Raw genomic sequence first — 72089 nt, forward strand, 5'->3', positions numbered from 1 at the left:
CTTAAGTCTTGTGTCATTAAAATGTTTAATTTTACATAAGGCTTTTCAAGGCATTTCATAACTTTTCTCATATTCATATGCATGGTCTTATATCACATAATAATGTATCACATAACTGTACATGACATGCATACATGCTGATGCTGAAATGCCAATGTTCATGTTCATGATTCATGTTGATGGTATTCAATCAAGGCATTGTATCACATCTCATATAACTCAAAACATCTTTAGTCATAATACATGAAGCTTTAGGTTGGTGGCGTTGTTATACCTTAACGTAGAGCTATGGCTCAGGTCTAAGGTCTAAGGTTTCCAGCCTAAAAACTTAAACGCTTCATATATCATAACATATAACAAATCATGAACATAAAGTAATCCACATATCCATTAACATAAGAACACATACTTGCACATAATTCATATCATTCTTAACCAAGTAAGACATCTTTCACATATCACAGAATTCATCAATTACATATCACACAACACCCTTATGGTGTTCATATAACCATTCTTCACATACTTATCATATGCATCATCATCATACCATACTTAACTCATCAGATGTACACAATCAATGTAGTCATGCATCTTACACTTAAGCACAAAAGGTGAGATTTACTTACCTTAGGTCCTTAGCTTATTTTAAAAGTGCTCACCAAGAGTCAATCAATCAAATCCATACAAATCCTATTCAAGGCACATCATTTATTAAATTCTATCAAAATCGTAAATATACACTATTGATAGTGTATATTAACAATACCATAAACTATATGAATGATAATAATAATTATTATCAACGTAATGCAAATAACTCTTCATATAAAGCCATGCTTTAAACCTTGCTCATAAGATAATGTACTCTTATGATAATAATAACAAGAATAATAATTATCGTCTATAAATAAACTTACTTCAATATTAATAACAAAATACTTCAATAACAATACATAAATGAATGTATATATTCAAATAGTCATTTTATAAAAGAAATCATATTTTTAACATAAAGTTGTAATAATCGATATAATGATAATAATATAAATATAAATATTTATATTATTATTAATTAGTCATAATATCAATTCCAGTGATATAATAAATATACTTTATCCAAAATTCACTGGTCTTACAAATATCAATAACTGTAAGAAACTAATATTGATATTATTTTAATATTCAAATATTAACAAAATATTAATATATAAGAATAATTGTTAAATAATAGGTTTACTATAAATCACATTTTTCATATATATATATATTTATATGAAACTATATTCTTGATTTACTTAACAAAATAATAACAATAATAATTAAAATTACTTAATCATAATAATTTCCATATTAATATAAAATCAATTAAATATGTATTTTTATACTTTATTTAATATATAATATTTTCTAGAAAATTGGACAGCACAACGGCTATAAAATGGACAAACCCAAAATCAAAACCTATATCAGAAATATATATAATCTCAGACAGCCAGTATAATTACAGAAAAATATTCCATATATCAAGAATATATAATTATATACTATAAATACACATAATAACAATTATTCTAATCAATCACAATTAAATCACAATATATAGGTCAAAGAAAGTATACCAAAGTGATCGGGTTCCACAACAAGTCAAACGATGATTTTCTGAGACTCAAAATGTACTTCAAAACCTCGAACACTAAGTTTCGACCGTCAGTCTACGGTGGCTCGTGGTGGGCCCACCACCCAACTATGGTAGATGTAGGAACCAGTTATTGGGTTTTGAAGCCCACAACACGAGGAACACGATGGTGGTGACGGATCGGCAAACGGATGCCCGAGGTGGCCGAATCGCAACTTTGAAGTCGCGGGGTGGCCGAACTTAAATCAACCAGTTGAGGTGTTTAATCGGCGAGTGAGCTCTAGATTCCCGCGTGGTCGATATTTCGGAGGCCTCTGAATCCAACAGTCCGGCGCGTGGCTATAAATGGTGATCGCCGGTGGACGTTTGGTGGTCGGGCAAATGCACGCACGCGAGAGAGAGAGAGAGAGAGAGAGAGAGAGAGAGAGAGATTTTCTGAGGAGAGAGAGAGAGGGGCTCGGGTAAAAAAAGAAAGGCTGAAGCCTTTTCTTTTCTTTTCTATTCTTTTCTTTTTTTTTTTAAATTTATTTTTAAAATTACACTTGGACCCAAAATACTAAAATTCTTTTCAAATAAGCCCTTTAGCAAAACTTTCTTAATTTTATAAAAATCCCCAATTAAAATTATATGACATTTGGGTCCAATACTTGACTACTCAAGTTTCTCTCTCTTTAATCTCATTAAAAACATAAAATCATATTTTAAACACTATTTTTCCATTACTATTTCTTAAATTTGTAAACTTGTACATTTTATGTATTAAAACTCTGATTTATAATAAATAAATGTATTATGAAAATGTTGGATATTACAGCCGCGGTGCCCACTACTCAATGTCATGGCCCCCAGCACACCCAAAACCTCACCTCTTGCTTCTTCAAGCTTAGGTCGCGGCCCCCACTCGAGAACCTGCCATAACCTTATTTTTCTCCATTTTAAACCTTCCAAAAACATACCTAAACACTTCCAAATCCAAAAATCAAAGTTCCTAAACATCCCAATGATCCAAAATCATCAAATCCCGAGGCTCAAATGAATCAAAAACTCATCGATACACAAAATCCAATTCAGAGCTTAAAAACTCTAAAAACTCAAAACTCAAAACTTAGATTACCTTTGATTGGGTTGTTTCTCATTAAATCCTTCGGTCAAGAAGCTTCTAATCTTTCCTAGGATCACTATGCCTCGATCCTCACTTGATTCTGACTCCTAGAACTCAAGATTTCTTCAAAACTACCACGAACGTCACAAAGATTAACGGGAGAGGGGGAAAGTGTTTTTAACGTACGGTTTCTTTCTGACGAACTACTTCAAGCTTAAGTAACCTCAAATAAAACCTAATGCTCGGGGTCCCAAAAACACTCCCGGGGACATAATAGTCAAAACTCCCAGAATTTCTTCCTGGTCTCAATAACTCCCAATTTATCATCAAATAATCACCCTCATTATCCAATATCCCAATAATTGACCCCGTTATGACAAAACCGCTAATTTGCAATATAAGATCATCTCATGCCGAATAGCTCGAATATATCCCCATGATAATGGGATCTCATCCATAAATCACAATAAGCACCAAAATACACAAATATGCCCTCAACTGGTCAAGTTATCAAAATGCCCTAATAATCAAATGTGGACCCACATGCATGCATTTAACATCATATTATAATATAATTCACATAAACATGCATATAATCATTTAATGGCATAATTAAACAATTATGGCCCTCCCGGCCTACTAATCCAACCATTAAACCGCATTAGAGATTTCGGGGCATTACAATTTTGCATTGTAAATAACTTGTAAACGTTTTATGGGCCCATGAATAGTTTTATGTTTTAAATAAAATATATCCTTTCTTTTTTTATTGGTTTTCCACCTTAACCTATTAATAAGACCTAGAAGCACGTTTTTAACCAAAGAACTCGGCTAGCGAGTTAAATTCAGGGTTCAACGTTCACTGTAACGGTCTTGGGGTAACCAGGGCGTTACAGTAGTAGTCGATCACATCCTAGGAGTCTTGATACTCATCCCTGGTCCAACAATGATTGCCAAAGAAGCAGCATCGAAGAATAGTGGGGGAGGCCCACACATGATTAGGACTTACCCCTTCATCAACCGACTTAGCATGAAAGAGAAGGATATAAGTTTTACCTTGATCTGAGATGGAGGCCCCAACTCCTATTTCTATCTCTTCCTCGATCTCTTGCTCGAGGCAAGCTTCACGAGCAGCTTACATCTCCCAAGCACTTGCTCGACGCTCAGCAGCCAGTTGCATGCACTTATCTAGCCAACATATCGACTTGTTCGATATGCCTTGCAGCCTTCTCCTTGGACCTCTTGTAATTAAAAAACTTGGTGAGGTCCAAGTTCCCAATTTCATGGTCCCTCCAAAGAAGTCCCACCTGAATGAGGTTCTCCGTGGTCACCAGCAGGCTCAACTCCAGCTCCACATCTAGGAATGCCTTCATCTCCTCCAAGAAATTTTGGAAGTCAGCCACCCATGTGGTGCGGAGGAAATGACCTAAGAAAAGGAAATTAACGTAAGCAAAAGAAACCTAAGTCTAAGAAGTCATCAGGAAGTGACAATTAGCCTTACCAACTCTAGCGAAATACAGAAGCATAGTTGAGTTAGACTGGATGGGAAACCCCATCGTGTAGAAGAAGTGGCCCTTGAAGTCTCAAGCATGGCTATCTTTTTGGTGAGTTGCCTTGTAGTTGAACTACAAGTACTTCATGAGAGTGTAGAACCAATCAAGGTCACTTCCCTTCTTCTTCGGACAGGCTCGAAAGCTGTCGAGAAACAGTTTCTCAGCTGGAGAAGGCTCATGCCAATTGTGGCACTTCTACAAGATGTACAAGCCCACAAGGACCCGGTAGCCATTTTTTATCAACTTGAAGAGAGAGATCCCCACAAACTTTAGGAAGTTGACGAAGTATTGGTGAATGGGAAGTGTAGTGCTCGCTTATAGGTGGGACTGGCTTCAGACCCCGAAGTCGATGGGACCTCTCCATCTCCCAACACAATCGTATGAGGTAGCCACCAGGATCCTGTAGTGAGCCTTGATGTGGGCCAGAGCGTCCAAGTTCCTTAGCTTGGATGGGATATGCTCCGCCTCAAACCCAAAGACTTTGAATTGGGGCCATGTTGACCTCATATTCAGTTAAAGTACGCGTCCCTGAATGCGCCTTGACCGCCAGTGGCCTCTCCACCACTGGAGTTGCTTCCATTATTGCCAAGCACTCAAACACATGAGCATAGTCAGGAACTGAACCTTGTTCACGAGCCATGTCTTGTATCTCTCTATTGAAATCGTAGAAACTGTGTTGAAGAAGTTCGAAAAGCTCCTCGGACATCTAAAACAAAACTAAGCAGTTAGTATCCTGACCAAAAGAAAAATGGCCAGGACATGAGAATACCTTAAGAAAATTGCTCAGAGATGGAGAAGAAAAGGAAATTTTTCTCTAAAAGAGGTGTTCCCAAAGCAATGGAACGCATCCCAAAAACACCATCGGAGATTCAAAAAATACGACCAAACAAGGCTGAATTCTAGGTATTCCCATAAACGAAACCCAGAAAAGTGATTTTCTGGTCAAAACGTAAAAAGGCCACTTACAGCCCAATATTTCACTAGAAAGGGCACGAAAAAGCAAAGAAAGAATGCCCTCGAATCCTATCATGTTCATTATCTTAAATAAAAAATCACAGAAACAGGTTTACCAAAAATAAAAATAGAACTCGTAAGCAGAAATCTAGTGAAGAAAACATACTCGACAAAAAATGAAGATATTTGTGAAGACGAGTGCAAACTTTGATGTACTTGGCATCGTTAATCCAGAAGTAACTGTACTCCCTCCAATTATTCAGGCTCAACACAAGAGAGGTAGATTCTGGAAGTGGGATTTCTGAGGACGAAGGGTTTTTCTTTATGAGAAAATGAAGAAGTTTATGTGAATGTGAAAGTGAGTGTGGAAAATTAAAGGAGGGGAAACGTTTAAATTCAAAACCTCAAATGTGGGTTAAAGAACCTTTGCTCCCCAGCCGTTAATCACCTACAAGTAGGTACTTAAGCATGATCCAACGGTCACAAATATCGAGGCAATGGTCATACTCGAAAGGTGAAAGGACATCTCGGTATAGAAAAAACCCATCATTAAATAGCATTGATTGACAGCCCAAGCAATGGGGAACCTACACGTGACACCCCCTTTTTGGAAACGTCAATGCTCGAGGACCCCCAATGGTCACAACCTAAAGACAAATTCCTGAGAAGAGGACAACTATTTTATCTAAGTCTCCACTGTCCCCGAGGATGAAGTGAAGACTTGGGAGGCAAATGGTGTTTGTGTTTTTCAGCATTGGACACGTGGCATGAATTACTACGATGATTAATCTTCCTCGGGAGCTCGAGCCTAGTTCTCATGATTATTTTCACCGCTGGATGAGTATGTCACTGACGGTCATTACTTCCCGAGGATCTAGTCGTAAGGTGACCCTCTAAGAGCCTTTCAAGGTGTGACCAACCCATCAAAATATTAGGGAACCTCCTCTGGGGGATGACAATTTCCAGGTGTCGGTCAGGGGGGCGCTCTGGACCACAGACACATGTCTAACACCCAGTGGCCACAAAGATCGTGATGTCGATTCCGTAGAAACGGCAAAATTGATGTCTCACGACCCCTCCTGACATGGGAGAACGTGCAACTACCACCCTAACAGTGTCATGGGTGCTTTTCCAATAAAGTAGTGGGCTTGACATCCTCGTATTGGGCCCACTTGGGTTCTAATGAGACCCACCAGCCTATTTAATATACAAAAATTGTAGTTATGTAATAACTAATCTCATTAGGAGATGAGTAATTGTAATTAGCCCTAATTAATAATATTAATCTCCCCAACTGCCTATAAATAGGGCTAGGACATCACTAGTAAAGGGATCCCAACTTTCAGAGTGAGCAAAAACTCTGCTTGAATTCCAAGAGAACTTTAGTTTTGCAAGTTCTTCACATTTAATACAAGTAACTCGTGGACTAGTGCTAATTAATAGCTTGAACCACATAAAACCTGGTGTTAATCTTCTTCTTTCTTAAGCTTTCCTATTAATCTAGTCAACATTAAAAATTTCAGTTTGAGCTTACAATTTAGAATAATTTGTATTTCGATGTTAGCAAAATAAAAAAAAAATAACTACAATGCAACAAAATATAATAAAAAAAAAGCAAATTTTAACTATAATTATAAATAGAGTAATACTAAGAACACTTATAAAATCACACAAAAAATACAAGATGTGTCATTAAGAATATGTATTAATATTTAAGTAAAGATTTGAACATTCACAAATTGGTCATCAAATGATCACATAATTTATAATGTATAACATACAATTTAAAATGATGGCCCTACATGAAAATATTAAGGGCAATGCTGATATTTTCGTGTAGGGGCCATTATTTCAAATCATATAATAACAATTAATGATGCATCATGTATTACGTTGAATTTGTGAGTATTCCCATCATTAGTCGTGTAAATAATGGGGTATATTGTATTTGACCAAACTTCATTCTGGATGGGTTAAATGACAACTCCCAACAGTAGGGATGAAGTAGTCAGGCTATAAGATTCTTTTTCTTAATAAAAATAAAAATAAAAACTTATAAAGTTAAGGAAAATAAACATAATTAGGACTTAAAAATGTAAGTTAACAAAAAAATATATAAATAAAAAAATCTTTTCTTTTATAATTTTTTGAATTTAAATAATTTTTAATGCTACTTTTTCACATTTACATCCCTTTAAATTATTATTAAAAACTAATCCACTAATGATGTGGATGGCACATGTTTTTTTTTAATATAAAAGTTAAGTTTAGGGATGTATTTGGATCAAAATACAAGAAGTTTTAAGCTCAGTTCGCCAAGAAATAAAAATAGAGATACACTTACTAATACACATAATATAATAAAGACGTATACTGCAAAAAAAAATATATAAATATGTAGAGGTGTCCAATATTTAATTCAAGAATTCGAATTGATCCAATCTAAATCAATTAGTAACAATTGGATATTCATGTTACAATTAAACTATGTCAAAAATTATATTCTAATTGAATTTGGATGGATTTTTGCATGGCATTATCAAAAGTATAATTACAGCTTATTATTCTAATATATATATAATAATATATTAAATCAAGAAAAAATTATTGGTTGTAAAAAACTTATCACGCAATTTAATACCCGTAATTAAAAAAGGAAAAAAAAAGGCATAAGATGTGCTATTCCCAACTCTATCATGCATATTATATTATTTCTTCATATTTTATTTATAAAAATAAAAAGAATGATCTGTAACAGTAAAAATAAATTAAAAAATCCACAAATTGGATTGAATTAAATATTACTTATAAAATGAATTAGACGGTGGTTTTCAACATCATACTTCTAATTAGATTGGACTGATCCAATAACCTTAAAACATGTATCCAAAAGCTCAACAAGATAGTTGGACCATAATTACAGCAAACAAACATAAATTTTATTCGAAATGAATATTAAAAAAAATGATCATCATCAAACTCTTTAACATCAAATTAATAATTAGAAAAATTGGTTATGTATGCGTATAAGTTAAGGTTGGTATAAATAATAAATTGCGTGCTTTTTAAAGAACATCAACAACTATATTTTTGTTTTGACGTAGGATATAAATTTTGTAGCAAATTTTCTATAAAGCTATAGGTGGCTACTGTACTAGCTTTGAAAATTGAATAAAAATTATAATATTTTTCTATAATTATTGAATTAGCTTAAAGTTTCTACAACAATCCATTATGGTATTCAGATATTGAGATGAACTTAAAAATCCATAAAATAAAAATAGATGAACATTTTTATTTCATACAAGTGTGTATTCTACAACTACAAGCTATATTCTTTTATTGTATATTAAAATTTATATACTTTTTAATATTTTAATTTGGGTGAGCAGAGCAATTTATTTTTTAGGAAGAACTTTTCTTATTCTTACGGGGAAAAATTCATAAAAGAAGAAGAGAATGAGAATAGGAAAGAGAGGAATAGTAATTCATTTATTATTATTATTTTAAATGTTGACTTTGTAATCAATAAATTGGACGGCGTGACATATGTATATAATAATTGATTGTTAAAAATATAATTAAATATATACACTAAATCTAAATCTGAGGTCATTCAATTATTGAATATTGGTACCATTTTTCTTAGGGATTTTAAGACACATGAATAAAAAAAAAACCGAAAATAGAAACGGATCAACTGATAGATATGCCATACGCTCGCTCTCAAGTTAAGGAAGGTTTCTTCCACGTTACTTTTCAAAGGTTACGAGATTATATATATATATATATATATATATATATATCTCTTCAGTATAATAAGTAGATAGATAAAAGTCAAATTTAATAGTGTTTAGGAATCTAACGTTAACTTTAACTTTAACAGATTTATTTTAATTGATTAAAAAAATTGATGAAAGTATGTTAATGCAATTTATTTTGGATAATGTGATAAACTACTTTTAACACAATTTTTTTTTATTATTGTCAAAATGTCTGTTAACGCAATTTTTTTTGTTAGTGTAAAAAAAATATATGTTAACCCGATTGGAAAAATCTTGAAATTGATATTTTTATTTTAATTTTCAAGCTTGAAAGCTTTTATTTAAAATGGTAAAAAATCGATCTCTTAAATACTGTTATGTTTTCTACGGCTTGATTATTTTTATTTTTATTTTTTTTACTTTAAAAAAACATAAGTTAATATAATCATAGTGTGTATAATCCATTTTGTTGAGATCTTTTCAAAAAAATATAAAGTTTAATTGTTTTTAAAATAATATTTTAATTTAACAATACTCTTGTATAAGAGATATTATATAAGTATATGAATGTAGAATTTTTCTCTCTCCAAATAATATCAATTATGAAAGTACATTGTAGACTTAGAGTTCAACTGGAAAACATGGTAAATCATTTTTGTCACACAAAATTACGTCTAAAATTCTTCATAATCATACATCATTTATTTACCATCCAATTTTTTCTCAAATAATTACGTCTCAAATTATTTATAATCATACATCATTGATTTACTAACCATTCTTTTCACAAATCAGGTGGTCAATCTACGCAAAGTTCCAAGGTAAATTGACACACAAAAATAATGCAAATTCAACATTTTTAAACAAATTACTTTATTTAGTTATGAATGACTCTATTCATCTTATTCAAAATATTTTTTATCACAAATCAGGCAATGAAGGCAGTAGTGAGTCGCAAATTCAAGGTATCATCTTATACAAATTCAATTATAAATTACCATATTCTACTTATAGAAATTTAGTTTTTTTTCTCAATTAGGTAGTTATTCACAAATTAGTGCAGTCAGTTCATATAAGACAAAGTTCAACAAAACACAAAAGTAACATCTTATACAAATTCAGTTATGATTTACTCTATTCATCTTATACACACAAAATTTCGTCTCAAATTCTTTATAAGCATACATCATTGATTTACTAACGATTTTGTTTCTCAAATAATTAAGTCTCAAATTCTTTATAATCATACATCATTGATTTACTAACCATTTTGTTTTTCTGAAATCAGGTGGTCAATCTACGCAAAGTTCCAAGGTAAATTGACACACAAAAATAATGCAAATTCAAAAAATTTAAACAAATTACTTTATTCAGTTATGAATTACTTTATTCATCTTATTCAAAATAATTTTTATCTCAAATGAAGCAGTGAGTGACAGATTCAAAGTACTATCTTATATAAATTCAATTATAAATTACCATATTCATCTTATAGAAATTTAGTTTTTTTCTCTAATCAGGTAGTTATTCACAAATTAGTGTCGTCAGTTCATATAAGATAAAGTTCAACAAAACACAAGGTAACATCTTATACAAATTCAGATATGATTTACTCTATTAATGTTATACAAATTCAGGTATGAATTACTATATTATGCTATGTGAGTAAAAATATTTTAAATGTTTTTAGTTTATGAATTTAGTGAGTTTAAAATAGTAACACAATCAAATAGTAAATAGAGAAACAAAACCTACAAGAATTAATAAGATTTTAGGATTGATTAGATTAACTATCAAGATTAAATAATACTCAAACAAATAATGCTAACAATGCATAAATAAAATACTTCTAGAGCAAACCCATTAATACTTGTGATTGTTAAAATCTAACATAATTTTATTAAAAAAACCATGCAGCCATTAAAAAAGAAAAACAAAAACTTTTAAAACCTATACTTGCCTCTGAAAAGTAACACATTAATACTTAATATAACATGTACACACAAAGAATATAGTAACATATAAATCCCCCTATGCCAAACCATTCTCACATCTTCCTATGCCAAAAATTTCACAATCTTGAATCCCCAAAAATGCTTACATTAGAGGAAAAAAACAATATTAAATTATAAAAATATTTCAACAATACTTAAATAAAAAAATTAATCACACAAATAAAAGGATCTGAATAAGTAGTAATCAATCAAATAATGAAAATAAAATACAAACAAGAGAGTAAAAAGCTACAAACCTCGCAGTTCAAGCTACCACTCTCACGAAGAGATAATTCATTGTGGCTTCTATATTCTAATGACTAAAACCAAATCCTAAATAAATTATTTAACAGTAGAAAACAATATAAGCTGATGAGCCACATTTTAATTTGCAAACGTATAGTGACAAAATTTACTTACTAACCTTCTAAGTAGTAATCAATCAAAGAATGAAAATAAAATGCAAATAAGAGAGTGAAAAGCTACAAACCTCGTAGTTCAAGCTACCACTCTCACGAAGAGATAATTCACCATATTATATGTTGCTCTTAGTTGGTGACTTCAAAATGTTTTCAAGCCCCCTCTTAAATTCACCTTTCTTCGCTCTAGAGACCCTACTCTTCTTCATGTTGTTTTACTGAGCCCTAAAATCTTAACCACCACAGCCAACACCAAAATTGAATCAAAATCCTTTTTAAAAGAAGGTAAAACAATCCCACTAAATAAGTACTCTAGTAATTCTTAGATCATATAAAACAACACCATGATCATAATCATCAGTTCTCAAACACTTAACTTCAAACATATAGTGATCAATCCTTCAAAGAAAAAACAAGAAACAGAAACCTAATTCCCAAATTCAGAACAACATGAAGAAAAAAAATTCACACAAAAAAACATCTAAAATTCTCAACCTAAAACCTAAATCCAATCCAAACACAAATTTCCCTTATCAATATAATAGCACATTTATTCTAAGCAAACCAAGCTAACTATTCACTACTCAGCATGACAGCCTTAGGGTTCTCTATTTCAAGAAAAATTTACTTCCACTCTTTCCTTTTTCTTTATGCTTAATAAAATTTTAGAAAATATATAATAAGGATCATTTTTTATACGAAAATAATCAGATATCAATCTCACTTAAGTTCCTGATCAAATTAATATATAAGTATAAGTTTAAGAAGATATAATCACTCAAATGAGAAGTAGTATGACATAATGTATGTTATCCAAAAAATTAGCATTGATGACGTGGCAAGTGATCCCTGGACACGTGGCTGACACCTGGAAAAGCTCTGCTAGAGTATCGACCAGAAGACGCATTAGAAGCAGTAAGCAGCCCAATCTTACCTGCGACCAGTCTGGTCGATGGTTCCGCATACAAAGCAACATTACTGTGAAGATCTTTGTAAATCCTGAATTTAACTCACACAATCTCCTGAGTATCCGATGATTCAGGAAAGAATATCTGTAACAATCTTTTGTAATCCCCCTTGAGCCTATAAATAGCAAAAGATAGCTCAAGGAAGGGACTTTTGGCTTTTGAATTATTCGAGACTATAGTAATTCTCCTAGTGATATTATATTGTTCTTCAGAGGTTAGTGAAACTCATTGAACCCTTGTTCTTTGATCACTCCTTTGATTCTATATCAATAATAGTCTAAGTGGACGTAGGTTATTACCAGATCCTGGGGCCGAACCACTATAAAAATATCGTGTTGTTATTACTTTTTGTCATTACGTTCTTCTCTACACATTCATTCATATCAAGCATATTCTGACTCCGTGTCAGTTGGCCAAATCCTGGGTCAACAATGTATATATAATCCCTTAGCTTTTCGTTGTGGTAGAGTTTACTTTGCTCAAACACTCATATTAAATATTTTTTATATATAAATATATACTATATTATAGAAGATACAAATAGTAATAACAATAAATTATTGGACAAAGCAATTAAAGAATTATGGGATACTCATTAGCTATTTAAATAGCTAAAACAAAAAACTCATGAATAATTTCAAAACCCCATGTCAGAAATCCAACCAATCCCAACCAATTCCAACGCCACCCTAACAATTGGCCAAAAATTCACCCAAATAATCATTTAAGAACTTAGAAAATGAGAAGAGCAACCAACAATCCAACGCATACACTCATACACACAAAAGGACCACAAGGAATGCTAACAACCATTCACCTATATATCAACAACAAAACACAAAGGCATAAACTTTTTTGCTGCTTGGAAATAAACTACTCATCTTATAGAAGCAGCAAATCTAAACTACAAACATTGATAAATGAGTCACCATTTAGCAAATCGAGCACCTTGCTTGTAGTACTCAACTGATCTTGAACCCAACCCATCTAAACCTTGGCACGAAGACTCATTGTTGAAACAGGGCAAAGGAACCAAACCCTGAACCCAAATAATGTAATAAAGATAAGGACATTAATAACAACAAATGGGATGGTTGGGTCCTACTCCTGCCCAAAATTCTTGACATAACAATCAATAAAAGTGGAAACAACATCACACCTTATCACCTTTAATTCTTGGCACGATTTTCTCCTCCTTCAAACTGTCAACAAACTTCTTCCCATCTATTGTGGACTGGTAGAGTGTTTCCTCGAAGAGAATGGAGCTGAGATGGGGCTAGGTGCTTCGAACACTTGCGCCTAGGTCCTCACGGCTCAGAGATGATGAGGGAGGGACAAGGTGGTCGGAGATGGTGAGGGAGGGACGACAAGGTGACTATTTTTGGGTGAGGGGAGATGGCACACGGAGATGGTGGTGGTGGTGAGTTTTGGGGTGGCGGCTAGGATAAGTTTAGAAATGTTAGGTTAAGGGTTTTGGGAGAATGATATATATTTATACTAAGGTTATTGATAGTTAGGGTTTGAGATTATTGGGCTTCAGCTGTTTACTTTGGGTTTGCCCAATAATGTGTAGTTTATACCCTAATGATCCTAAATTCTACCCGAAATTTATACTACAAAATATTAATAACTAAAAATTTGTACCCAAAATTTATAACTTAGGTAAACAAAAATTTTATTTATATATATTTAAACTAATTAAAATTAAATAAGTTAGGTAGACAATATTTGGAAGATATTGCTATCATCATATATATAATATTAATAATTTGTTATTTTGGATAACAAATTGGATATATCCTGGTGCACTCTTAATGATTACTACTCATTGATGGTTACTTTAACATTATTCTTTAGATTAAGATCAATGGTCCATATTTATAGGTGCTAATTAATATTTCTAAAAATAAACTTTGATTTTGTCAAATTTTTGGAAGGGTTACCTGATGAAAAATGTGTATTTATTATAAAAATATAATATTGTAAACTTTTCATTTTTCAAATGCATGTCAATTTCTAAATATAGCTAATGTCTCTCATTGGTTGGAAACAACATTAATTATGGCAAAAACAATAACTAAATTCAAAATTAATGTAGAAAAAAAATATTTACCTGTTGGTGACTTGCTATACCAAGTCACTATGTTGTCACATCATCATAATGGTTAGTACTCATCTATGGGTAGTAACCATTAAGAAGTCTTTCATACATATTAATATCATAATATATAAATTGTATTTTAATAAATATACAATCAAACTCACTCTATTTAAATGTTATAGATAGTTAGAGTTTCATTATTGGGATTTAGGTGTTCACTTTGGGTTTGACCCAAAAATTTGTAGTTTTTACCTGAGTCCAATGACCCTAAAATCTACCCAAAATTTATACTACAAAATATAATTTACTAAAATTTTATACCCAATATTTATAACTTAGGTAAACAAAAATTTTATTGATATATATTTAAACTTATTAAAATTAAATAAGCTAGGTAGATAAAATTTGGACGATATTATTATCATCAGGTTATTTTAACATATTGGATATATATTAATAATATCAATCATAATATATAAATTGTATATATTAATAAATATATAAATATTATTGTTATTAAATTCCATATATATATCATAGTTTGGTCAATTAACATATTCTTATATAAAAAAAAAATATAACTACATAAATGTTGACTGCGTTTTTAGCCAACGACGTGAGAACGTCAAATACGACGAACCTTCAAGAGAATGTAAACGACAACAGACGGTATAAACAAGAAAAGTAAATAACACAGAATTTTTATAGTGGTTCAGCCCCGATTGTCGGTAATAGCCTAATCCACTTAGAGTTGTGATTTATAAATCTATACTCAAGATCAGATGGACTATGCCAACTGAGTTTCTTCAGTATAAATTGTGAAAATACAATAATTCTCTCTAATTTCAGCACTTTCTCTCTCTAGAATAGACAGACCCAATTTTATCTCTCTAGAAAGAATAAGCAGAAGGGGTCCCTCTCTCATCTCATAAGCTCTCTATTTATAGAGATGGGATCCTCAACTGATATCCCCTCATAATAGGGATATTTTACTATATTTATTATATTTATATTACAAATAAACATTCAACATTCAAAATGTAACAAACTCCCCATTTGTGGGAAGAATGAGAGATTCCCGCGCATGTTGTTGAAGTTGTATCTGACTTAGTCTCCTCTAGCTAGTTGGTCCACCTCCTACTCGCTACCCATGCAAGGGCTGGTTGAACGTGCATGGTGGTAGGTTGAACGTGCATGGTGGTAGGAGATGCACTTCTCTCCTCTAACATGCACTCTCCTCTAGCATGCCATGTTCCTCCTTGAACCAATCTCCTTGGCTTCTCCTCGGACTAAGGTGGTCCGAGGCAACCTCCTTGGCACCTCACCTTGAACAACATTGAGGGAACCTCACCTTGGACAATATTGAGGGAACCTCACCTTGGACAATATTGAGGGAACCTCACCTTGGACAACATTGAGGCAACCTCACCTTGGACAACATTGAGGCAACCTTCTTTAGCATCTCCCAAACATGTCCGATCGAACATTGTATAGACTTTCCTTATGAAAGTCTAAGTCTCCATTCTCTTGCATGAGACTCCTCCTCCTTAGCTATTTACCTTGGACACGTTCGAGCCAACACTTAGAAAACCTTGGGAGGCTTGCCTCCTACACACCCTTGGGGTCTCCTAGGACCACACCCTCCTTGGGGTCTCCTAGGACCACATCCTCCTTGGAGTCTCCTAGGACCACTCCCCTTAGCTCTCCTAAGAGGCACTCTCCTAGATGCATTCTCCTTAGCCTCCTAGGATGCATTCTCCAATTTTTGGGTATAACAATAAAAAATTTAACTTTATTATTATTATAACTTTACTCTCAGGATTACACTCATCTCTATTCACCTTCAACACTTTGAGTGCTATCAGGTTAGTAGTAAAATATTAATTATTTATTATTACATAAATAATTGGAAGGTGCTTGGAATATGGAAATTTAGTTAATTAGTATATTTGGAAACATATTTTATCATTTAATTATTTAATCTAGACTATGATATGATATATTTGTTATTTTTTTCCTGTAGAAAAATATCTTGCAGGTGAAACATATACTATATTCATTGACATAATGGGAAATGGTAAGATTTCATTTATAATAGTTTAAATAAAATTATAAACCTGCAAAAAAAATTATGAACTTTATATTTGAAATTTTTTCATTTATGAATATCATGAATAACCACCTACAAAAGGAATTTCATATAAAGATTTTCCAGAAGAAAAAAGGAAGAGATTCGTAGAAAACAAAGAGAGGGATATTCTAGACATAAAGCATTAAAAACCAATTCAATTCGTATAAATGATACTGAATCATCAAATAACGGTGATTTGGACACATTTGTTAATGATCGTACTACAGTATCGATTACTCAACATTCAAATATTGGTGTTCAATATACGAACAATATTGAAGATGTTAGTCCTCTTCAAAGAGTCTCAAAGAGACAACGAAATTCTCATACTCATACTGACATCAATGAAGAAGGATCCCAATCTTGATGGCACCGGGCTAATTCATTCAGAGGAAAATTCATCTATAAATGTCTCTATCCAACAGGTTTTCCTGAGATTATTTTTCTCAGTAGTCTAATTAAACCATCTTTCTATTCTTTTTTTCTTAACATTTCATTTTTTTTTTATGAATAGGACCCATATGTTGCTAGAGAGGATCTAATCTACGAAACAAACATATAAAGACCTTGTAGGGGTAAGGAATTAATAAAAATTAGTTAGTTTTTCAAATTCATTCATTAAAACAATATGAACAATTTCATTTTGTTTTCTAATTACCCAATCTCATCAAAATAGTTCAATCTCATACGCGTTCTATTGGATTTAAACAATTACTAAAAGTAGTGCCATCTGAACCATATTCACTTTCATTAGTGCCTAGCTGTAGACATTGTAAAGCAAAGTGATTCTGCCATGAAACAACTGGCTTTTGTTGTGCTGATAGCCACAAATAATGTACCAAGTGAGCTTTGTGCATTGTTTACATCCAACAGTAGTGAATTTGCACATTTTCGAACATACATTCGAACTTATAACAATAAGTTTACGTTTACATCGTTCGGTGTTAATTTTGATAAAGAACTTTGTCGAAGAAATAGAGGAATATATACTTTCAAAACTCAAGGATAAATCTATCACTATATCAACGACTTGCTCCCTTCCAATAGTCGTCCTTCTTATCTCCAATCGTATTTCTATGACACGGAGCATGAATTAGAAAATCGAATTTCTTATTCAAACATAATGGAGCCATCAATTATAAGCCAACTCATCAATATTATTCACATCAACTCTTATTCCATTTTTTTCTGTTCACTTGGAGATTTCCCTGATTTGGAAAAACAAATCATTCGTATAAAAACAGATGTTGGGCTTGATCAACGTGTTTTCAATACCCCTACATCCTCACAAGTTGCAGCGATATGGGTTGAAAATGATGATGGAGATCAACCAACAGGATGTAACATACTTGTGTATAACCATTCTAGTGAAAATCATAAAGTTCAGTATTACTTTTGGTGTTATGATCCACTGCAATATCCGAGATTATTTCCTTTCAGTGATACTGGTTGGCATCAAGGGATTCAAAGGATTAGAGGAAGCAGATCAAAGTACAATGAAACAAACCCATCAATAAATCCTCAACAATCAGCCACTACAGAAGAATTACTTGCAACAGAAGAGCAAGGTTAGACTATAGTATTAAAAATTTATAAAAATTCATTTAGTATATACATCCAAGTTAGTAACATTTCATTCACATTCAACTTTTGTAAGATTAAACCAACAAAGAAAGTGTCCAATAGTTTCATGCTGAGAATATAATTGCTACAAGTTATAAATAAGAGAAAATGTCAGATCAATTTTGCTGCTTTCTGGTCGATTATTGCAACAATTTGTAGTAGATATGTATGTCAAGATTGAGACCTCAAGACTAGATTATTTTAGAAGCAAGCAACAACATATTCGATCAGAGTTGTATCAAGGTATTATTGATACAATTACGCTTGGGGAAAAAAATCCTTCTAATGTTGGGAAACGGATTATACTCCCATCTTCTTTTATTGGAGGTCCAAGAGACATGAGAAAAAGATATTTGGAAGCCATGGCTTTAGTTCAACGTTATGGCAAACCTGACATTTTCTTAACGATGACATGCAATCCAAATTGGCGAGAAATTACAAATAAACAAAGTCCACACAAGGAGAGTCAAAATTGACCTGATTTGGTTGCTCGATTCTTTCAAGCGAAATTGGAAGAATTAAAGGACCAGTTATTCAAAAGACAAATATTCGGAAAAGTGTCAGCATATGTCTATGTTATTGAGCACCAAAAAAAGGGTCTTCTACATGCCCACCTTTTAATTATCTTACAAAATGAGTGGAAACTCCATGCACCAAAATCTTTTGATGAAATCGTATCAGCAGAGATACCTGATAAAAATACAAACATCCACCTCCATAACGTTGTTGTCAAGCACATGATGCATGGGCCATGTGGAGTATTGAATCCATCAAATGTTTGCATGAAAGGAAATCGTGGATGCAAAAGTAATTATCCAAAGAATTATGCATCTGTAACAACTATTGGAAACGATTGCTTCCTAATATATAGGCGCTCAAACAATGGAATGACTGTGAAAGTCCAAGGACAAAATCTAGACAATCGTTGGGTTGTTCCGTACAACCCGTATCTCCTTGCAACATTTGACTCGCACATTAATGTAGAGATTTGTTCTACAATAAAAGCAGTGAAATATCTTTACAAGTACATTTATATAGGTCATGATCGTGCCGCTTTCAACTTGGTTTTTGTAACAAATAATCAACAAGTTGATGAAATCCAACAATTCCAGTCAGCCCGATGGATTGCTCCCCCATAAGCAATGTGGAGAATATATGAATTTATTATCAATGAGATGTCCCCAACAGTGTATAGTTTGCATTTACATCTGGACAACACCCGGTCACTTTCCGAGCAAACGACGATCTAATTAACATCCTCAATTTAGACCGTTCTAGAAAATCTATGCTAACACAATTCTTTGCATTAAATCGAGTAGATGAAAATGCAAAGAAATTACTCTATAAAAAAATTCCTGAATATTCTTGATCAAAAAAAAAAAAAAATTCCTGAATATTATTCTTAGAACCATCAACACAAAGAGTAGACTCCCCAAAAAATGAAAACAGTCATAGGTCGTATTGTTACAGCAAATCCATTTGAGGGTAAGCGTTATTTTGTGTGGGTATTGCTAAACCATGTAAGGGGACCACTATCCTTTGAAGATCTTAGAACAGTCGAGGGCATTTTGGCCCCAACATTTTGTGAGGCAGCAACAATGCATGGTTTGTTACAAAGAGATAATAGCTTAGAAGAGTGTTTACATGAAGCATCTTTATGTCAAATTCCATCCAGTTTGAGGCAACTATTCGCAACAATATTGGTATATTGTAATCCAACCAATCCAAGAGACCTTTGGGAACGTTTCGAGGAAGATATGTCAATTGATTTGAAAATATTAGAATATTCTACATCGAGTGCAAGATATCACGTATTAAGGTCAATCTCTTCTACGATTGAATCAATGAGGAAAAACATTAACCCTTACTATTTTCTTGATGAAGACATTTCTTTCGATGGAAATGAATTTCAATCTAGAGAAATCGATGATGAGTTGGGTGTTGAAATTCCAGAATAAGATATTACATCTTCAAGATCACTTAATAGCGAGCAACAATAAGTGTATAATGTAGTGTTGGAAAAAAAATTATCAAACAAAAATGTTGCATTCTTTGTAGATGGCCCAGGTGGGATAGAGAAAACTTCCTATACAGGGCACTTCTAGCAACAATATGATCAAGAAACTTGGTAGCACTTGCAACTACTTCATCAGGTATGGCTACATCTATACTTCCAGGAGGTCGAATAGCTCACTCACGCTTTAAGCTTCCACTTGATATTGACAAAAAAACCACATGTTGTGTGAGCAAACAAAGTACACTTGCAAACCTACTTCGTGCAGCAAAATTAATAATATGGGATGAGGCACCAATGGCAAGAAAACAACACATAGAGGCATTAGACGAAATGCTACGAGACATCAATGATTCTAACGTAGCCTTCGATGAAAAGGTTGTTGTTTTCGAGGGAGATTTTTGACAAGTATTACCTGTGGTTCGTAAAGAGACAAGACAAGAGCAAGTTAATTCCAGTCTAGTTCATTCTTACTTATGGCCTACATTGACTAAGTTTCGACTAATTAAAAATATGCGAGCAAGATTAGATCCAATGTTTTCAAATTATGTGTTGGCAGTAGGCAATGGATTGCCACCCAACACAAAAGATGAAATCATAAAAATACCAAATGGGATGTGTTGACTGCCTTTTTTGCTATCAACCTTAATAAGAGAGATTAAAGAAATAAATTGTAAGAATGCAAGGATTTTTACGTAGTTCAGGTTATAAAAGAACCCTAGTCCACGAGTCTCTGGTATTAAGAGGATTGAAAGCTTGTGATTGCAAGCTTCAATGGTGTATGCTCAAGCAGCGTTTAGATTGCTCTGAATACAAGTAGTTTTCTTTTTTTTTTTTTTAAACTGAACCCTTTACAATGAGAATCCCAGCTCTATTTATAGAGGCTGGAGTCATTAATGCTAATCATAAATAATTAATACACATTCTTCCCATTAGTGGGGGATTAATACCAATTCAATGCATTGGGATGCAGTGAATAGAGGCCATGGCCCAAACGAGGTTTGCAGGGGCCCACTGCTGAAAAGCACCTACTTTATAGGGAACATGCCCCAGGTACTTTCAAGGCGTGTTGTCAGTACCTCCATGTCAGGCAGCGTAGTGGGTGTGCAAATTGTCGAGTCGTACACTCAACAACACTGGTGACGGATCTCCCATAAAGGTTGTCAGACGATCCTCTGGCTCTGAAAAACCCGCACTTACTGACACGTTGCACCTTATCTTAGGTCCGAGAACCAGAACCTCGGACCCGGGAGACGAATGGGAGGCAAGAGCCTTCGCACCTTAATTGCCCGAGCTGGAGAAACTCCAGCTCCAAGGGTGAATATCGGGGAGTAATCTACTAAGGCACTCCCGACCCACTGTCAAAGACAAAGTCTCATTAAGAGGACCTTTGCTCCGACTAGAGGTCTCGGGTAGTAACATGCCCCGAGGATGTCTATGAATGCTCGGGCCAGTTGCTGGGGGTTGCCACGTGTCGGAGGTGAAAATACAGACAACAGGATGCAACTTCATTAAATCACTTAATAGAAGACGTTTTCCAGAACATTCAAGAATATTCAGGAAATATGTCAACTATGATGAATCGGACCATACTAACACCAAAGAATAGTTTTGTCGATGAAATAAATGCATTGTTAATTCAGAGGCTTCCAAGTCAAGTCCAGCAATATTACAGTGTAGAGATGAGACAATAGATAAAACTGAGCAATCGGTTATGGATGATTCTTAAACACATTAACACCTAATGGACTTCCGCATCATGAATTATTAATAAAGAAAAATTGTCCCATCATGCTCCTAAGAAACATTAATCCTTCAGAGGGACTATGCAATGGAACCCGTTTAATTTGTCGAGCTTTCGATTAAAATATCATAAATACTGAAATTGTTGTTGGACATCATATGGGAAAAAGAGTCTTCATTCCAAGGATACCATTCTTACCAAATGTGGATGATAATAGTAGTTTTCCATTTAAGCGAGCTCAATTTCCTATAAGATTAAGTTTTGCAATGACCATAAATAAGTCACAAGGCCAAACATTGGATTATGTTGGGATTTATTTACCACAACTAGTATTTCTCATGGTCAATTATACGTGGCTTTATCAAGAGCAAAGACAACATCCATGGTGAGGGTTTTAATTTGACCAATAACCACTAATAAACTTGACAAAAACTACACCAAAAATATTGTGTACACAGAATTATTATCATTATCATGTTTAAATTCATGTCTACGTAGGTAACATTCACTAATTTTATTAATCTATTTTCAATCCATTATTCCATTATTTCATAAATTAATAATTCATATACATTATATTTATGTGTGTAATATTCTTCTATCTTTACATGGAAAAAAATGCTGACAATATGTACCTCGATCAACGAGATCACCCCAAATACAAAACCTTGGAAAATCAAGATGATTGTGGCAGACAAATCTCCAAAGCGAACAAGTCGTAACTTAGCAGTCAAATACCAAAATCTAATATTAATCGATCAACAAGTATCGTATTTGTTAGAATATATATTACTTTGAAAATTATTAATACTCTCCTAAATGAATGTAGCATGCCTCTATTTATCTTTTGCAACTTATATAATACAATGTTAATCATTATTTCTTTAAATTTTGTTTCAAGGGAATCAAGTCCAATCAGTCATTTTTGGAATGGATATTGACCCTAGGGAGGACACTTTAAAACTGTTTCGCTCTTATTATATCAGTGACGTCCTTGTCAAGATTGGAACATATGAAGATGATTGGACCCTCAACTCAAGAACACTAATAGAAGATGCAGAAGAACAAGACAATCAAATAGAGGCGCCAAAATATAACATCGTTCCATTTACAGACTTGCACTCTTACAAAGACTCAGCTCAATGAATAGGTATTTCAAATTTAATTCTTATACAAATTGATTATCATCAAAATAACCATTTTCTTATTTCAATATGTAGATTTCTTAGTTGTTCCAATCCAAATTAAACCAACAAAAGAGATCACCACAAAATTTCAACAACAAACAATCCAAGAGATATATCTTATCGATGAAAGGTAAAAAAAACAAAAACATACTTTCAATTCAATTTAGTATTGATATTACTTTACAAAATGTACACTAACAAATTTTATTCAATCTAATTTGTCAGCTTCAACCCAATACAATTGACTATGAGTGGTCGGTTTGTCCAAGATGAATGCCAAATAATAACAAAAATTATTGAAGAATACCCAATAATACTGGGAACACAAAGAGTTGTTCGAACATATAGAGGTACTTAGAAATACACAACTTATATATTCTTCTATCTTCGATATACTTTCATTAATATAAATCTCAATTTGAACAAATGATTGTCTCTGTAAAGACTGAGAAAAAATATATAAAAAAATATATATTTTAATGGATGGGACCCACTTAAGTGAAAAGAGTCAATGGACTCTTCCTTTTTTTTCTTTTCCTTTTCTTTCTCTTTCCCTGACTGCCCTCTCTCTCTTCTCTTTCTCTTCTCTTCTCTTCTTTCTCTCTTCTCTCCACGGCAACACACCACCACCACTAAGACCCAACCTCTGGCAACCACCATTTTTGACATGCGGTGGCTCATTGGATTCGCCTTGCTCCGGCGACCTCAACCACCAAGCGGCACCGCCCAACTCGCCGTAAGTTGTTCGGAATAGTCAGTCAAAGTTTTGGTCCGTCAACTTTGACTATGTTTTCTGGCCAACTCTGACCACCACTCGACAAGTGGTTGGTACCTTTGGAACCAGCGTGGAGAGAGGAACAAAACCCACTAAACCATTCCAGTCAACTCGCCATTTTTCTCCGACGAGATTTTGGGTATCTCCGCCCATTTGGAAGCATTTTACAGCGACACCGGAGGTCATTTGGGTGAAGGGGCTGTACTTTCGTGATGTACTCATCGAGAGGATCGTTTTGATATATGCCATGCATATATTCGTCGACGTTTCCGGTACCGCTGTTGTGTAAATTGATTCGATTAAAATGTGCAAGTGTACACAGTCACAAAACAAGTAATAAAGTAGTAAGTATTCAAGATCGTCTCCACAGGGATTGCAAATTAAAAAGTAAGCAAAACAATTACTAAACAATTGTAGAAAATTAAAAGTCAAGTGGTTGTTTATAGACTAAGCAAAATATTAAAATAAAATGGAAATACTGAACTGAACAAGAAAATTGAGAGAAATATCTGAATTGCAAAATGGACTTGAATTGTTGAATTCCCCTATATTATTCGTCCTGAACAAATTGCGAACGTGTTGCTGCAGCAATATTCTAGCAAAACTCCCAGGATAACAAAAAGTTCATTTAACACGCATAAAACTTTCCCAAATCTTATGACCTTAATTCTTCTATCTAATTAAACATATTCCTATGCAAAATCAGATTTAAGAATGCAATCACAGTTCACTTCTCATAGGTTACACAAGGTAATTAACATATCCCTATATTAATTACTAACATAACCTAACCTAGATTATGACTTGTGTCATTCAAGCTTTTCCTATTACATTCAACCTTTCCAGCATTAAATATAATTAAAATAACTTGCCATTGCTGGCCAAACAACAACAAGAAATCAATTTAATCACACTTGAATGATCAAGGGAGATTTTACTAAAATAAAGTGCAAGAAATGGATAGATTATAACATAGGGTTCATCAACAATTCAAGCCACCAAGAAATTAGTTCATGGCTGATTTCATATACATTAATTCATAATCAAAGCAGCCCATAATATTCAGTTAAAATCCAACTCATAAATTAATACAAAAGAGTTTAGAAAGAGGAGAAAAACAAATCCAAATGATGCTTGAGTTTCTTTGGTTGGCCTCCTTCTTCCTTGAACCTCTCTTCTATTTCTTCCTGGCGTTTTATCTGATATTCTCCCTGGTTTTCTTTGCCAAAAATGGCTGCTAATTGTCCATTACGGCTGGAGCATTATTTTGGTATATTAGGTTTTCTTCTTCTCCTCCAAAAGTACCATAATGCCCCTCTTTTCCTCCCAAAACATCAAGTCTTCCTTCTCTTTTGTCCTTTTCTCCATTATGCTGATTATTTCCTTCTGCCACTGCCACATCAGCTGAAATGTAAGCTTGACTCTTGACTGCCACGTGTTCCATGCTCCAAAATGTAGCTGATCACAATGCCTCAGTTTTGCTGCAGCAATCCTGAATATTCAGCCATCAACACAATAATTTCATCACAATAGACTCTTAAGCTCACTCATTCCTTTGTGCAAATATTTAACCATAAAATCATTATCTTTAACCCAATAGCTATTAAAAACTAAAAAATAATTACACTTAATTAAGATAATGAAAACATCCAAGTTAGCTACAAAAACTAAAAATAAACTAACATCACTCATGATTTTTTCACAAATATAAGTTCAAAAGCACATGAAATAACTCTTTATTCAAGAGTTATCAACCGCCACCAACCGTTATTGTGCACCGCTTGGGTGAGGTTCCGGAACTTGAAATTTTAAATATGGTCATATTATATGTCATTGGACACAATTTTGAATAAGGAATGCTATGATGATAATCGTTTGCTCATTTGGTGCACGTAGAAAAAACGTGATATTAAAATCAGACTAAATCATTTTAAGATCATCGTTAAGCTTAGGAGCGTCGCTTTGGGCTCGGATTAAATTCTAAGGAGGTATCTAAAGAGGTGGGACTCAACTTGACTATTGGACTTATTTTACTCGTATTGAATTGCATTAAACATATTCCAATTTTGATATTTATAAAATATTTGAAAATTTGAAAACTTAATCTGCATGTTTTCTGATCTGTTCTGAGGGCACTGGATGCCAAATATATTTTTGTTCTCTTATTTATGCAGATTATGATTTTTGGGTTTTATTCAAATGCAGCTGTTATGCTGCCCAATTTTCTAAAATATAAAGGGAATATGTTTCTTTCTTTTTATGTTTACTTGCATTTGGTTATACCGATGAGAGCCATAGTGATCATGATTTGTGTATGTTGTTGTTTCACGACCTAGTCTCTGTGTCATCATAGGTAGATCAGGTGTCCACTCACATGTAGGTGTAAAGACCTAGCATCTGTATACAGGAAGTGTTCTGAGCCTCCCCCTTGTGGTGGTTATCAAGTCCGACTACCCGATTTAGGATGTCGGATTTTCTATGGTGGGTAACGGGAACTAGGGATCTAGTGGACGGTGTGATGTGCACTTGTAGCTATGCTCTTATGATTATTTGTGGTTTCTCTCTATTTTGGTTTATACATGATGAGGTATGTTTTGTTTTCAAAGCTAACCATGCAGGGGTTGTATTAAACTTTTGGGTCCTATGTTAGTAGTTGCTTTCCTACTGGGCTTTATAAGCTCACCCGTATCTCTCCCATTCCAGGAGCCTAGTGACACGAACGTGGAAAAGATGAATTATCGATGGAGCCAATGTGTTTAGCCTATTTCTATTTCGTGTCATCGTCTTATCTTTTGAACATTGTATGTATTTTACTTCGAATCTAATGATCGGTATATCTGAATGAGCTATGAAATAGTTAGGGATGAGGAATGGTGGATGCTAAGTATTATTTTGGGTGTTTAGGACTTATTAAATTTAACTGTTTGGTGATTACATAATTGTGGGAATATTATTGTTCTATGTATAATGATAAATGATCATGCTTTTATCACTAATATTTTTATATATAATTATAGGAGTTATTCCATTATTTTAACTTATAATTATAGTACTATTTAAAATAAATTTAATGATCATTTATAAAGTCTATTTTCCAACAAGGGTCAAAGTTTGACCTTGGACCACTCAAGTTATGGATATTACAAATTTGCCACGGCCTAGGGCTCGGGTCGTGACAGAAAAATGGTATCAGAGCACCGGGTTTAAATACCTCGGAGTGTGTCACCAAATAGATTAAATTTATTTTAAAATAAATTATTTTGATCTATAAATGCGTATGTATATAGATAGCATCCATTCCTCACTAACTAGTTAGCTTTTGATTTACTGACCTAAGAAAATGCCTCCGAAAGGAAGGACAACAAGGAGAAGGCCTGCAGATGATGTCCTTGAGGCTGAGGTTCCTTCTCCGCCAGTTGCATTCCTTGTGAACGCCATTCTTGAGGCTTTAAGAGGCATTCCTGCCAAACAAATGGATCCAGCTGCCCAACAGAGCAATCACTTCCAGATCTTCCATCGAATTCAAATGCTTAAGTCTGAAGGTGGAAAAGATTCCATGGTTGTTGAAAGATGGTCGAGGTATATAAAGAAGAGTTTAAACATTATGGGAACACCTAAGGAGTATCATGTTAATATTAATGTGCCCAAGTTGGAAAGGAGTGTACCGGATTGGTAGGAAGCCTTAAGTAGGATGAGTGGAACTGATGGGATGACTTGAGGAAATTTTGAGATGGGTTTTTGAAGAACAACATTTTAATCCATCTCATAGGAGGACTTGATTGGATCATTTGATTGCTTAAGATCAATGATAGGTTGATGAGATCACAGAATGACTAGATAATGATGGATGTGAGTGAATGAATTCTACATGAAGTTTGTAGAGTTATCTTCTTGTGTTTGTGTTGGTACGGTCGATCAACTTCTTTCAATTGAGCAGTTCCTCCGTCCCTTACTCCCTTCAATGCTGGGTCCACTTGCCCTATGACCTTTGGAAATTTGAATGAGTGCGTGACAGCAGCCTTACGGACTGAGGCTCTCAAGAAGGAATTGAAATAAAGAATTCAGCCCGAGAAAGAGGAAATGATAGGAAAATGAACAAGAAGAACCAAGGGCGATGGTTATCCCAAGGACAACAACTTAGTGGGGGTAGCAATAGTAGCAAATCTTCAGGAAAGACTCGAATTGGGCCGTATGGGTGTTTCAGTTGTGGCCAACAGGGTCATAAAAAGAAAAATTGCCCACACAACAATAGAGGTTCCAACCATCACCTGGAGGACCCATAGGGAGTTATGCTCGGTCTACTCCTTTCACAGGACAACCTAAGAGTAACCAGTCTGAGACTTCATCCTATGGTTTCACACCCACACCAGGGCAACAATCCCAATATCAACATCAGTTTAAGCCCCAAGGTTCAGGATTCAACCAGGGGTACTCACAGAGTTTCCAAACTCCCATTTCTGTTGGGAGTCAAAGAGGGTTCAATCAAGGAGGAGGTTCTGGTGCAAGCACAAACCACCCTACTCAAGGAAAAGGGAAAGCAAAGGAAAAAGCCTTTGGCCAAGCCTATTCTCTTGGTGGTGATGATGTGCAAGGAGTAACATGTCAAGGAGTTATGGATGGTATGGTTCTTATCTCACACTCTTGGGCTCATGTATTATTTGATACTGGTGCATCACATTATTTTATATCATTAATGTTTGCTAGCATGTTGGGTTTGAGTTGGGAAACTTTTAGTCCTACATTGTAGTTGAGGGTACCTATGGGAGGGCATGGTGAAGTATCAACCATCTGCAAATCAGTTGTATTGTGTTTGAATGGCATAATTTATTAGGAAACCTGATGGTGTTACCTATAGGACAATTTGATGTGATTCTTGGCATGGATTGGTTGTCTAAGTACCAAGCCATTGTTGATTGCTCACGCAAAAGGGTGACTCTTTTAAGCTCCAAGTGGAGATTTCATTGTATATCGAGCCAACATGAATGCAATAAGGCAGGATCCTATCCTTAAGGCATGTTTAGGTGGGAAAAGAAACTTAGAGTGTTATGGGGGTCTGTTTGCAATTGAGGATGAGTCTAGGCCTCTAGACAAGTTTCCTTGGATATTAGTGGTTAGTGGCTTTCCAGATGTGTTTCCTGAGGATTTGCCAGGACTACCACCTGATAGAGAGATCAAGTTTTGCATTGATTTGATTCCCGAGACTCCACCAGTTTCTACTACCCCTATCGCATGGCACCTGCAAAGTTGGATGAATTGAAAAAGCAATTGGGTGAGCTAATGGATAAGGTACATCAGGAACAGTACTTTCCCATGGGGAGCTCCATTTTTGTTTGCCATGAAATCTGATGGATCCTTGTGATTGTGCGTCGATTATTGGAAATTAATTCAGATGAAAATTAAGAACAAGAACCCTTTGCCAAGGATAGATGAGTTTTTTTACCATCTCGGAGGTTCAAAGTGTTTTCCAAGATTGATTTAAGGTCAGGCTATCATCAATTGAGGATTTAGGAAGAGGATATTCCTAAAACTAATTTCAGAACGTGTTAGGGACTCTTTGAGTTTTTGATGATGCCATTTGGATTGACGAATGCACCTGCAACATTTATGGACCTTATGAATAGAATCTTTAGACCCTGTTTGGATAAGTTTGTGGTTGTTTTTATTGATGACCTTTTGGTGTATTCCAAGACACCTGAGGACCATACAGAGCATTAAACAATTGTGTTGCAAACTTTGAGGGACCATCAATTATATGCTAAGAAAGAAAAATGTGACTTATGGATGACTGAGGTCAAATTCTTAGGGCATGTAAAATATCAAGAGGGAATTACTGTGGATTCATGCGAAGATAAATTCTATCTTGCAGTGGGAAAAAAAAAATCAAAGAACATTACTGAGATTCGAAGTTTTCTTGGGTTAGCAGGTTACTATCGTCGCTTTGTGGAGAATTTTTCTCGAATTGCTATACCTTTGACAAAGCTAACAAGAAAGGATTTAAAGTTTGTGTGGGATGACAATTGCGAATAAGCTTTCAGAGAACTTAAGCCAAGATTGACTACGGCGACTATTCTCGCTGTGCCTAATAGTGATGAACCGTTTGTGGTATTCACTGATGCTTCTGGTACTGGTTTAGGTGGAGTTCTCCTGCCAAATGGCAAGGTTGTTGCCTATGTTTCATGCCAATTGAAGACACATTAGAAGAACTACCCCACACATGACTTGGAACTTGCAGCAGTGATTTTTTCCTTGAAAATGTGGAGATGTTACTTATATGGGGAAAAGTTTGAATTATAATCTGATCATAAGAGTTTAAAGTATATCTTTACAAAGAGACTTGAATTTGAGGCAAAGAGGAAGGGTCGAGAATTATGATTTCACTTTGAAATATCCTCATGGAAAAGAAAATGCAGTTGCTACACAGTGCTACTTCAACAAGTTAAGCAATGTAAGTGGCAAGATGAGAAATTGAGACTTATCTGGAATCGAATATGAAACGGTGATCAGTTAGATGGATGAACAGTAAATGCCAAAGGATTCTTATACCATAAGGGAAGATTGGTCGTTGCAAATATCCTTGATCTTAGAGAGTCTGTTATGATCGAGGCTCATCGGTCTAAATTTTTTGTACATCCTGGAAGTACAAAGATGTACCAAGACTTGAAAAGACAATACTGGTGGGATGGTATGAAGAGAGATGTGGCTAACTTTGTAACTAAGTGTATGGTTTGCCAACAGGTTAAAGCTGAGAACCAGCGACCTTCGGGGTTGCTTCAACCCTTACCTATACCAGAATGGAAGTGAGACAAGATCACGATGGACTTTGTGATAGGATTACCGTTAACACCATTAAAGCATGACACTGTCTCGGTGATTGTTGATCGTTTAACCAAATCTGCTCATTTCATTCCAATTAGGAAGGACTATAAGGTTTCTAAACTAACTCGACTTTATGTGGGAAATATACTTCGACTGCATGGGTTTCCTTCCAGCATTGTTTCTGAGAGAGATCCTCGATTTACATCAAAGTTTTGGCGAGCATTGCAAGAAGCTTTAGGAACTGAACTTAACTTGAGCACTGCTCACCACCCTCAGACAGATGGACAGTCGGAGAGGACTATCCAAACTTTGGAGGACATGCTTCGTTCTTGTATTTTGGATTTCAGGGGTAGCTGGGGATAACACTTGTCATTGGTGGAATTCACTTATAGTAATAGCTACCAGACCAGTATACGCATGGCTCCTTATGAGGCCTTATATGGGAGACCGTGCAGATCACCTTTGTGTTGGGCAGAACCAGATTTGCATGTCACAATTGGATTTCAAATTGCTAGTACTACTGGGAAGATCAAAGTATTTTTTTTTCTCCAAGAGAGACTTAAGGTTGTTCAAAGTCGTCAGAAGAGTTATGCCGATCTCCACTGACGAGAAGTTGAGATTGAGGTTGGTGACTATGTTTCTTGAAAGTTACTCCCATGCGTGGTGTGACGAGGTTTGGAGTGAAGGGTAAGCTAGCCCCGAGGTATATTGGACCTTTCGAGGTTATCGAGATGGTTGGGGAGGTCGCTTATCGATTGAACTTACTAGCATGGTTGGGGCATGTTCACAATGTGTTCCATGTGTCGATGCTGAGGAAGTATACTCTAAACACATCGCACATCATTGAGTATGAAGCTATCTCTCTTCAAGAGAACGTGACATGTGAGGAACAACCTATTAGAATCCTGGCGAGAGAGTTAAAGGTGATAAGGGATAGAGGGATTCTCGTAGTCAAGGTCTTATGGCAGAACCAAAGAGAAGACGAGGCTATTGGAGAGTCAGAGTCGGAGTTGTATGAGAAGTATCCTCATTTGTTAAATTTTCAGCTTGAGGTTGTACTTTGAAAAATTTCGAGACGAAATTTCTTTATGTTGGGAAGAATGTAAAGACTGAGAAATATATATATATTTTAATGGGTGGGACCCACTTAAGTGAAAAGAGTCAATGGACTCTTCCTTTTTTTTTTCTTTTCCTTTTCTTTCTTTTCTTTCTCTTTCCCTGACTGCCCTTTCTCTCTTCTCTTCTCTTCTCTTCTCTTCTTTCTCTCTTCTCTACATGGCAACACACTACCACCACTAAGACCCAACCTCCGGCAACCACCATTTTTGACATGCGGCGGCTCATTGGATTCGCCTTGCTCCGACGACCTCAACCACCAAGCGGCACCGCCCAACTCGCCGTAAGTTGTTCGGAATAGTCAGTCAAAGTTTTGGTCCGTCAACTTTGACTGTGTTTTCCAGCCAACTCCGACCACCACTCGACAAGTGGTTGGTACCTTTGGAACCAGCGTGGAGAGAGTAACAAAACCCACTGAACAATTCCAGTCAACTCGCCGTTTTTCTCCGACGAGATTTTGGGTATCTCCGCCCATTTGGAAGCATTTTACGGCGACACCAGAGGTCATTTGGGCGAAGGGGCTGTACTTTCATGATGTACTCATCGAGAGGATCGTTTTGATATATGTCATACATATATTCGTCGACGTTTCCGGTACCGCCACCAACCATTATTGTGCACCGCTTGGGTGAGGTTCCGGAACTTGAAATTTTAAATATGGTCATATTATATGTCATTGGACACAATTTTGAATAAGGAATGCTATGATGATAATCGTTTGCTCATTTGGTGCACGTAGAAAAAACGTGATATTAAAATCAGACTAAATCATTTTAAGATCATCGTTAAGCTTAGGAGCGTCGCTTTGGGCTCGGATTAAATTCTAAGGAGGTATCTAAAGAGGTAGGGACTCAACTTGACTATTGGAATTATTTTACTCGTATTGAATTGCATTAAACATATTCCAATTTTGATATTTATAAAATATTTGAAAATTTGAAAACTTAATATGCATGTTTTCTGATCTGTTCTGAGGGCACTGGGTGCCAAATATATTTTTGTTCACTTATTTATGCAGATTATGATTTTTGGGTTTTATTCAAATGCAGCTGTTATGCTGCCCAATTTTCTAAAATATAAAGGGAATATGTTTCTTTCTTTTTATGTTTACCTGCATTTGGTTATACCGATGAGAGCCATAGTGATCATGATTTGTGCATGTTGTTTCACGACCTAATCTCTGTGTCATCATAGGTAGATCAGGTGTCCACTCACCTGTAGGTGTAAAGACCTAGCATCTGTATACAGGAAGTGTTCTGAGCCTCCCCCTTGTGGTGGTTATCAGGTCCGGCTACCCGGTTTAGGATGTTGGATTTTCTATGGTGGGTAACGGGAACTAGGGATCTAGTGGACGTTGTAATGTGCACTTGTAGCTATGCTCTTATGATTATTTGTGGTTTCTCTCTATTTTGGTTTATACATGATATGTTTTGTTTTCAAAGCTAACCATGCAGAGGTTGTATTAAAATTTTGGGTCCTATGTTAGTAGTTGCTTTCCTACTGGGCTTTATAAGCTCACCCCTATCTCTCCCATTCCAGGAGCCTAGTGACGCGAACGTGGAAAAGATGAATTATCGATGGAGCCAATGTGTTTAGCCTATTTCTATTTCGTGTCACTGTCTTATCTTTTGAACATTGTATGTATTTTACTTCGAATCTAATGATCGGTATATCTGAATGAGCTATGAAATAGTTAGGGATGAGGAATGGTGGATGCTAAGTATTATTTTGGGTGTTTAGGACTTATTAAATTTAACTGTTTGGTGATTACATAACTGTGGGAATATTATTGTTCTATGTATAATGATAAATGATCATGCTTTTATCACTAATATTTTTATATATAATTATAGGATTTATTCCATTATTTTAACTTATAATTATAATACTATTTAAAATAAATTAAATGATCATTTATAAAGTCTATTTTCCAACAAGGGTCAAAGTTTGACCTTGGACCACTCAAGTTATGGATATTACAAATCTGCCACGGCCTAAGGCTCAAGTCATGACAGTCTTTATCATCACGTTCATCAAGTACCTTCACAATCAATCCTTAAATTCCAAAGGCAATTGCATTAAAGCAATGGTAATACTCGATATTAAAATACACATATTGCTCAAATTACATTACATTAAATTATATTATTTTCATATAATCTTCCTATATTTATTAACTTGTATCACTATTCATTTTTTATTCTAAAGGGCGGATAATAATACACTGAAAATCAAAAGTATCATTGAAACATCGATGGCACATCCATCTACTACTCTATCATCTGTTGGACTTCAAAAAACCGTGAAGATTTGTGATATTCCCTGTGTGATGAAGGTTTTGCAACCTATGGAGGTAAATATTACTTTTTTATTTAAATTTAATAACAAAATACAATTTTAAACTTTCTAAAGAAAAATTCTTATTTGATTTAGAAAGCATACTTTTGGATAGAAGCAAAGATAAATATAATTGTTATGCCCAAATGTACTATTACATGTCGTGTGCAACATGCCATAGAAAAATACGACATAAATATGACGAAATAATTGTTTGCAAAATCCAAACTGCAAGGGACCCCCACACCACAATGAGTACCTTTTATTTAAATTTGTAAATAAATTATAAATTTTTTTTTAAAAAATATTAATATTCACATTAAAACTAATACAAGCATTTCACTATTCTGTCCATTGAACCCACACAAGATGACAACAACGATGAATCATCATCATAAATTACAAACACAAATTAACCCCATTCTTAATTTTTATTTATTTATTTTTCGGACAAAATCCCCTTCTTTATTAAACTATAGACAATTTTATTTTTATTTTTGTATTTACGAAGGTCTAGTCTTTAAAACCCTTCACTAACAAAATCACCCGTTTGGAAAAAAAAAACTACCAAATACTTATCAAGAATGTTATTGTTTGAATTTCATCAATATTTTTAGTAATATATTTATGTCATACATTATATTAAACTTTTTCTTTTAAAATAAATGACATTGATTATATAATAAAATTTAATATGAAAGTTAAAAAATAAAACTAAATTCACACATTTTCTCAATACAACTAAGCAAACGTGCATTGCACGTTGCTTTCTGCTAGGCATATATGTATATATATATACTAGGTAAAAACAACGTGCAATGCATGTTTATTTAGTTTTAAGGTTGTAAACATTGTCTATAATTTTAATAAAAACTTGTTCACTATTTTTTTTAAATATATATATATAGAATGAATTATAGTTCTATAGTATATATATATATCAATAATCTCTACAAATATGACATCTAAACACAACGTTGACATAGATATATATATTTATATTGCTACATGATATATATATATATAAAATATAATAATATTTAAAAAGAAATTAATAATAGAAATAAAATAAGAATAGAAAAAGTCATAGTGTAGACAGTAGTATACATGCATCAACTATTTTTAATTTCTAATGTATCTCACAATGTCCTTTGGTGAATTTGAGAAAGACAAAGAGCTCCAAACATTTGATAAAAATTAAACTATCACACAAATTTATAAGATAAAAAAATTATTTACTACCATTAAATATAAGAATATTTTATTAAATATAAAAATATTCCGTTAAAATTAAAGAAAAATAAAAAAACTAAAAAAATTAGTAAATACACACTTTTTATATAGAAGAGATATGAAAGCAATAATAACATTAATTTTATTAAATATGAACTGAAGTTTTATTTTATAAAATACCGTGATATTATATGAAATGGGATTTTTCTTTTCTTTGTTTGAAGAAAAAAATTGAGACAGAATAAATAAATAATATATTGGATGAATCGAACTGTCGAATGTGGAATAACAATGAGTAACGTATTAACCTCATATATTAAGTAAGACCACAGCTCCTTCCGGTTATTAATCAATGTAATTTCATAAATCGATCCATAGCAACAAAGATGTTACGTACGTTTTAATACGCTACGTGTATAAATATATATATATATATATCTAATATTATATACACACTGGGAAATGATATGAAATGACGTAGGAGCTGATTAAAAAATTTCCATTATTCATATGTGAGTATCACAAGAATTGTAAGAAGAGATAAAGTGTCAAATTTGTAAGAGATAAACATTAAATTTGTTTATTTTTTCTACCAAAAATTTAACATTTTTTAGATCATAGATCTCCGATCATGGTCTAATAATAGAAGCGAATTAATGGTAATATAAAATTAAGTATCCTATATTTACTACATACAGGTATATTTCCATAAGGAAAAAAATACAGCTAAAATGGGTGCAAGCAACATAAACAAGACAACTGCCCCCTTTCATAAAAGAAAAAGGAAAAAAAAAAGCTAAAAATCTAATTCAAAATTTGAAGTGTTTAAATAGCTAATATATAAGTACAAATAAATAATTAATCCAAAACAAAAACAAAAAACTAAGAAAACCCAACAAAAACATCCTTAGCCACATCCATCAAACGCAGCAAAACGACACCCATAGAAATGGGAACACTGAGCGAAACGACACCCAGCAATACCAGAGACAAGCTAGGCCTGGTATTCATCAACCGACACTGCAACATTCCCACGGCTTCACATACATCCGCACCATAATTCTTCGCATAATACTCCTTCTCCCACTCCATCCAATCAGACGACACCACGTCATCATCGCCGTCCTCGTCGACCTCCGCCGCCTTCACTTCATGAATTCGCTTTCTCAGAACAATCATGCCCTGGTCCACAAGCCTGCCGTCGTAGCCGTGATCAAATGCATCTCTGTGCAGCGCACAAACGGCCTTGCCACGTGGCTTCCACGTGGCGAGTCTCCGGCGAGCCAAGTAATTGCCGGAGGAGGAGGAGGGATTATAAGATCGTGGTGGCGGGAGTGATAAGAAAGGGGTTGTGAGCGTAGTCGCTGTCGTCGTGGACATTGTTGTTGGAACTCTAAACAAGTTAATAATAGTATTTATCTAGGTAAGAGAATTTTGATGAAACATTTGTCGATGGCTTCTGCTTTATATAGACTCACATAGGTATGTAGATTAAGGAAAATGACCGCGTGAGACATCTATTATATTATATTATACATATATATGAAATGAGTTGGGTTCGAGGAAACTGAGTGGGCTGAAATAAAGGCCCATATATATAAATATGGTCGCGTAGGAGATGATCCAGCCTAACATAACAACAGGAAACTTCTGTACGGAAGATTCGAAAGAATTGAGAATTTGTAGAAAGTGATGGCTTTATTTATTACGTGAGAATTGGTCTGATAAGAAAAAAGATGCTACCGGGACCAATGGTGTCCAGCACATGTGGCACAATGGGATTTCTACGTTATTATATCGTGTTCTTGATCATTTAATTTAGGGAAATTGCAACTAAAATCACTATGTAGTAATGTTTATAGTAATTAAATTGCTAAGTAATTTTTTTTCGGCAAAAATTCCTACTATTAATATTTGGGTACATACTTGGTTCCCCATAGTTAACGGTGACATGTGTCTCTACTAGATTAAATAAAAAATATTAATTAGGAATTTAAGAATTTAAATAAGAATTTTCGCCACAAATGTCTCTACTTTATATTATTATTTTTTCCATCACAAATGTTCTCGTAAGAACATATAGTTAGCGATGCACACGGGGCAGGGAATTGGCGGGGAGTGCTCCCCCGTCCCCGTCCCCATTTATATTTTTAATCTCCGTCCTCGCTTATTCCCCGTCGGGGATAGGGTGGGGAATCCCCTATTGGAGCAAGGAATCCCCACAGGGAACCCATTTATTTAAATAAAAAATTTTAAATTAAAATTTTAAAATAAAAATCATAAATTATATGTAAATTAAAATATTGCACAATATTTATTATTTAAAATATTAAACAATATTTAGGATATTAAAAAAGTTACTACTATACTACAAAAACACATAAAAAAAATATATAAAATACATATAAAATATTACAAAAATATATAAAATTTTAACGGGGCCTCGTCAGGACGGGGAGTGCTATCCTCGTCCCCGCCCCATTTAACATTCGGGGATTAAAAGTTATCTCCGTCCCCACCCCGTTCCCTATTTAGATATGGATTTCTTGCCCCATTAAGGGCACGTCCCCAAGGGGCCCCGTCCCTATGGGAAAAATGTGCATTTTTACATATAGTTAAGGGTTAGAGACCAATTGCACACCACAATATTAACAACAATAACTTTTGCCACCAAAAAAATACTTAAGTATTTAAATACTACAAACATTTCGCTCCAATTCACCCTTTAATTTAAAATAAAATATATTTGACATCATATTAAATTATGTTAATCCGCGTTAAGTAGTATTTGACATCATAGTGTCCCATCATATTAAATTAAGTTAATTCGTATTAAGTAGTATTCGCTGTCATATCTCAATCGTATAGGCTCCTCGATAAAATAAATAAAAAAATATTATTGTTTATTATATTTTAGGATTCAATGTACGTAATCTTGAGTTGATGTAATTTGGCTAACTTCAAAGTGGGAGAACTACACGATAATTCAGGGAAAAAACATCATCAAAATATAAAAATAGGAGAAAATGAATAAACTTGAGAGGTTGCTATAGTCATTCATCTTATATTATAAGCATGAACTAATGAAAAAACATGCAAAATATGTTATACAATGCAATAGTGACTAGTTCTGAATTGATTGGTGCAATGACTGCAATCCTGGACAGGAGACTTTATGGGTCAAACGGCTGAAAATTGGAATGAAAAAAAAATATTTAATTGGTTAACCCACTAAAGACTTGATCTATTTTTTTTTTTATATAAAAAAAAAAAAAGATATTGACAGCAATAATGTCAAAAAAATTTCAAAAATTACACTTTAATTCTAAATTTTTTTTGCGGTAATAATACATAAATCTTCAATTTTAATGCAACTGTTAGTACTCACTGTTAAATATCCCTTTAGTATCTATGTGTCACATTTTTATACTCGTAAATTTAGATATTAAAGTGTAACTTTTTAAACGATCTAAGTATTATCGCCGCCAATATCTCTAAATTATTTAAATACTATCAAAATCATTTAAAAATCATTTTAAATTTTAAAAATCTAAAAAGACTATCAAAAACTAAAATTTGCAAATTCAAAATAATCCAAATTAAAATTGAAACTCAAAATCATCCCAAAATCTATGTGCCACGTGGATACTTAATGGGCCATTAAGGATGAGTATTAATGGTTGCACCAAAATTATAGATTTTGTAAATTAAGTATTATCACCAAAAAAATTTGGGTATTAAAGTGTAAATTTTGAAAAAAAATTTAGTATTATCGCCGCTAATTGGACTAATAAAAATATGTCATATGGATACTTAACGGGAAGTTAACAGCGAGTACTAATAGTTACATCAAAATTGTAGATCTATGTATTATTATCGAAAAAAAATTAAGGATTAAAGTATAACTTTTTAAAAAAAATTAGTATTATTGTTGCTAATATTTTTATTTTTTTTGTTTTACACTTCTTTTCTACATACATTGAACCTTTATTTACAATTTTTTTTACTCCCCAAATTCAAAGTAGCCATTAAATCTTTTAAAATCATTTTTCTTTTCATTTTTTTTTAACAAATCTAGTATGAAACAAATTAAAGTTGAGCAGACCATGATTGCTTCAACAACTAGATTAGGTCCAACATGCAAATACAGTATGCCGCAATCGCCATTTAAACAAGACTCCCTTGACCAACATGTCATATATCTAATGAGCAGCAGCATCTTGATAAACACGTGAATAACTACAATTTGTAATGATGAAAATTATACTAATGTTCTAGTTAATTATGATGATTCATATTGATTGTCTAAGTTGCGTTGGACTTGGTCTCATATTGATATTCATCTTTGACGTAATTTGCATATAAATGAAAGTAAAAAAAAAGTAACACCCTCTTTAATTGACAAGTAGGGCTGAGCAAAAAATCTAAAAAATCGAATAAATCGCTCAAATTGACTACCTGAACACTAAAAAAACTGAAACCAACAGAACCAAAAACTGACTGAAATCGCTTTGGCAAAAATCGACATTAAATCGGTCAGTTTATAAGTTGATCGTAAACTGACCGTACAAACCGAAACCGACCGAATATGGTTAGGTTCTAAATTTGTGGATATAACATTGTAACTATGTGTTTAGGTTTTCAAATCATAAAAGTTAAAATCTTTAAGTTAACAAATTAAATGAATTGATTTCATATTAAAAAAAAAAGCTAAAAAAATAAATTCCAATAATTTATATTTTTTTTGTTTTAACCGACCGAACTGCAATCTAAATCGGTCGATTTTTTTAGTGTTGTAAGTAGGTCAATCGGTTTTTTAATCGCACCAATCCAAACCGGAAACCGAAATCTAGATTTTAGAATAAAAAAAAACCGTCAAAACCGACCGATACCCAGCCCTGTTGACAAGAGAAAAAAAAGTTCAACACCACGAGGGATTACATCTATTTTCTACTGTAAAATGTTGTAACATTATCTGACTCTTTAATTGTCAACTATATAATTTTTGGACTGAACAAAATGAAATATAACAAGCTGAACCGACTAAACAAGCCAAGCCCTATAAAAGTTGCAAAAAAAATTATAACATCAGTTATCAAAAAATGTGTATAATAACAAAAAAAAAAATCAAATTTGACTGGAACAAAAAGAATGCATATTTTTATTATTTCTATTTTTATAACATCTAACTGGAACAAAAATGGATCTGTTGTACTTCTCAGAATACAAGGAAAGAATCCATGAAAACTCAAAGGGAAAATGGGCGTAATAATTGAAACACACCCATCAGTTATGAGTGGAGTAGTCCCTCAAAGCAGGTACTTTTCAACCACAGTACGGCCAAACTTCTCTTGGACGTCCTTTGGAGTTTCAATCTGGAACAATACAGCCATGGAAACAAATATGTAAATGCTCAAGTTTTAACCGAGACTCAAATAACTTTGAATTATCAAAAGAAACTTACTGCATTAAGTGCTTTGAAGACAGCCTTAACCGTGTTGTGGGGATTCCTTGACCCAACAACCTAACAAGAAGAAAACAAATCTAAGTTAAGTGAACACTTATGATACGTTTGCTAAACTATAATCGGAATTAGAATAATTCAGTAAGGAAAAAAAATGAGAATAGAGTATCATAATTCAGGAAAACAGAATCAGACTAAATTGTCCTTTTTTAATAAGATAATAATATAGAGAAGAATTTAATTTTAAAAAAACTAAATAAAAAGAGAAAGCAATTGAGGGCAATGGAATTCCTTAGGTAATTGGGGAAGAATTGTTCTCATTTCTTTCTCCTTATTTTAAGTGGGTCCCACTAAGTTCTCTCAACAAACTACAAAAGATTTTAAGTTGAAACTTGAGAAGAAACACTAATTTAAAATTGGATTTTCAGTTTGGCAGTCGAACGATTACCTTCGATTTGACATTTTTGAAACCTGCCAAATTTAAAATGGTTTGAACGGTTCTTCCAGCTTTCATACCGGTTCTAGTGGGCGCAGGCCAAAGATAAACCTGCATTATTGGCCCAAAACCAAGTATTAACAAATTGAAAGGAATTAATCAAAGGAAAGAGAATTAATATAAGTTGTATAACCAACAAGATTAGCATATGTTAGCTGAATATATTACCTTGGTTTTCTTATAAGCAGTTTGTACCGCATGGGCAATTGTATGTTCCTCGTGTCGTTCTATGTAATGAAGATTCTGAAAACATTTCTCATATGCCTGTTTGTTGCTAAAATAATTAGAAAAATTTTGCCACACACTACAAACTAGGTGAGAAAAAATAAAATAAATGCCGAATTAAAGTGAATATCAACGTTGTCGCAGTAAAATTACTTTTACAAGGAGCCTTTAGACTGAGGTTTAAACTCCTAACATTATGGAGGACACATCTTGCACGAAATACATTTTTTTCATATTTTATTTTGAACAACAAATCTTCCAAGATCAACTCATGTAGTTTTTTTTTAGTTTTGTCAATCTTTAGATTTAAAACCTAGAATTGTGGTAAGAATTTATTTACCTCTGTGCAGTGCACAGCTTAATAACATGATTTAAATGAAGCATGACATCACACTCTATGAATCTTAGGTTGTCTCTCTAATGATCCACTAACTGATTCCCCATCAGATCAAATAAAAACCTACTGCAATCCTCAATTATGGAAGAAACAATGCTGACATCCAAACATAGACAAAGAATAAAATAGGTTATGACATTTTAGTTGTTTCCCATGCGTACAAATACAATAACGTTCTTCATCATGGTCCGTGTCCTATTAACAGTTATATCAAGATAATTACACAGGAACTACAAAACATGGGATACCACTAATCCTGGTATGACTATGATTCCTTCCCCGAAGGACAAAAAACCTTTTACAAAATCTAAGGTATGCCATAATGTGTTAAAGAGGCCAAAATTACATGCATCGGCATACCTATGTATGGTATGGAGTATGAGCCTACTGTGTTAATAACAAGGCCCTATGATAAACAGATCTAATTGAGCTAAGAAGACTTTTCAAAAGTTAGACTTAAAAATGAGAATACTTAGGTACTCCAGCCAAGCATATCTATTGATTACTTGAGCTAAAAAGAAGAGACAAAAAAAAATTAAGTTACCAAAAATTTATCAACAAACATAATTCTGAACAATTCAAGGCACAAACTGATACCTTCTGGAGAGCAATAGGAATTGCGGGGCCTTTGGCTTTAGCATAACCGACAACACCATGATAGTTTCCACAAGCTAAAATAGCAGCATACTTGATTACTTGGCCACCCTAAACCACAAAGACCACGACATATTAAAATTGTAATTGCATTCTTCATTTCAAAAGAAAACAAAATATATATATATATATATACAGTGGGCATACCTTGGTAACCTTGCAAGTTCGGTTCACATTAATCAACTTCACATCAAAACCCTGCCAGTATTTGAGAATAACAAAAATTAATAATAAAAATAGAAAACAAAAATATTAAACAAGAATGTTAAGAACGGATATTAATTCACTAAAGAATACCAAATAGTTGAACAACTATCCATACATTTAATCACTTCTCAACAAACACTTCCCCAAACATCGCATACAAAAATGACTACTATTGCATTTTATAATAGATAGCAAGGTTGCAACAGTATTTCCAATCTAATAATACAATCATTTACCTTCCTGTAGAGAGGTTTTCTCTTCTTCTCTGTCAAAGCATTTCTTTCCTCTGCAAGATTTCTAATTTCTTCCTCCAAACGTTTACCTTTCTTTCCAAATGTATGGTCCAACTCTGCAAGCTTCTCTTCAAGTTTCTTATCAACATGATTCAACTTCTCTAACAGAATGTCATCTTTCTCCTTCATGTCATCAAACTCCTCTTCATCATCACTATCATCGTCAGCAGCAACCGTATCCACGTTTTGCTCCTTCTGCTGTTCATCCTTTTCCAATTCAGCATAGGGCCCACCTTGTTGATGTTGAATTATACCATAATTGGCAGGAGTGTTTGGGTCATAAGCCTCCTTCCATTCCACTAATCTCATAGCCCTATTTAATTTATGCTGAAGAATGAACTTATCCTTGCCCTCTGCAACTTTGAGACGGTTCATCAACTCACCAATGACCCTATATTCAGGGCGAAGTAGGAAATGTTTTTGCTCAAACTTGTCAATCTTATTCATCCACTTAAAAGCATCATCAAGTGTCTCTGTCAGAAAATGCAAAGAGAACAACACATATAATCAAACAACGCCAACCACCATACCATAGAATACTACCAAAATCCATTTAATTCGCATTGCAAATATATATTATAGAGACAAAAAAATACTAAACTAAACACCAAATACTAAAAAATTATAAGCCTAATATTCGACTAAGGCTTCAATTTTTCTCCCAAATTTTCTAAAATGCCTGAAAGTGTCATATGATCTGTAATATTTTTCCACCAGAAATCTAAAATCCAAGACCAACCCAGTAAAAAAGAGCAAGAAAGATATGTAAAAGGGGCATTAGATACCAGCCTGAGTGAAGCACTTGAGCAACTCCTTGTGACGCTTGAACTTCCTCTGAAACTCATCGGACTTCTTCTTCATTGCGTCGGGAGTGAACCTCTCATCGTCTTCGTCACTATCGGAATCGGTGTCCTCTTCGTATCTGTTCAAGTCTCCATCGTTCTTGAGCTTCTCCTTCTCGAGCTTTACTATCGAAGGCATCACACCCATGTAATCTTCATTATCTTCTTCGTCAATGTCTTTAGTGTCAAGACCAGTCCTCTTCCTCTGCTCCCTTTCTCTCTGCCTTTCCTTTTCAACCTCAGCCAAAAGGTCCTCGGCAGCCCTGGAAGATACAGTGGAGTAATGGGTCTTCCCAGGAAACGAAAATTTGGGCGTCTGGGAGAGAGGAAACCGTCGGAAAGTGGAGGATTCTCGGGAAAATGGGATTGTCGGTTTTGGTGGCTTCTTAAGAGATTGGTTGAGGAGAAGACGAGCCCACGAAAATGGTTGTGATTTATTCATTGTTGTAGCTGCTATTGCTCGTTCATTTGCACACGGAGAAGAAGAAGAAAATGCCTGAGATTTTTGAGTGAGAGATCATGAATTTTGAACAGGTGCTAGGGTTTAGGGCCTCTCTTCCCGGGTTTTTGCAACTCGCTCACTGCCTTCGGCCCAATCTTTTTTTTCTTTTTTCTTTTTTTTCTGAAATAAAAAAAACTTATGTACAGTATTTTTAATTAAGCCAAATTAAGTATCATTATATTTATTCTTAGCTTTACTTAATTAATATGTAAATAGTAGTGTATAGGGTACACATGTCTTTTGGTTGACACTGTACAGATACTTTGTATATATAGTTTGTCTTGTACTTTTTGCTTCTTGAGCATTAACATTCTTCAATAACAGAATTCATACAATTTCTCATTCTCTTCTTGGTATAAAAGCTCAGTCGCTCCTTCAATGGCGACAGACAACTCTCTTTCTTCCATTAGCCAACAAACCCAAACCTCTTCCCCTGTTATTGCTTCGGCTGAAACCCCTGCCTCTTCTTTTTCTCCACAGCTCAAATTTTCTTCTCTCAACTAGTTTTTTACTGCCAAACTTGATTCTGAGAATTGCATGATTTGGAAAAATCAAATACTCAATGTTGTTATGGCTCAAGGTTTGGAAGACTATCTTGATGGTTTTATCTTGGAGCTTATTCGTTTTCTTGACCCACCCCTCAATACTTCCCCTAACCCTCTTTACAATACTTGGCAACGATGCAATCGCCTCCTCATATCTTGGCTTTATGCATCCCTCACTGATGATATGCTTGCTCACATTGTCTCTTACACTACTGCTGTCGAGATCTGGGTTTCCTTGGCTGAATATTTCGAGGCAGTCACCATGGCTCACCTCGGCGAGCTTCGCACTGCTTTGCAAAGCCTCAAGAAGAACCTGTCGATTACTGCTTACATTCAGAAATTGAAGACCATCTGCAATCATCTTGCTGCGATTGGTGAGCTGGTATCCCGTAATGACCATATTATTGCCCTTCTTGGTGGTCTTGGTAGGGATTATAACCCATTTGTTACTTCCTTTAAAATGTGCACTGATAAACCCTCTCTTGCAACTATTCATAGCCTTCTCATTAGTTTTGATGCCATGCTACAATCTCAAAATGCCCTTGATCAGTTGGATCTAACTCAAGCACATCTCACCTATACCAATCGTCCTAAACGCTCATTTTATTCCCACAAACCCCCTGCTTCTACACAGCCCTCTTCTCCTTTTGTTCCTCGCTCCCCTACCCTAGCTGCGGGTGTCTTGGGCAAACCTCCTGGCCCTCCTGGTGCCTGGCGTCCCTCTAACCCATCTACTACTCGACCCCAATGTCAGATTTGTGACAAATTTGGCCATACTGCTCTGGTGTGCTACCACTGAGCCAATTTTTCTTACCAACCATCTCCTTCCCCTACTAATCTCAATACATTTCTTCCCTCCTCTGAGTACTATACATTACCATAGCCTCCCACCCCATCTGCCCTGGTTTCATCTAAGTCGCCTGCTGTTTCTGATGCTCAGTGGTTCATGGATTTCGGGGCCACACACCATTTTACTCCTGACTACAATTTGATGGATCTTGCTTCTCCCTACCGTGGTTCTAAACAGGTGACAGTCGGGGATGGTAAGTCTCTTCCTATCTCACATGTAGGCCATGCTAAATTGATTACTAATCTGCTTCTGTTAATCTCAATCATATTCTTCATGCTCCTTCCCTTTCTCATAGTCTTATCAGTGTTACCAAATTATGTCGTGACAACTCTGCTTATGTCAAATTCTATCCTGAATGTTTTCTTGTGAAGGATCGAGTAACTCGGAAAATCCTCCTCTAGGGACTGCTTGATCGTGGTCTCTACCGTGTCTCCAATCAGCCTGTTCTTCCAGCTTCTCATTCCTCTATTTCCTCTCCTCAGTTGTTTCTCAATCGCACGACCGATTCTACCATTTGGCATCTGTGCTTGGGACACCGTTCTTTTCCTATTGTTCATCGAGTTTTGGATTTATGTAACATTGCAAAAACAAAAAATAGTTATGTTCCTTTTTGTTCTTCTTGTCAAATGGCCCAGAGCCACAGATAACCCTTTCAATTGTCAAACTCACGAGCTGAAGCTCCTTTTGATTTAATACATATAGATTTATGGGGTGCTGCCCCTTCTACTTCTGTTGATGGTTTTAACTATTTTTTATTGATTGTTGATGATCATACTCGGTTCAGTTGGTACTATGCTTTACGTTCTAAGGACGAGGCTTATAACTCATTTTTACATTTTCATAAAATGATTGACAAACAATTTTCGGGTAAAATTAAAATGGTTCAATCCGATTGGGGTGGGGAATTTCGTTCCTTGTCTAAAGTACTTTACAGTCTTGGCATCCATCACAGACTTTCATGTCCTCATACCTCGGCCCAAAATGGTTGTGTTGAACGTAAACATAGACATGTAGTGGAATTAGGCTTAGTTATGCTTGCCCATTCTTCTCTTCCTATTTCTTTTTGGAATTATGCTTTTCACACTGCTATTTTTCTAATCAATCGGTTGCCTACTTCTACTCTTCATTTTGTCTCTCCTTTTTATACTCTTTATGGAAAACATCCCTCTTACTCTCAACTTCGTGTTTTTAGCTGTGCTGCTTTTCCATTTTTGAGGCCCTATAACCAAAATAAGCTTCAATTTCGATCTCTTGAATGTGTCTTTATTGGCTATAGCACTAAGCATAAAGGTTATTTGTGTTTGTATAAAGCTTCTGGCCGAGTTTATGTGTCTCGACATGTTGTTTTCAATGAGCACAGTTTCCCTTTCCATTCTTCTCCTTCCTCTACTTCATCACCTTCTTCTTCTCCTTCTCCATTTTCCATTCCCTATCCTTCTATTCACCCAGTTCCAGCTTCTTGTTCCTCACCTATATCTCCTTCTCCTCTTTTTCCTTCCACCTCTCATGTCTGTTCTCGGTTTCCTTCCTCACCCTTCCCATCTTCTACTTCTTCACATGTTCCTTCACCATCAGTTCTTCCTTCTTCCTCTCCTGTTTCTTCCATTCCTTCCTCTTCTCCATCCACTTCTTCTCCTCCCTCTTCCTCTCCGTGTGAGTTTCCAGGAGCACCATTAGTGGTTGATTTAGCTATGCCTACTGTGACTATACCTCTCTTGACTACTAATGCACACCATATGGTTACTCGTTCCAAAGCTGGAATTCGTAAACCTAGGGCGCTCTTAAGTGTGTATGCAGGAACACCTTCTGAGCCTACTACTTATAAAGAGGCTGCCAAACATGAAGCATGGCTCCAGGCTATGGCTATTGAAATTGAGGCCTTACTACGCAATAAAACATGGCAATTGGTTCCTTCTACTTTGGCTTCTCATGTAATCGGGTGCAAGTGGGTTTACAAGCTTAAATTGAAGCCTAATGGTGACATTGAGCGATATAAAGCACGATTAGTGGCCAAAGGATATAGTCAATATAAGAGTATTGATTACTTTGAGACATTTAGCCCCGTGGTTAAACCTACAACAATTCGGGTTCTTCCATCTTTGGTTGTCCAACATCAGTGGTATCTTCGTCAATTGGATGTACAAAATGCCTTCCTTCATGGTGATCTCACAAAGGATGTATTCATGTCTCAACCTCCCGGTTTTGTGGATTCCTCACGGCCTGACTTTGTGTGTAAACTTGATAAATCCCTTTACGGCCTTAAGCAGTCACCTAAAGCGTGGTTCACTAAGCTCAGTTCTTCTTTACTTGCAAAGGGATTTCAAGGTTCTCAGTCCGACTCCTCCATGTTTGTTCTGTCCACTTCTGCTTGTTACATTGTTGTCCTCATTTATGTGGATGATATCATAGTGGCTGGCCCGAATGCTTCTCATATTTCAGATTTCATTGCTAGTTTAGCTTCTGAGTTTGCTATCAAAGATTTGGGCGACTTACACTATTTCTTGGGCATTGAAGTTTATCATGATCCTACTGGTCTTCATCTCAGTCAGTCCAAATATATTTTGGAACTTCTTGCCCGGGCTGCCTTCTCCGACTCTAAACCAGCTGCTACCCCATGTCAACTGCTCACGTTCTTTCTCTCCACTTTGGGGTACCTTTTCCTAATGATTCTGAGTATCGTTCTATTGTCAGAGCACTCCAATATTGCACCTTAACCAGACCTGATATTGCTTTTAGTGTTAACAAGGCCTGTTAGTTTATGCACTCTCCTACGGATTCCCACTGGCTTGCTGTCAAGCGTATTCTCTGTTATCTGTCTGGCACTATTGACTATGGTTTGTTCTATCAACCGTCTGCTGATTCATCTGTGCTTTGTTATACTGATGCTGACTGGGCATCCTGTCCGGATGATCGCCGGAGTACTAGTGCGTTCTGCATCTTCCATGGTTTGAATCTTGTTTCCTGGTCCTCCAGCAAGCAGCGTGTTGTTTCTCGTTCTAGTACTGAGTCTGAGTATCGTAGCCTTGCAAATGGTACGGCTGAACTCTTGTGGCTTCGATCTTTGTTTTCTGATTTGCGTTACACGCTTCCTTCTTCCCCCATCCTCCTTTGTGACAATATTGGTGCCACTTACCTCAGCTCAAATCCTGTTTTTCATTCACGAACCAAACATGTCGAGCTCGATTACCACTTTGTGCGTGAAAATGTTGCTGATAAGTCCCTCATTATTCGCTACACGCCTTCTGCTGAGCAGCTAGCTGATGCTCTCACTAAGCCCCTTGCTACTCCTCATTTTGTTTCTCTTCGATCCAAGCTCACCGTCCTTGAGGGGGGCTGTTAAGCCAAATTAAGTATCATTATATTTATACTTAGCTTTACTTAATTAATATGTAAATAGTAGTGTATAGGGTACACGTGTCCTTTGGTTTACACTATACAAATACCTTGTATATATAGTCTGTCTTGTACCTTTTTGCTCAACATTCTTCAATAATATAATTCATACAATTTCTCATTCTCTTCTAGTATGATATCTATTGTTGGATCGTGAAATAGCTAAACAAAATAATTGAAAATTACTTAGATTGCTTGATCCGTATAAGATTCATTTATTTTTCTTTTTAATTAGATGTTTTGGCATTCATGCTATATAGATGAATATCTGACTAGGAAATTAATAAAATCACTGGTTTTGTTTTTTTGGCTGAAGGTGGATATTGGTGATTGAGTAACCATGTTTTAAGATTTCCCTCGGCAAAAATAAAAAATTAAATTAAGATTTATTTTTATCTACTTCGTCTCTCTTAAAAATTCATTTTTTATTTATGTTTCATCTCTTATTTTACAAATATGCCCCCATAATATTTGATCCCAAGTCCACCTCTGATTTTACCTAATAGTAGTATACACTCTTTTTGTATGAATATTACAAATTTTCTTTCGTTCAGGTAATCAAAAAATTTCACACCCAATTGAAATGGCCAAGAAATCTCCAAGAATATTACCAATGATCATTCCTTCTAGGTAATTTTACATAGATTCAGTAAGTGTATCAGATAATGACAAGGGAATCTGGGTTAATATTTAACACAATAATTGTTCTGCACCAGAAAAAATCCTAATTAGATGACAATAACAAGTAAAAGATTACTGAACCTTGGCTAATAGAGTTATTTATGTAATATATATATATAATTAGGGGTAAATATATAAATATTTCTGTTTAAAGACTTGTGGTTAAAAATAAAATTATTCCAAAAAAAAATTCAATGCATACTTTTACTGTTGCACCAACCTTTGTAAGTACTAAAGAGAGTACAAACTCATTGACTTTGCTCAAAAAACTTGAATCAAGCAACACCTTGCATAGTTAAAATGACCATAAAAGAAGTCATCTCATCCATTACAAGGCTCAAGTTGGCTTTTAGGTCTTGATAAGCAATCAATTACAATGAGCATCTTTCCCGGTGAGACTCCTAAACAGCTGGGTTTGAATGTGCAACATTCACAAAATGCTATAAAAACAAACTAAACAAGCTTATTATTAGCTCATAAAAGTATGGGGCTTCCCTGTATTGCAAAGACATCTCCTTTACTTAGCACCTGTACGAGACAAATCAATAAATAGTTGTTTTCTTTTTTTCTCATGAGAAGATTATTAAGGCCGAATTAGTTACAAACCTTCTAGGATAAATGGTCGGATTTGATCAATTCCAGGTGATTCAAGTTGCTGGGTTGATTCAATTTGATCAGGTGGTGGAGATTCTTTTGGCTGGTTTTTTTCAACTTGGTCTGTTTTAAAAGGCTCAGGTTGTTGCCCTGGTTGGATTTGATCAGAAGGTGGAAGCTCAATCTGCTGGTATTTGGGCTTGTTTTTCTCCATGAGACGGTAAGTGATAAAATACAAGAATAGAAGTATTCTACTTTGAGCCACCACTGTATCCCTAATGCGACTTTGTCCAAGTGAATAGCGATCCAGTACCTGCAAAATAGTAATCTCAACAGTTATATTTATTAAAATGTATCCCAACACCTATTTATAGTAAACCGCAGACACATTGGGCCTATGGATTGCTCATAGAGCAGTCTCTAAAATGTCACAACAGGCAGGCAGGCAGTATGATATCCTCGGTACATGCTGCTGGCTTCAATTAATGTATTGAACTTGGTTGTTTTCCCTTCCTTGAATCTCTATTTATCTCAACTACACGATCTTTCCCATCAACCAGAGAACAGGGTAATCAGACACAGGACAAATTTTTAATCCCACAAAACAAATATAATTTTTATGTAATGAAATGATATTTCATTTAAACATTCTCTTACAAGGGGAAAACAAAAGTTAGCACTTCTGCCTTGTAAATTCTCAAGAAAAAAGCAGAACGATTATGAATTTATCTTTGGCATCAGTACCATTCTCAGGTGTCCCCGTTTTTTTTTTCACTTTTGAACTCTCGTGTGTGTTGCAGCTTTGATCGTTATATAGTAAGTAAAGAGAAAAAAAACCTGATGTGAATATAGCACGCACCATTCACACCACTCCAAAGGAAAAATGTCCATATTCTACAAATGTTTCTTTTCCCCATACTCTCTTTGGACTAAGCAAATAAAAATGATTTTGTTGCAAGTTTAGATTAAGAAAACAAATCACTCCTTTTTCTGTTTTAATAATAGAGAGAGGACAGAACGATATTGTCACAAGTTCAATCACTTAGGATTCATATATCAAGCATACCTGTTCTCCAGTTTGAACATCATAGGAATTTTGCTGATCAAATTCAAGACCTTTAAATTCATTGATGCAGAGTCCTTCAAAAGCCCTGAAAGTTTGCAAAGATCTATGTTGTCATTGTAGGGCGGAAAAGAAATAAAACAAAATAAATAAAAATAACTACAGCTATCAATAAAACACTCTATAAGCATTGTTTTTTTAATGGGATCATCACTCTTTTACCATCTTATAAGAGAAATACGCGGAATCCATCTAAAGATCATTGGCGTATTTTCTGCATTGACGTAGTAACCTCCAAAAACAATAAAAACAGTCATAAGAGAGGGCCCCACAGCCATTGCTGCTTCAGTTGTTGGAACCATAGCCCCAACAGTGAGGCCCATGGCGGATGCAGCAAAAGATTCTACTGTCACAATGCCACAGAACTTCCCGAACCTAGATGATTAAGAACCTCCAAGTTAGTACATCCACACTTATGTGATCATAACCAAGCCTTTGCAGGCTTCACAATTATCAAAGTTTACAAGAGACAACCAAGTAGGAGTCCATTATAAGTTATAATATAGTTTATCTAGGAACTTTTTACTAAGGTAATCACAGCCTCATGTCAACCTAATTAAAATAACATTTTTATTCTCACAGCAATAAGGTTTGTGTACATATGATTTCATCAATATTTCAGCAATATAAGACTGAAATGGTCTTCGTTGATCTTGCAAATAAAAGTGATTAAATTATTTACTTTAGAATCTAAACTCTAATCAATCAAAGTTTCAAAAGAACCTTTCATTGCTGCAAAAAATAAAAGTTTCAAAAGAACCTTTTTTCTTTTGAGTGCTAAATCGATGTCCCGCGTCTATTCTAATCATAGCAAAATACAACTACACACACCCATTACTATTTCAAAATCAAGGAAATTAGACTATTGTATCAGTATCAGAAAATGTTGTAGTAACACTTGGATACCTAGAAAAAGTAGGGTGAAGTCGAGCCATAGGGTACAACACAGCCCCAAACATCAATGGAAAAGCTGCTCCAACAGGTATTTCAGCCAACAACTTAGAAACTAGGTAAGGTCCTAAAGCATAACACCCCTTTGCACGCTCTCTGTCCACCATTGCACGCTCCTTGGGGAAAACTCCCAGAGTCTTTGTGAGAGCACCCATTGCGGTGTTTATTGCAGCAACCTGAAAAATACCAACTAAACTTAAAATCATCTACGAGACAGTCCATTTAAAGCAAATATACAGGCGCTTTAACAACTCAGATATGTACAATAAAAAATCAAACAAACTTTGACCTGGAATGCATTACAGGACCCATGACTATTTCAAGACACATGGATATAAGAACTATAAAAATGCCCAATCTTTAGGAAAGTAAAGGACAAGACAGACACATTCACTGTAAGGGAATCAATCAATTTTCTCACCTGAAGCAACCCCATTCTGTCTTGAATTGATGTCTGAGATCTCCCCATTCTCCAAAAAACTGACCCAAATATGACTGCTGATGCAATTGACATTCTTGCCCGAACTTTATTTGTTGGTCCATCACGGGAAGCCTAGTGAGATAATTAAATAAATTGAGAATTAAAGCTCCATTTGAAGCAATTCAATTTATTAAGGAATTGTTTGATAGGGAGAATTTCATCCCATCCTTGTTTGGCAAGAGGGATGATGGGAGAGGCAGGAGAATTGGAAGGCTGAGAGTCCTCTTTGGGTCACAAGATAGCACACTCCTTGGAAGGATGAGAAGGAAGAATGAGGAAATAAAGGAAAAATGGTACATAAAGAGTTTTACAAATATACTTTTCTACTATCTTCCCCATCCCTCTTAATTCATTCAACATTCCAACCCCCCCTCTCTCCTACCAAGCATAGTTACAGTAAACTAGATACATATGCAAGTCAGCTCCCTCAATTGTGCAACACTAGCCGTGAACTAACATGGAAACTAAATATTTAAAACTAGTCTGTCAAGGTATTGATCTCCAATTTCTTCCATGCCATACTAAGAAGAATAAATACTGGATATGAATTTAGTAAGAAAAATTGACCTGCATCCACGCACGTTTAAGGAGCAGGCTGAATTGTCTCCACCAACCTCCCTTCTTTCTAACTATTCTTCTCTTGTCAAACTTCACACTATCTTTGGAGATGTTTCTTATTGTGATTGGAGTTGCATATAGAACTGTTGAAGATTGTTGTGAAAATGCCTCAACAAGACCATCTATTCTCTTCTGAGATGAGTCAACACTTGCAGATGAACTATAGTCAATTGATATAAGATCAGCCAAAAACTCAGCAGGATTCACATGATCTGGACAACGGTATCTGTATAAACAAAAATCAATCAGTCAATATATTCAGAAATCAGCAGTCATAATGGTACAAGAAGTGCAACTTCAAAAAGTGTTGCAAAGCCCAAAGTTTCTGCTCAATGGTAAATGCAAGTAAATCCAAAAATAAACTGATATTTAAGGTGATAACACTATTAAAAGATAATATGATAATGATTGTATAAAGTTGACCTATTATAAGAAGAAAAAGAGTTCAGAAGTCATTTTAGACACCATGCACGTGGATTAAGGGTTTTTGATTCAAAACATCCAAATGAGATTTGGTGACATGAAACAATATAGCCCATCAATATCCCTAGCATAAAGATTTAGTAAATGTGTACATATTAAGCTAATTGAAAAAGAATTAGCACAAAAGTTATAAGATAAACAAGGATTAGTGGATGACCCTAATTTGGAGAAATACTCCAGTGCTGCATCACGTGCAGGACCAGCATAAACAAGTGCACCCTCTGTTAGCAAGACAATGTCATCAAATTTACTGTACACCGAACTTCTAGGCTGATGAATGGAGCAAATTACAGTATGTCCATCTTCAGCAAGCTGTCGGAGATTTTCTACTACTTTCTCTGCTTGGAAGGCATCAAGTCCTGAAAGAAGCACAGATAATGATTTTCATGAACTTAGTTTGGAGAATCAGGTAGATTTCTGCTTTGGACAAGTTTACGTCTTAAAGAAAAAAGAACAAAAAAATGGACATTTCCCTTTGAGTGCTATGTCTACACAGTACCTATCTTTGATGATTATAAAGCTTCTAGGATACTTTTCATGCAAAGAACATGGATTTCAGAGTGTTAAATATGACAAAGTAATGAACACAATTTTAAGAAAGTATGCATACCAGTTGTGGGCTCATCGGCGAATATAACAGACGGGCTTGCAATTAGTTCGCATGCCAGAGACAAACGTTTCTTTTCGCCACCGCTGATTCCACGGACTTTGGCATCACCAACAATTGTATCAGCACAACTGACCTTTTAAAAATTAACAAAGAATCAACCACAAAAGTTCATCTAAATTAGCTTACAGCCTCAGACATGATAATCAAAATAAATGTAAAATCGTTCATTTCCAATAACCCAACACCAAACTCCATCCCATTATGAATCTTACCAAGCCTGTTTTGAACAAAAGATTGTTCACGTACTCATCTCTAGCTTCCACAGTGGTTATCTCCGGAAGCTGAAGCTCAGCAGCCAGAGACAGAGTTTCTCGTACTGTCAACTGCGAGAAAAACAAGTCCTCCTGTCTCACAAAAGCAAACCTGAGACAAATACACAATGCACAACTTAAAGCCATAAACGCAATTCACTTAAATGTCCAACTCCATAAACAGAGCAGCTCAAAGCTTACTTGTAAGCTTTCTTCAAACTAGGGCTTCCATTGACCTCTAATAGGCCTGACAAATGCAACCGTGGTGACGCCGATAGCTGACCCGCCAGTATGTTTAGGAGCGTCGTTTTTCCTGAACCTGACGGGCCCATAATCGCCAACAATCTTCCCGGTCTCGCTTCTCCTTCAACGTTTTTCAGTAGAAATCGCACCTGTTTAGAATTAATATATAAGTGAAAATCAGTATCTAGTCAGTCATTTTATCGGCAACCAAACAGAATAAGAAACAATTACCGATTTGGAAGACTTGTCGGAGAGCGAGCAGGTGATATTACGCCACCGGATTGTGACGGGAACAACTTTTCCGGTGTCACCTCCATCGAAGTCGTTTTGGTCGTCAATGTCGATGTCATCGGCGCTGTTCTCCGGCAAGAGTGCCGGGCCAGGGCCGGAGAACATGCGAAAGAGGAAAGCCGCGGCAATGGCGGCCAGAGCCTTGCCGAGTCCACTTTCCCCAAAACCGGTGACTATCTGGCCCACTCCTTTCCCCCCAAAACCCGCCATGGATTCTTCTTCGTATTGCTGCCTCTGGAGGTCGTAGTGCCCGGTACCAGTATGGGACTGAAGCTCTACGAGTGAGCTAATTCGTCATTTCTTCGTACACACACAGGAGAGGACTTGAATTGAGGAGTTTTGAACCAACACGACGTCGTTTGGAAGCAAGAATCGTTTTCTACACGGTAATATATATTCCCTTCCATGAGCGACGCGTGGCTGTCAGAAGATAAGATAATAAGATATGACAAAAAAGATATTTGGAAAAAGTCTAATTTTATTTACTACTCCCCCAACCAAATCCAATTTCCCATTCTCTTTTTCTGTTTTTTTTCCTTTCCTCGCACGCCATTTTTCTATTCAACACACCGTTTATACGTTTCTACCGCCTCGCCTCTTCCGCCTTCCTGGCTCTCGCATGTCTTCTCGAAATCAAAGCAAAAGTATCTTTGCTCAACAATCCTTTAAGATTCATATCGTTCACCAATTCCCATACCTTCTTAAACTGTTTGATCTTACCCAAAGCTTCGATTAGAGAATTATAACTCTCAGTCGAATATTGAAGCCCGTCTCGCTTCTCAGCCCATCTGAAGAACAAAAGGGCAAGAACACCGGAATTGCTTTTAGCTTCTTCAAAGCCCCCAGAACAAGCTCCCTTGACATCTCAATACCAGCAGCATTATCATTAAGAGGGAGCTCTCAAGTCTCAACCCGAGCGTTGGCGGAGTTGTTTCACAATATTTTACAAATTTCAACATTCCTATGATATTCAAACTGGAGAACATATAAGCTTGAAATATGAATACGTGATTGAAATTTGAACTTGCATTAATAAGATATCTATTTAAATTTTGTATCAAATAAAAAAATTGAATGTTAAAGCCTATACAAATATTGTGTTATACTTGTTCTTACACACAATTTTCCCTCGAGAATAAATAACTAGCATTGAAATGTAGACTCGTAAAGGAAGCTCAGAATTAACAAGTGTTAGCATTATATTTCTATAAATTGCTACGAAGTTTCATAGCTATATTATCAGCACTCGAGCGTGAGCAGCAATCTCCTCCAAAAGATAAGTTCGACAAATTGATCAAGCAAGGAGGTGGCGATAAGAGAATGATGAACTCGAAGCTGCGAGTCATGTCGAAGGCTCATTGAAGCTCGAGCATTAAATATGTACACTTCTTTGCGATTTGATAAAAATGTGTATTGTACCCCTATTTTATGGGATTTTTATTTAAATAGTATATATTAATGGTATTATTATTCAAATATTCATTTGAATTTAAATTTGAATATACTTTGTAACTTCTCTAAACTTGTGGAAAGATAATAGCCTAGATTTAGTAATTTAGACTCACGCACAATTTTGTACTAAGAAATGCTATGTGACAATTGCTCTTTCTTGAAGCTTTAACACAGTATTTAATAAAAGTGACTCGTGAACATAAACAGATTTTAACTGCTGAATCACATAATAATCTATTTATTTTCCTTTCTTCTTGTTTAATTGTTTAATTGCTCTACATAATTAAGTTGACGAAAAACGGTGTCAACAATTTGGTGCTTTCATTGAGTGCATTAAGTAATTCTTCTTGACGTCTAGCATAAAGCTTCCCGCTTAGCAACAATGGTTGCCCTGAATATTCCTGAAACCAGTGGGCGACCACTTCCCCAAATCCCTGAGGAAAATACTCCACGAACCGAGGAGCATCCTCGAAGGCCTGGCAAACAACCAGTCGTGGACCGAAGCCCCGATGAGGAGAGTGCCTCATCATCTCTCAGAGAACGGTCTGGTCAAAGTTCTAGACCTAATGAGCGGGAATACTATAATCTGGAGAGATATGTGCCAGTAGTTGAGCTCGAAAATTAGAGGTTGTGTGAACAGTTAGCCGAGGCAACGCGGCTAAATGAAGAGATGGCAAGGCGAGTCGTCGAAGCCTAGACACCCCCACGGAGGACCAGGGGGCGACCTCAAGGAAGTATGGCTATCAGGATGGCTGAACAAAGGGCCCAACAGGCTCAATTGAGGCCTAGGGAAAATACTGGAGAAAACCTGCCCAGGGAGTCATCACAAAACGATGTCATGAACAACCCAGCCAGGGACATTCCCGCAGACCCTGGGAATAATCGAGCTCCCTCGGCAGCTCAGAATGATAACCCAGGACCTACCAGGAATAATAATAACCCTGAACCTGGACGACTAAATAATGAGAGGTCGCCATCGTCTCCAATCAGGCATCCTCCATCACCAATTAGACATCCCTCTCCAACTCGGGGTGTACCCCAACAAGCTCCCAGCAAAAACTGAGCTGAGGAGAGAGCATCTCAGAGGCCTTCTCAGAGTGCCAAAAGTGGAAGTCGGGGCATGAGCCATTGTGCTCAACCCAAGCACAAGAGTGAATGCGAGGTCCCATCAGGGGCACGCCAGGAACATAGACAGGGGAGACAACCCCAACCGTCTGGGAGTTATATATCGAGGTCACAGGCAACCGGAATTAAGGTGCACATGAATAACCCACCTCACAATCAAACCCCACAACAGCAATAGCAGCCAAAAATAAATGTCAGCTTCCTTGATGGAAGTCAAGATTACAGCAGGTCGGTGAGTGTCTATAACACCGAGCCTAGATATTACGAGAACTATCTGAATGATTATCCAGATCTTCAAGACCACCTGAACCAGAATGGGGCAGTTCAACCAGTCAAACCCGGACCTAAGAGCACACTTAAATGCCCGGAGGGAGCCTCTACAACCAGTATATGGAAATCAATACAACCTTATACTGCGACAAAAAGCTAGAGTTCCTACGAACAACAACCAGCTCTCAGTAGCGCAAGTTCCCCCTTCAGTGAATTTGGTTTAGGAGATAATCAACCAACTCGAGGAAGCGTTCAGGCTTCTTCAAGAAGGAAAAAACAAAGAAAGGACCTACGATTCTTATAAGGAGCTCGATCCTTTTGCTCCCCATATTATGAACTCACCCTTCCCCAATGGGTTCAAGATACCCCACGTGGAGCCCTACGATGGGACTACCGACCAAGGCAACCACCTGAGTACATTCAATACTGTGATGCGAGCCAGCAATGTCGAATATAAGGTCAGATGCATGCTCTTCCCAACCACACTCACTGTTAGGGGAGAGTGAGATACCATCACCACAAAATATAGAATCTACACAAAATTTTGATTGACAGAGACTTAGAAAAGATTGAGAAATAACTTGCAAACCCAAATAGATCAATGAAGTTCTTCAATATTTGATGAAGCTTCAAAACCCTAGGCAAGACCACCACTTTCTTTGAGCAAATCCTTCAAGAAAATCAAATCTACAAAACCAAGGCTTATACACGTTGAGAAGCGCTGTCCTAATACTCTATTTCACAGCCAACATTGATGCTTGAGGCCTTCTCTTTGAAGAAATGAGGATTGAGATTGAACAAGCCTTCAACTCTCTAAGTCAAGCACTTTCTTGGAGAGTTCTTGGAGAAAACTAGAGATTCTTGGAGCTAGAGTGAGAGAGAGGGGGTAGAGAAAGATTGGAGAGAGTGATCATGTAACGTCCTAGGTAGCCAAGACCATTACACTGTGTATTTACAAAGGTGTATGACTTGCTAATCAAGTCATTTAGTTGAAAACGTGTCACTAAAGCCATTAATGAACTAGGGTTAAAAGGTTTTGGTCCTAAAAGATACATTTCATATAAATAAACGTTTTGAACATGGGATCCCAAAAGAAGTAACATTTGAAGGTCAGTTTACAAAAGTTCAAGGTATAAACAACCGCTAGCCACTCTAAGGGCAAAACAGACATTTATGGTCCTCCTGCTCCTGTCCCTCCTTCAACCGTGGGTCGAGCAGCTAGTCATGTACATTCTGCCTCTAGAGCTCTCCAAGTCAAGGCTGATCAAGCTTACCTTTGCCTTTACCTGCACCACGTAACACCCGTGAGCCAAGGCCCAGCAAGAAAATATAATATCATAGCACAAACAATGATAATAATCAAATAACTCTTTAAACATGTTCATACACTTACCAGCCCATACTAATCACATAATCCATAGCTACAATCAGGAAATTCACAAGCTAATACTTAACTACTCAGTGTTGAATCCCAAAAGAGGGTGTTTTAATATTTAAACTCGCAAGTGCACGAATTGTTTCGGAATATAATGTTCATGTAAGTACGAGGTCGAACCCATGGGAGTTGACTAACATCAAAAGAAACTATTTCAAACAAAGCAAGAATATTTTAACCTAGTTCCAAATATTTGATGAGATTTTGTTTTTAGAAAAATAAAAGACAAGTAATAAAAAGATTTAAGATTAAATAGAAAAATGGTTTTCAAATGAGATATGTAAAATAAGATTATTAAGATATTAGAATCCACAAAATGCAAATTCAATAGTATTTGTAAGTATATTGATTCCCAAGTTTAGATATTGTTGAAATAAATCACACTATATTTTTTAAAAATACATTTTCTATTCAAGCACAAGTTACTTTAAAAAAAGTAGGATTTTTCTTCACTTATATAAGATATAATTTCTAAGCATTAGTTGTGTTACAACCTAATGAAACTACAAAAAATCAAAGAGATTATGTTTAGGCAAAATATGATACTTATGCTCTAAGAATTAGATGTGAACAATTTAATGAAAAATATTTAATCAAAGAATATCATATTTTTGCATAATGAAGAACTAAGTGTAATATGCTTTAACAATCAACACTAGATGAAAAATGCATATCTTTGATAGAAAAATCCATAAACAATGTTGTACAAATGGGAAATCAACATACAACAAAAAATACTATCTAGTTACATTTTGCTTCATCATCATCTTAATAACCTTTGAAAAAGATTAGAAGCTCATAACTAGATTGAAATAAAAATTACAAAATAACATACTTGACATGCTCTTCAAAAGATGAAAATGGTAGAGAGAAAATAGTGAAAAGAAGAGAGAAAAATATGAAGTGTGGAAGAGGTTGAAAAGATGAAGAAGAGCTCCCCCAAATGGTCTTACAAGACTCTATTTATAGGCAAAATATGGAGATTAGATTAAATTAATCAAATTAAAATAAATAAATTGATTAATTTAATTGTGTTGGGAAGTGGTAGGATAAATAGAGTAAGTGTAAGACTATTGGAAAGATGAAATGTTTGGTTGGGTAAAAGATTAGTGAAAAGCTAGGGTAAAAAAATAAATTAGGAATGTTTATTTAGGTAAGAAAAATAGGGAAGAGTGAATTGATATTTGAGTGAAAGGAAAAAAATATTGGGAAGAAAAATGTGACTTTTTGGTCTTTTTGGTGGCTGTTTGGTGCTGAAGGAGTGCTGGGCCGTGGGTGAAGTTGGGCCCGAATGCTGGAGAAGCTGCTGGACGCTTGGGCCTGGTGGAGAGGCAGGCCCACGGTGGCTGAATGTGAAGGGCTGAGTTGATGCTTTAGATGTTAGGCTGGCCCGTGGTGCTTTGCTGAGGCTGCTGAACGTGAGTGTTGAGATGTAGCTGAAGGAGCTTCATTGATGGGCAACATGGGAAAGCAGCTGGCGGCGTGAGAAGTCTTCAGGAGTGTTGGGCAGGTGGCTGATTGGGAGGTCTTGGAATGGGCCTGGGCCTGTGCTTTTCAGAAATGCCACTTTCCTTCTTTTTGAACTTTCTATCATTTATTCCACTTCAAGCACAAAAATACAACATATTACCTACACAAAATAATATAAATTAAGCCATAATAAAATATTTTCATTTATAAAATAAACCATATTAATTCTTTGAAAATATTAATTACAACTTAATTTAATTTCAATAAAACACACATTTTTTACTTCCCTAAACACAATAGCTTAAATAATTAACTACCATATTCTTACAACAAAATAACTATAAAAACACACAAAAATCCATAAAATTAAAATAAGCCTAATAAATTCAAAATTACTTAAAAACTTAATAAATTATTTAAAAACTCAAGAATTAAGCAACAATTAGCACATAAAAAGTGGTAAAATAACTCTATTTTATAGAGTTATCACTCAGCATTTCAAATTCATCAATTAACAATGATAACCAAATCACATGATAATCAGGGTCGACGCCCTTAGGTCGCACCCTCTGTTTACCCCACTGACTCCGGTCCGCTTAAACCGAGCTCAGTGAATATTAGGCTGTCCTTAGCTACCAGTGACTGAGCCGCGCCCTGTGTGCCAATGTAAACTCTGGCACTCTTAGGTCGTTTGTTTATTATTCACTTGACATAATACCATCCTTCATAACGCATACAAAAACAGGGATCCCTTAGTCCCGTTATAAACTCACAACCGGGTGCAGTTTTCTTACCTTTAATTCCAAGTGTTCTGGTTACGAGAGATGACCCTTGAGCACGATTCGTTCCATGAGCCTTAGCTTACACCTAGTCACAACCAAGATAAGGGATTCCATCAATAATTGTATAAAGGTTTTCGGACTAAGTTCTAGCCTTCGGGACATCGAATTCCACCAAACACGGTAGTGGAATCGATCCCGAGCACCCTAGGTTAGGTTCCCGCACCTAAAATCTCCATAAGGCCAAAAATTCCCTTAAGAGCCACGGCCCAAGCTTCCTATGCCGCGGCCCACCCTTATCCAGAGGCCCAGCCTCACCAGTCAACAAACACGGGCTGCGGCCCAACGCTCCCCATGCCGTGGCCCGCCCCTCTTCCTCAACTCCCATCTGCTCCAGAGGGCCGCGGCACACCAAGAACTGAGTCGCGGCCTGACCCCTTCGAACCTAGAAAACCCACCATTTTTAACACTCAAACCTCACTCAAATCCACCCAAGACCATCCTAATGACACAATTCAATTATCACAAACATTCTAACATGTTTCCAATAGCATAACCCAACAAAAACCTAGCTTAGAAACTCATCAAAATTATACTTTAATCTTTGTAACCCATAAGCTCAAGAACATCAAAACCATCCAGGAAAACACAAAATTCAGACACTAAACCATAAATTAGAGCTTACCTTCACTGAAGAACCAATCCTCCAAGAAATTGCTAAGCTAACTCCCAAGTCCCTAGCCTCAATTCAGTCTTAAATTCAAAACCCAAGAACTCTTAGAATCCAGCCCAAAGCTACATAATCAAATGACCAAAAATTATAATTCAAGGCTTACCTCAGTTCCTGGTTGGATTCCTTAGCTACTACTGGGTTAATCTCCAAAACTTCAACTCAATTCTCTGAGTTTCCAGCCAAGATTTTCTTTTGTTTCTGTGGTTTCCCTTTATAGAGAGAGAGAAAAGAGAAAAGGGTCGGTTTGGGTAAATTCTACTGTTTTCTTAGTTTTGTCTGATCCATCCTTAACTAATTAAGTCAATCCCAAGGCTCAAGGTACCAAAAACGTCCCTAAGGGCAAAATTGCAAATTTCCCCAGTATTCCATCCTAGGCTTCCTAACCTCAAATATATCTCCAATTATTTATTTCCATAACCCGATAACCCAAATAACCGTCTAATACCCAAAATACCCCTTGACTCGCCCCGAGCCAAGTATTGGGTCCCGTTGTGACTTCCCCGCTAACTGGCTCCCTAGGATCGCCTCAAGTCGCATGTTGCAGATATATCCACATAATAATGTGTTCCTCACAATTATAACATATAATCACATTTATGCCCTCAACGGGCTAAAATTACAAATATACCATTTTAAGCTAAACAAGGCCTACATGCATACTAATACTCGTAGACATGCATTTCATATATCCTTATACTCATATAAGCATGCTTATCACAGAATCATGCATTAAATTATTTAATTCACACATAAACCAATTATGCCCTCCCAACATACTAATCAAGGCCCTTAAGCCTTATTAGTGATTTTTGGGTCGTTACAGATTAAGTCTCTCAAATCACTATTTTTGACCCATATATAGAGTAGACACTGTCATTAGGTCCAACCAATAGTATTAGACTTACAAAACACTAATTTAGAGCATTTACGTTAATCCACGTAATACAACAGGCGACGCGTAGCCTGCTGGGGTTTCTGGAAACCCTAGCCAACAGACGATGTGTTGCCTCTTGGGTGGCGATGTATCGCTACCCCCTCTGGCTTTGGACACTTCCAAAGGTCCAAAAAATGCTCCAAATTCCACCAAAATTTTTGGGAACCCTTAGATACTTTTATGTATCACTTTGGACCCAAATTTGCATTTTATAAGTGCCTACAATTTGAAACTCAAATTCACATCTTCACTGTGTGAATTCTACTAAGTGTTTATACATTGCTTGTATTTTGACACTTTATCATTTGTATTTAACCAATCATAACAATCCCCCACTTGGTTAAATACAAGCCACATTCTCTAGCTTAAACAGTTTTGGCGCTTAAAATAAAGTGCATTTTCGGTTTAAAGCATTATCGAAACCATTAGTAGCTTAAAGATTGAACCAAGTATTCCATATGATAACACCGGAGATACGTCACACACCTCCACCACATCTTTTGTTTTCCCACTTTCTCTCTTAGCACTATCATGGCCATGTGCTCATCTCTTCATGGACTTTCCAGGGAGAAACCCCAACTCCCATGAGAGGCGGCACCACCTCTAAGTCCACATAGGTGAAGTTATTACATCATCTCTGCTACCTTTATAGATGCTTGTTACACTCAATTGAACTTCATTAAAAGCCTTAGACTTAACCCTAACTCGATAGCAACCAACACTAACCATCTCGGATGGAACTCATCATCAATTTTAGTGTTGAAACTATTCACTTATCAATGACTTGTTCTTACCCGTTGACCTCTTTCCCTTGACTTGTACAAGTTGAGAGTTGGCTTTCCATCATTGGTGAATCTATTCTTCTAGGAGTTTCAATATCTCTTTTGAAGTAGAACTTACTAACCTTCTCACAAGAGGTTTTGTAAATGGATCAGCTAAGTTCTCACTTATTTTAACATATGAGATCGATATGATTCCACCTTGAATCAATTGTCTCACGTCTTATACTAATGTGTCTAGACTTTCCATTATATACACTATTATATGCTCTAGCAAGTGCGGATTGGCTATCACAGTGTACTGAAATTGTTGATACCATATCTATGGTTAAAGGAATATCCATCATGAGATTCCCAAGCCACTCGGCCTCTTTGCCGGTTGCCGCTAAAGCTATGAACTTCGCTTCCATGGTTGAGTGTGATGTACACGTTTGCTTCTTGGAGCCCCATGAGATTGCACCTCCTCCAAGAGTAAACACTCAATCGGTGGTGGAGAGATTATCTCCAATTCCCGATATCCAATTAGCATCGGAATATCCTTCAAGTATCTTTGTAAAGTTTGTATAGTTAAGACTATACTCTTTGGTACCCTTAATATAACCAAGTATCCTCTCAATAGCCTTCAAATGCTTGATACTTGGATTGCTAGTAAACCTACTAAGTTTACTAACCGCATATGCAATATCCGTTCTTGTGCAATGAGCGACGTACATTAGGCTACCTATTGCACTTGTATATTCCAATTGAGCCACCATTATTCCTTCATTCTTTTCAAACTTCATGTTTGAATCAAATGGTATATGTGCTTCTTTGATTTTGAGATGACTGAATTTGTTGAGCACTTTCTCAACATAGTGGGTTTGACTCAACACAAAACCCCCACTTTTCCTTCTAACTTTGATACCTAGAATGGTATCCACCTCTCCAAGGTCTTTCATTTTGAAGTTAGAACATAGAAACCTCTTCGTTTCCATTATTCCTTTTATGTCATTACTCAAAATCAACATATCATCTACATATAGACACACAAGTATGACATAGTCACCACATGTCTTAGAGTACAAGCACTTGTCCACATTGTTGTATCTAAATCCATTAGAAACAATGACTTTATCAAACTTCTCATGCCACTGTTTTGGAGCTTGTTTCAAACCATATAATGATTTGACAAGTTTACACACTTTATGTTCATTTCCTTGGAGAACAAAACCTTCTGGTTGTTCCATATAGACCTCCTCTTCGAGATCCCCATTTAGGAATGTCGTTTTGACATCCATTTGGTGAACATAAAGGTTGTATACAGATGATAAGGCAAACAACAATCTTATAGAAGTAGTTCTTGCTACCGGTGCATATGTGTCAAAGTTATCTATTCCCTCTCTTTGTTTGAAACCTTTGGCTAGTAGCCTAGCCTTGAAGGTTTGTATGGTGTCATCGGTATGCTATTTCTTTATAAATACTCATTTGCACCCAATTGGTTTGGACCCCTTTAGAAGGTAAACCAATTCCAAAGTGTGGTTTGACATAATTGAATTCATTTCATCATTAATTGCCTCCTTCCAAAAAGCGGAGTCCCTTGAGGACATTGCTTTCTTGAAGGTTTTGGGATCATCTTCTATTTGAAGTACTATTGGATGTTTCCAAGTAACTTCCTCATTATCACCTTCAACAAGGTATAGTGTCTCTATTGGAGAACACTTCTCATTTGATCCCAAATCTTTGAGCCTTTGGCTTCTTCTAGGCAATTGAGGTTGCTCACCAACTATTCTAGAAGTCTCCTCTTGAGGCTCTCTAGTTTGAGTTGGTTCCAACTTGTTGTCATCGCATGACATGTTCTCAAAGAACTCAAACTCTCTAGATTCAATTATTACATTAGTCTCCAAGTCTAATAATCTATAAGCTTTGCTATTTTGGGCATAACCCACAAATGCACATCTTATAGCTCTTAGACCCAACTTGGTCATTTTTGGATCGATGCTCTTGCAATAAGCAAAACACCCCCACACTTTAAGATAACCAATGTTTGGTTTCTTTCCTTTCCATAACTCATATGGAGATATATTATTTTTCTTCATGGGAATACGATTCAAAGTATGACAAGCGGATAGCAAGGCTTCACCCCACAAACTAAAATTCAATTTAGAATGTAATAGCATAACATTAATCATCTCAATAAATTTACTATTCTTTCTTTTCGCTATATCATTTTGTTGTGGAGTATAAGGGGTTGTACATTCATGAATTATTCCATGTTCTTCACAAAATAAGTTAAATTCATTTGAAAGTATTTACCACCCCTATCACTTCTAAGTATTTTAATTTTCCTTTCAAGTTGAGTTTCAACTTCCGCTTTATACACTTTAAACACAACAAATGCTTCTTCTTTATTTTTAAGCAAATATACATATGTGAACCTAGAGTAATCATCAATGAAAGTAACAAAATATCTACTTCCTCCTCTAGTCAACATTCCATTAAGTTCACATAAATCACTATGTAACAAATCTAACAACTTAGAGTTTCTTTCAACACTAGGAAAAGATTTCTTTACCATTTTATATTTAACACATAATTCAAAATTTTCATGCTCAACATTATCACAATCAATTAATCTATATTTGACAGCCCTTTTAATTGTGCTAAATCCTATATGTGCAAGTCTAACATGCCACAAAGTAATAGAATTTGAGTCAAGCATATATCAAGAAGAATAAGCTTTATTTTTCATATTGTCAATGAAAGTACACAGTTTGAACATGTCATCACAAGCATATCCCTTTCCCACAAAAACAATTTTGTTTTGATAAAATAAGCTTATAAGAATCTATTACAACCTTGATTCCCGGTTTGCCAAGTAAATTGTCACTCACAAGGCTTCTACTCATTTCTGGTACATACAAAACATTGGTGAGTAGAAACTTCTTGTCGAATGTGAAGAACAAGTCAATAGTTCCCTTTCCTTCAACCTTGGACCTTTTCTCATTGCCCATTTGGATTTCATGCCCTTCCTTTGAAGATTCAAAGGTCTTGAATAAAGATCTATTATAGGTTACATGAATGGTGGCACAAGTATCATACCACCACCCACTCACCTTTCCATGAATGGCATTGACCTTACTTAGTGTAGCCACTAGCTCCTCTTGAGTCGAGTTGATCTTTGCTTCATTGTTATGGCTCATCTTGAACCTACAATCTCTAGAAAAGTGGCCATTCTTGTCACACACAAAGCAAGGTTCCTTGGAACTTTTGAATTGACCTTCATTCTTCTTGGGCCCCAAGGGTTTTTGGCCCTTGCCCTTGTTCTTGCCATTTCCTTTGCCTTTGTTAGGAGGATTTGCCACAACATTGGCCTTAGAAGTCTCTCCATTTGACTTCTCATCATTCAAATCTCTAGAACGAGATTCCTCCTCAATTCTCAAGTGTTTGAGAATTTCCTCCAAACAAATCGCTTCATTTATATGGAGCATCTTTTTCCTATAGCCTCTCCATGAAGGAGGTAACTTGGCTATAATGGCACCAACAAGAAATTGTTCCGACAATACAATTTTAAGAGTAGACATTTATTCACAATAATGTGCAGCTCATGAATTTGAGGGAGAAGGGGTTTATCATCATAAAATTTAAATTCCATATATTGAGTAATGAGGAATTTCTTTGTACCTTCCTCTTGCACTTTGTACATCTTTTCCAAGGCCTCCCAAATCTCCTTGGTGTTGGTGTAGAGATCGTAGAGCCTATCCGATAAGGCATTGAAGATGTGACCCCTACATATCAACTCATCTTCTTCGCGCTTCTTCCTTTCCTTGACAATTTTTTGAGTATCATCTTCCTTGTGCTGTTCCAAGGCTTTTAGGTCTTTATCCAAGACATAGAACACTTTCAAAGTAATGAGCAAGAACCTAATCTTGTCTTGCCAACGAACAAAGTTAGTCCCATCAAATCTATCTAATCTAACAAAGTCTTGTATCATGAATCTCAAAGCTAAAAGAGAGATTCTTCCATGATATGCTATCGCAGATATTAGAGTATTAGAATGTTGGGGGAGAGTGAGATAACACCACCACAAAAAAGAGAATCTACACAAAATTTAGATTGACAGAGACTTAGAAAAGATTGAGAAATAACTTGCAAACCCAAGTAAATCAATGGAGTTCTTCAATATTTGATGAAGCTTGTAAACCCTAGGCAAGACCACCACTTTCTTTGAACAAATCCTTCAAGCAAATCAAATCTACAAAACCAAGCTTATACACGTTGAGAAACTCTGTCCCAATACTCTATTTTCCGGTCACCATTGATGCTTGAGGCCTTCTCTTTAAGGAAATGAGGATTGAGATTGAACAAGCTGTAATGCCCCAAAATCCCTAATGGGGTTTAATGGTTGGATCAGTAGGCCAGGGGGGTCATAATTGATTTATTATGCCATCAAATGATTATGTGCATGTTTATGTGAATTATATTATTATATGATGATAAATGCATGCATGTGGGTCCACATTTCATTATAGGGGTATTTTTGTAAGTTGGCCCGTTGAGGGCATAATTGTATATTTTCATGCATGTTGGTGAATTATTGATGAGGCCACATTATAATGTGGATTTGTTTGAGCTATTCGGCATGAGACGATCTTTGAACGCAAGTTAGCGATTTGGTCATAACGGGGTTGATTTCGGGGCTTGGGGTGAGTCTCGGGGTAATTTGATGATTAGTGCATTACCGGGAATTAAAGGTAATGGGATATGACTTATTAGCATTTTAGAATATTGGGAATAAAGGGAATTGGAGGGTGTTAAGTATAATTAACGAGATAGACAAGAAATGATGATTTTGCCCTTGGTGGCTGTTAAGGGTTTTATTTAAGCTTGGGGGCATTTTGGTCTTTTGACCTTAGGTTATATATAAACCATAGAAGCTGAAGAAAGCTTAAGAAAATAGAGTTCTTCTTATTCTTCTCCCGTTCATCTTTTCCTTCTCTTTTCTCTTTGAATTTTTTAACTCCAATTGAGGAATCAAGCTAGGGAAGTGAGCCTTGAAGGTATAGGGTTGTGTTCCACCATTGAAGAGGGTTCCATATTGAGCTTGAGGTAAGTTTTTAACCATAGAAACTCTGGTTATGCTCTGTTTTCCTTTTGATTTTCAATTGGAATTGTGATTTGGATAGTGAGAATTTAATGGAGTTTTGGCAAAGGTTGAGTAGGTTTTGATGCCTAGGACTTGTATGTTTGGTATTTGGGTTCATTTGCGAGTTTGAATGAGGTTTAGAATCAAGTTTTGGAGCTTGGAATTGGAGAACTCGAAGGAGGAAAAACCAGGGCTGAATCAGCCTGTCTCTAGCGCTACAACGCCCAAGGGAAGGTGCTACAGCGCTGTCCAGGGCCATTCATCCCTGCTTGTAGCGCCTAGGCACTAGGGGGGGGGGGGCATTGCTACATCGCTACCCTATTTTTCCAGGGTCCTATTTTGGGCACTTTTTAGGGTTTTTGGCTTGGGGTTTCAATTCCTAAGGCTCGGGATCGAATCTACTAACCGTTGGGTACGATTCGAGGTCTCGGGAGTGAGGTTTAGGTCAAGAACCTTTCATTGCTCATTTTCATTGATGGAAGTTATATTTGGTTATGACTAGTTAACCACTAAGGAATCAAATGATCGATCGTTCTCAAGGGTCGTTCTTTTATTATTTCTCGCTCGAACCAGAGGTAAGAAAATTGCACCTAGTATGTGACATGCATGGTTATGAATGAGGCATGTTGAGTGTTATATATGTGGACATTGATTGCATATTAAATGCTTAGCAATCTTGCTTATCTGTTAATGGCACTGACCTATGAGTCAGGAATCGACAATGGTGTCAGTACTGACTGTGAAGCTGTGACTCATTAGTCAAGTTCGGCAGTAGTATTGAGCACTGGTCGTATGGTATTGAATTATGAGTCAAGAACGGTATTAGCGTGTTTAACGCAATCCGAAAATATTAGATCTAATCGACATAACCATTATCGTCATAAGCATGAAATGCTTGACCGAACTTAAGTTTGATGAAAACAAAAGTGCTTGTCTAGTCTAAAGGCTAGTTACTTAGAGCCAGGGCCAGAAGGCCCAGGTGACTCCATCGTCATATGGCTATGGGTGCGGAGCCAAAGTTCGTGGCTCACTCATTAGTCACTTATCTAATTCAAGTTTGTGACTCCATAGTCACTCATCTGGTTTAAGTTAGTGACTTACTCATCAGTCACTCATCTGATTAGGGCTACAACTAGAATATATGCACAACTAGGCAACAATATAAAAGCAGTAAATATAATTCACTAGATTCAACTGACAATAGAATATATGCAACAATCTATAAAAGTACTCAACTTAATCAAACATATAAATCAACCTCATAAGCCAATACAAATAGTCAACCGTGGAGCACACTTATATTTAATATATAATGTCCAGGCCCGACGCCTTTAGGCCGAGTCCACTGGCTTTATGGTCGACCCCGGCACCCTTAGGCCGGGTTGCGTTCCGCACGCTTGCTATCGGCCCCCGGCACCCTTAGGTCGGCCTGTAAACAAATATAATAACAGATGCACAATGCATAGCAAGTAATCAATGGTAGAACATACAAGCATGCCCAATCAGATATTCTTAACTACATATATGTTCATGTTCATAATATATTCATGCAAGGGGTTTAAGCCCTAACCACAACTCGGGTGTAGTATTCTTACCTCAGGTCCCGAGCAGCCAGCATACAGCAATCCCAAGCACGATCCCTAGACCTGAGCCCTTGCGGCATAACCTAGTCACAATGCAATAATGGATAACCATAAGATCCTAAACCATTTAAAAACTTTGGATTCAAATACTAGCCTCGGGGACCTGGATTTCTACTAAACTGGGTATTAGAAATCATCTCGAGCGCTTAAATTTTAATCCTCGAGCCTCCCCAAGCCTTAAGACAAACCTAGGCCAAACTTGTCTAGGCGAGCCGTGACCTAGCCCTGAGGGTCGTGGTGCGCCTTAAGTTAGAGTCATAGCCTCTGCATATGGGGGGAGGCGGGTCGCGACTTGCCCCCTAGGGTTGCAGTGCATGAATTGGGGCACGCGGGTTGTGGCGCCCATGAATTGGGTTGCGACGCGCCCCTGTGAACCCAGAAACCCCTGGGTTTCTTTAATGTTTTTCCCAACCAAACTCAGCAAAAATCATCCCAAATGTGTGCCAAAGCTAGAATCAAGCCTAAGACTCTCAACCCCACATCATAAACAACACAAACATCCTGGAGTCTATAATAAAATTCTCAATCCAACTCAGAACCAAAGCTAGAGCTGAACTCAGCCAAAGCATTATCCAAACCCAGAAATTCAAAAAGAAATTTAGATTGTACAGCTTACCTCAACA

At 35.8% G+C, this 72089-nt stretch overlaps 4 protein-coding genes across 4 annotated transcripts; 1 reads left to right on the forward strand and 3 right to left on the reverse strand.

Moving 5' to 3' along the window:
- The first annotated feature begins 31515 nt into the window (after positions 1 to 31515).
- Positions 31516 to 31848, forward strand: LOC133824103 (uncharacterized). Its single transcript, XM_062256969.1, has one exon. It carries the CDS (start codon positions 31516 to 31518, stop codon positions 31846 to 31848), a length of 333 nt encoding a protein of 110 aa, XP_062112953.1.
- Positions 31849 to 36113: 4265 nt separating this feature from the next.
- On the reverse strand, positions 36114 to 36955 carry LOC133821108 (uncharacterized). Its single transcript, XM_062253600.1, has one exon. It carries the CDS (start codon positions 36848 to 36850, stop codon positions 36353 to 36355), a length of 498 nt encoding a protein of 165 aa, XP_062109584.1. The 5' UTR covers positions 36851 to 36955; the 3' UTR covers positions 36114 to 36352.
- A 3653-nt stretch (positions 36956 to 40608) lies between these two features.
- On the reverse strand, positions 40609 to 44660 carry LOC133822666 (uncharacterized). The gene is made up of 8 exons (XM_062255074.1): positions 43992 to 44660; positions 43150 to 43679; positions 42854 to 42904; positions 42650 to 42757; positions 41599 to 41694; positions 41383 to 41481; positions 40935 to 40994; positions 40609 to 40845 (listed from the first exon to the last, which is right to left on the reverse strand). Exons 1-8 carry the CDS (start codon positions 44488 to 44490, stop codon positions 40780 to 40782), a joined length of 1509 nt encoding a protein of 502 aa, XP_062111058.1. The 5' UTR covers positions 44491 to 44660; the 3' UTR covers positions 40609 to 40779.
- Positions 44661 to 50181: 5521 nt separating this feature from the next.
- On the reverse strand, positions 50182 to 56086 carry LOC133822665 (ABC transporter G family member 7). The gene is made up of 12 exons (XM_062255072.1): positions 55665 to 56086; positions 55392 to 55582; positions 55152 to 55302; positions 54880 to 55012; positions 54427 to 54628; positions 53736 to 54012; positions 53109 to 53240; positions 52643 to 52863; positions 51899 to 52111; positions 51680 to 51764; positions 50626 to 50926; positions 50182 to 50547 (listed from the first exon to the last, which is right to left on the reverse strand). The coding sequence occupies exons 1-12, from the start codon at positions 55932 to 55934 to the stop codon at positions 50537 to 50539; spliced, it is 2187 nt and encodes a 728-aa protein (XP_062111056.1). The 5' UTR covers positions 55935 to 56086; the 3' UTR covers positions 50182 to 50536.
- Between the last annotated feature and the right edge of the window lie 16003 nt (positions 56087 to 72089).

Source organism: Humulus lupulus, chromosome 3, assembly GCF_963169125.1.
Source record: "Humulus lupulus chromosome 3, drHumLupu1.1, whole genome shotgun sequence".
Taxonomy (NCBI): domain Eukaryota; kingdom Viridiplantae; phylum Streptophyta; class Magnoliopsida; order Rosales; family Cannabaceae; genus Humulus; species Humulus lupulus.

Bases quoted from the DNA above. Each gene is read 5' to 3' on its own strand.
- LOC133824103 (XM_062256969.1), top strand. From the start codon at position 31,516: ATGGTTGGGGAGGTCGCTTATCGATTGAACTTACTAGCATGGTTGGGG.
- LOC133821108 (XM_062253600.1), bottom strand. From the start codon at position 36,850: ATGTCCACGACGACAGCGACTACGCTCACAACCCCTTTCTTATCACTC.
- LOC133822666 (XM_062255074.1), bottom strand. From the start codon at position 44,490: ATGAATAAATCACAACCATTTTCGTGGGCTCGTCTTCTCCTCAACCAA. The intron at 43,680-43,991 runs GTATCTAATGCC...ATTTTCTGACAG, and splicing joins CAAGTGCTTCACTCAGGCTG to AGACACTTGATGATGCTTTT. The intron at 41,482-41,598 runs GTAATATATTCA...CCAATAATGCAG, and splicing joins CTGCTTATAAGAAAACCAAG to GTTTATCTTTGGCCTGCGCC.
- LOC133822665 (XM_062255072.1), bottom strand. From the start codon at position 55,934: ATGGCGGGTTTTGGGGGGAAAGGAGTGGGCCAGATAGTCACCGGTTTT. The intron at 55,583-55,664 runs GTAATTGTTTCT...AATTCTAAACAG, and splicing joins CCGACAAGTCTTCCAAATCG to GTGCGATTTCTACTGAAAAA. The intron at 54,629-54,879 runs GTATGCATACTT...TGCTTCTTTCAG, and splicing joins CGCCGATGAGCCCACAACTG to GACTTGATGCCTTCCAAGCA.